Genomic DNA, 70,788 nt, shown 5'->3' with positions numbered 1-70,788 from the left:
GTCTGATGTTCGTCCTGAAATGAACAGTAAGTTGGTGTTTTATCTGAATATATTTGTGCAGTGAATGAGAATAACATCAGTGAAATAAATGTGAGCAGATCTTCAGTACCTGAAACCAAGCGTGGTCGTGGATCTTTCCCAGAAGAATGCGTTCTTTTGGGTTCTCCTCCAGACAGGCTTCAATTAAACTGCAGCATTCTGAGAGGAAACACAGAAGAGTCTGTTATAACCTTAAACTGTCAATTCATCTAAATGTCACTTTAAACTTCACATCTGCTCTGATTTTGTTCTGTTTGATATCATTGAGAATTTCAGTCGGCCTGATGAAGATCTCACCTTTAGAGAAGCCATGTATAGACCAGATCTTGTTCTTCATCTGGTTCTTGTCAAAGGAGTCTGGGAATCTCCGGCAAAACAAGGTGAACAACAGGACACCCAGAGAGTACACCATCATGGACTTTGCGTGGTACATGCCCATTTTAAAATATTCTGGGCAGAAGTATTCCTCTGTGCCTGAAGAAACAAGATTTCATGTGATTCATTAGTCGGCAATAGTTTAGCACTGAATCTGAATGATGTCATCTTAGTATTTATATCAAGAGCTGTTTATAATAGACATGTGTGAAGTGATGAAACATACCCATGAAGTCCCTGTAGGCCGAAGTCTTATAAACATCACCGCACTCAAAGTTGATGAGTTTGATTTCTAGGGTGTCTGTGTTGATGAGGAAGTTTTCCCGTTTTATATCTCGGTGGAAAACTCCCCGTTTGTAGCTCATGTACGCGGCCTTGGTCGCCTGCCACATGATAGATTTCGCTGTCTTCTCGGCGATTTGATTCCCTGCATCCAAGAGGAAGTCACTCAAATTTTTGCAGGGAGGGAAGACGTCCAGGACCATGACGTAATACTTCTCAGAGTCCTGCCACTCCAGCAGCTGAACGATCTCTGGAACATCATCTCCCTCATTGGCAAGAATCAGAAGAGCGATCTCTCGAGGAATGGGTTTAGAATAACCCGGCTGGAAGAAAGACAGTTTTTATCAGGATTAGATGGTGACTTTACAAACAAGGATTTCTCTCAGTCTTCAACAAACTGAAGTCAACAGAAGTGTGTGTGTGTGTGTGTGTGTGTGTGCGTGCGTGCGTGCGTGCGTGCGTGCGTGCGTGCGTGTGTGTAAGAAAACAATGTTGAAGATGTTTTCAGCTGAATATCAATCAATACTTACGATGCTGATGTAATCTGTGTTCTTGTCCTTGTCGACATATTTCACTGCCACCTGAACAACAGAAACAGATTACAGTTAAATCATATCACTCAAAGCATTCATGATGAACAGACATGTCATTCATTTATAACAATAGAGATCATGTTTGATCAGTCTGTCTGTTTCAATAGATCAAGTTCACTAAATAGTGAACACAAGATACACAAACAGATATTAAAAACATGAGCACAAGACAGAAGAAAAACGGAAAAAGTCAAACCTTCTGGCCGTTGCACAAATGTGTGCCTTTATAGATTGAACCAAATGCTCCTTCGCACAGCTTCTTCCCAATCTTATACAGCCCGTTGTTGATTGCTGTTCAGAGATAAATGAAATGTAATTTATCTGTACTGTCTGCACTTTATCTTTACTGCAGTACTGTCCTACTGGATGATGTGCAAAACTTCATAAAAAAATATTTGTCTCTTATTTGATCTTAAAATAACTGTAAAACGACTTGACTGAAAACAAAGATTATGATTTTGGATTATGGAGATAAACTCACTTTTGAATGACCAATTCTTCTGCTTTTCATCCTCCATCTTCTCTTTAGACTGACTGTCTGTGGCGAGCGGGGGAGGAATCTCTCCTCCTGTTGCTCGACAGTCTGTTGCGAGTATCTTGGCGACCATCAATTTCAATCTCCTTCTTCTCCTCGCACTGTCTGTGGCAAGCGGGAGAGGAATCTCTCCTCCTGACAGTCTATTAACTGATTCATTATTGGCTGGATTCTGAATGATATTCTGCTGGTGGTCTGTCTGATGTTCATCCTGAAATGAACAGTAAGTTGGTGTTTTATCTGAATATATTTGTGCAGTGAATGAGAATAACATCAGTGAAATAAATGTGAGCAGATCTTCAGTTAGTAAGTTGGTGTTTTATCTGAATATATTTGTGCAGTGAATGAGAATAACATCAGTGAAATAAATGTGAGCAGATCTTCAGTACCTGAAACCAAGCATGGTCGTGGATCTTTCCCAGAAGAATGCGTTCTTTTGGGTTCTCCTGCAGACAGGCTTCAATTAAACTGCAGCATTCTGCGAGGAAACACAGAAGAGTCTGTTATAACCTTAAACTGTCAATTCATCTGAATGTCACTTTAAACTAATGCTGTCAATCGATAAAAAAATTAACCGGATTAATCACACATTTTTTCTATGATTAATCACGATTAATTGCACATAAGAATAATATTTTAAAATATACTTTTACATTTGAATAATTTCACATTTAATCTTCAAATTGATATAGAAACAACATATTTCTTAACAGCGTCATTTTATGAATGAAAGCAAACATTCTGATATTAGTACTGTAACTGATGTCTCTATTAAATTTATTATTTTAACATTAATTACAGCCAATCAACAGTATAATTGAGAGCTATCATGTAGGAAATATACAGACATTTAAGGAAGTTCTCAAACACTTTACAGTCTTTAATGCTAAATTATAAATGAAATGCAGAAGAATTCTCATTAAAGCTACAAAATCACATTGATTTCTTCTTTTATTTTGTTCTTTGATTAACGTTAGTGACAGGAGTCACAGCAGCACATTTAAGAACGTGGCCCCTTTAAGAGCTGTCTCAATACGCAGATCTGACCGTCACCGCACTCCCATTTTCACAACTCTTTGCATTCATTTAAGATTTTATTTTACACTTTGAAGTCTGTGCTTAAGAAAATGCTAGACAAAACGGGCTTTCTGACATAATCTTGTGTGGTTTTATCCATTCAGGCACGAAAGAGAACTTAACACGGATGCTCTGTCTGACAGAGATCCACCGACGCAGCCTTTAGCCCGTTACTGTACACACCAGACTGAACCTCGCGTTGCGTTTTGCCGCGCGTCCCACAGTTTAGAAGCTGTCTATCTTCATTGAACATGTCAAAGCAACTGTTTCAAATCGCGCTTAAGTGGTTTAAAAGCCTGTACACGTATAAGAGCGTGATTACATAATGTAACGCTAGACAAAGGATGTCAAAACAAACGGATGCAGCATTAATTGCGTTAAATATTTTTCACGCGTTAATTTGAAAAAATGAATCGCATGCGTTAAATCATTCTGCTCTGATTTTGTTCTGTTTGATATCATTGAGAATTTCAGTCGGCCTGATGAAGATCTCACCTTTAGAGAAGCCATGTATAGACCAGATCTTGTTCTTCATCTGGTTCTTGTCAATGGAGTCTGGGAATCTCCGGCACAACAAGGTGAACAACAGGACACCCAGTGAGTACACCATCGTGGACTTTGCGTGGTACTTGCCCATTTTAAAATATTCTGGGCCGAAGTATTCCTCTGTGCCTGAAGAAACAAGATTTCATGTGATTCATTAGTCGGCATTAGTTTAGCACTGAATCTGAATGATGTCATCTTAGTATTTATATCAAGAGCTGTTTATAATAGACATGTGTGAAGTGATGAAACATACCCATGAAGTCCCTGTAGGCCGAAGTCTTATAAACATCACCGCACTCAAAGTTGATGAGTTTGATTTCTAGGGTGTCTGTGTTGATGAGGAAGTTTTCCCGTTTTATATCTCGGTGGAAAACTCCCCGTTTGTAGCTCATGTACGCGGCCTTGGTCGCCTGCCACATGATAGATTTCGCTGTCTTCTCGGCGATTTGATTCCCTGCATCCAAGAGGAAGTCACTCAAATTTTTGCAGGGAGGGAAGACGTCCAGGACCATGACGTAATACTTCTCAGAGTCCTGCCACTCCAGAAGCTGAACGATCTCTGGAACATCATCTCCCTCATTGGCAAGAATCAGAAGAGCGATCTCTCGAGGAACGGGTTTAGCATAACCCGGCTGGAAGAAAGACAGTTTTTATCAGGATTAGATGAAGGTGACTTTACAAACAAGGATTTATCTCAGTCTTCAACAAACTGAAGTCAACAGAAGTGTGTGTGTGTGTGTGTGTGTGTGTGTGTGTGTGTGCGTGTGTAAGAAAACAATGTTGAAGATGTTTTCAGGTGAATATCAATCAATACTTACGATGCTGATGTAATCTGTGTTCTTGTTCTTGTCGACATATTTCACTGCCACCTGAACAACAGAAACAGATTACAGTTAAATCATATCACTCAAAGCATTCATGATGAACAGACATGTCATTCATTTATAACAATAGAAATCATATTTGATCAGTCTGTCTGTCTGTCAATAGATCAAGTTCACTAAATAGTGAACATAAAATACACAAACAGATATTAAAAACATGAGCACAAAACAAAGAAAAACAGAAAAAGTCAAACCTTCCGGTCGTTGCACAAACATGTGCCTTTATAGATTGAAGCAAATGCTCCTTCGCACAGCTTGTCCCCAATCTTATACAGCCGGAAGTTGATTACTGTTCAGAGATAAATGAAATGTCAAGAATTAGAAATACTTCTTCCAAACCTAATGAACAATATTAAACATATGATGAAGAGTGTGTATATGTTGGGATTTTGGAGGTAACCTCACCTTCGATTGACTTTGGCTGAAACTTTACAGTGAGATGATGTCCTGAAATCACATCAGTAGAGAAATGAGATCAAACATAAGATCAATTCAATCAACTCATATCAATGTAATATTTAACAATCCTATCCATAGAAGAATATTGAAAACCAACAGCAGCATTTTACAGTGCAAATTATCATCACACATTTAACATCTTCATTTCAACCAATAAGTTACATTTACATTTAGTCATTTTGCAGACGCTTTTATCCAAAGCTAAAGTGTTACAAAGTTACAACAACATAACCTTAACCTGAGCGATAAATAACAACATCCAGACTAAAAAATAAATGATGCATGCCTGACACGTGTGTTTCTAAAATAAGTTAAAATACATTTAATATTTAATAATAGTTAAAATAAATGTAATATCTTATAAATGTCATGAAAGATTGATGTATTTCACACACATACAGTATCATATGTTCAAGTTCTATTGATTTGTTATTTTGTTGTATTGGTTTGTCATCTTTCTTAATTGTAATTTGTATGTGTTCAGAGGTTCAGAGTCTTGACCTTGTGTGCTTAATGTCTGAAATGAGTCATATTGACAAAAATATAACTGTATATACATATATTAGTTACAAAACTGAATGGACATGGGTGACTGGGAGCAAATAATGAAACATAGAGCGAAATTCCTCTAGTATCGTTCAAAAATCACCTCAGGGTTAAAATAGCAAAGCGTTTCTGCAAATTCTGTTCAAAGTGTGACTGAAGATGAGCAAATATTTCGTATTTAATAACACATTTACACTCGTGTTATTAAATAGGCTAGATGCGTTTACTGTTATTGTGAAATATGGAGAAGATATGTCTGCTGACTCTAAACATTTGAACATATTGTCTATATATTCGTATAATGTGGTGATATAATGACTTACCGTCATCGCCGCTTCTGTCAGCGGTCACAGGAGGTGTTTCTGTATCCGGCTCCTCTCTCTCAGCCTGACCTCTGCGGCCTTTTATCCATCTCAGAAACCTATTTTTCTTTTTCTTCTTCTTTCCTCCGTCTTTCTCGTTCGCGTTGTCGATTGATCGAGCAGGTAGTTGGTACACACTGCTATTATCGCTAGATTCGTCGGCTTTAACGCACTTGACAAAATTCTGACCCATCTTCACTCAAGTAAACGCAGCAGCAAGTTAACCGTAAGCGTATGAAAAGCAGAATGAGCAAAACAACAAGCGTCAGCGTCTATAAACGCTCAGAGTCTGTGTGACGTCATCTTTAGAATTCTTCACGCTCGTGTTATCTGATGTGTATATTTGAATTAACCACAAAAGGTTTAGGCTTGTTCGACTTGATGTTTAGCCATCCCCAATAACAACAAACAAATAAAATAACCTAGTCTGTTAAAGAAAGATTCATAGTTCATGTTGTGTTCTTTTATTTTTGTGATTCAGTAAAACAAAAGATTCTGTTGTAAGTTGTTTGTCATTCATGCACGGGCGACGCCATGTTTGTTTACGCGGCAGCATTCTGGGAATTGGAGTACCTCCGTGCCCGTCGCTTTTTGTTGAACATGAACTACAAAATACATTGATATATCGCAAATGTGCATTGGAATATATATACAAACAATTATTATCTGCGCTGCGCTCGCCTCTCATTCCCGACACTCAAATTCCCAGAATGCTTTGCAGCGTAAACAAACATCGCGGCGCCCGTGAATGAATGGATTTGAACGAGTAAAACACTTCAAACAGTAAAACGCGAGTGAAACTTTCGTTTTTGGATTTAATGGGAAATGCAGCTCATGCCCCTGTCCGACAAGAACCCAAACATAATCTCTGTGTTCTCCCAAGTCCCGCAGCAGCCCGTGGGGGTCGGACGGTGGGGGGGTCGGGGCACTTGCCTGTGAATGAAAGACACGCACACCACTGTGATATAATAGGGCAAAGTTTGTAAGCCTAAATACTGTGTTTTTATCAAGACTTACACAATTGGAAAAGCGTTTAACTTTATTTTTGTTAGTGTTATGGGTAATCAGACAGTTTTCAGTTTGCTTCACTTTTTCTTGTGGTTATGGTTGCACTCCCGAAGCTCACAGCAAACAGGGCAAGCGCTCTTGCCTAGATAATCTTAGTTTTCTTTAAAGACTCAATAAAGCTATGAAATCCTAACTGCTGAATAATTTTACATCAATGTTCATCACTAAGCTGGACTCGCAGCTTTTTAAACAAAAAACCCACCCCAGGAGAACATAAATGACTTAAACTTTAAATACACTAGGGGTTTCATATGTGGTGTCATGTACTGAATTGCATACAGTTTTCCTGTTTGTTAAAGTTAAAGAAGAACAACAAACATGACCATGGCATTTTAAAATTCATCTTGGTCAAATAAGTTGTGTGTTTGTGTGCAGGGTTTTAAGGGCAGAGAAAAGATGACCCCCATCACAGGCTGCAAAGCTGTCTGGCCACTTCTTTTGTCCTGCTTAATGTCTCGGACCCGCAGCCAACCAAAGTAGGACCTTAAAAATCCCTAGTTATGTACTCTTTAACCACCTTTGGATATCTGATATAACCTAAACATGAATGTCCTTTTGTATGTTTTATTTATTCCGAAGGAAAGAAAAGAGATGAGATGATTTTTTATAAGCATATTTATATTTTTGAGCCTTTTTACTAAACCGTCCTATGGCGTGACACAGGAAAGATTAAGAGAAAAATGTCTCAATCGAAAAAGCAAGCAGCACGATGACAGTGACCGAGGCGGAGCAGAGCGTGCCTGTATCCAATCCAGCGTCCGAAGCGAGTGATAAAAATAAATCGTGAGTAAATCGTGAATAAATCGCATCGTGAGATCAGAATCGTGAATCGCATCGCATCGTGAGCTGAGTGAATCGTTACATCCCTAATGGAAAGCATAAACTCTTACACTGGGTTCACACCAAACGCGTATTAAGCGTTTTGCGCGAGTAAATGACATACAAAGTCAATGCAAAGACACGTATAGACGTGAACTCGCAGCAGGCGGTGTGAATGACGTGAATCGGGCGGCGTGATTGCCATGAACGCGCGTCAATCTCATCCTCCACGAAGGTTGAAAATATCTGTCAGATCGCGTCACTCACGCGAAAATAACAAACTATTCCCGCGAGTAATAAAGTTTGCTCGCGTTTGGTGTGAACCCAGCATTACACTGCGAGTTTGTCTGATCATTTACACGTTTGCAGTGGTTTTGTTGTTTGTAAAGATAACTCGATCAGCAGCTCCTTTCAGAGGTTGCGTCCTCCGGAGGTCGCATGTATCGTGACAGCCCCATTCACAGCACGAATAACAGCAAGAGAACAGGGGGCGGATTCACGATAAATGATAGGAAGTTCGTTAGAATGTTCGTAAGTGCGATTCTCAACCGTTTCTTAAAACGTTCTCAACTATTTTCTTAAGAACATCTTAATTTTTGCTGTAAGAATAAAATGAAATGATTACACTCGTTTGCTTGTGTGGTAACTGTGTACGTTTATCTATACAATAAACTTTATGTGTGTAACAAGCACATCGTATTCTTATATAGCCTATATATTAGCCTGTGACGTGTTAAACGGCATTTACAATCGCATTTTAGCTCAAATGTTAGCAAGCATTAAAAAATATACTTCTTGTGTTACTATGGCACAATACTGACCCTGTCTGTTTCGTGTCACTTTGTCCCAGAATAAGGAAAAAAGCACTCCGTTTTTAATGATGAAAGCTAAAGTAAGGGAGCCGGACCTTATCATTATTATATCAATATAAATATTTCTTAATGGCAAGTACACGTCAAAATGATGATTCTGGCTCAATACAATACACGTCACATGTGAAACAACCAAATACATGTATTGAACATCTTACCTTTTGACATTTAAGACAACCGTGAGGCTGTCTTCATTTTAAGATCATATTTACGACAGCTTTTGTTTCACGAGAATTTGGATTCACCTGAGATCAATCTTGAGAACATTTTTAAGAACTGTCTTAAGAAGGTTTTTTTCGGGAATACATAAGACATATCTTTTATCTGTGTACCTGGAATGGTTTTCTCCCAGACTCACGGCGATTCGACAGATGCCGTGTGACGTCTCCATGTCTCCGTTCTGTATGGCGTCTCGTAACTGTTCCTGAAGCCTCAGAACCTGCGGAACTAACTTCAGTAGAGTGTTCACGTATCTGAAACACACACACAGAGACACGCGTGTCACACTTCATTCATGACCACACAATTCATATCGTGAACATCAACACATGCATTCAATGGCCGCACGGACGGTCAGGCAGATTATAAAAACACTCCACGACACAACAATAAATTCATCATTACATCTTTATGAAATAAATCACATCCCTCAACTGAATGACATGAACAAGTGAAGGATTTGTGATATTTAATGTTAATAGATCTTAAAGCGGCCGTGCAACGGTGTGTCATGCATTCTGACTTCTTTACAATGTTAAACGTGCCGTCTCTTCTCATGCTTAACATGGTCAACTTGTCAAAAACCGAGTTGGGCGTATGACGTAGTCTTTCTGTGCTCGACACCCCCCCCCCCAGCGATCGTACAGGTTTCGGAAAGTTTTTTTTGAACATATAAAACTTAGTCCCTTATTTATCCCTTAGTCATTTTTCTTAGTCCCTTATTGGACAATTCTCCCGGAAAAGCATGCGGCAGCAAGGAGAGCAGGAGAAGGAGCATGTATGCCCAGACGTCACTTTCACTTGTGTGCAGGAGAGAGAGCATACATTGTTTTGTTGGCAATGGGTGTGCACGTGCTTTAGTTCAGCCTAGCCCTCCCCTGCACGCGCCGTATGCTTTCAGAAATAATCCTACAGCTGTATCTATCTTTTATAAATGGGATCAAACTAAATACTCTTCGAAGATACAAAGTATGCAATACTACACATTTACATTGAGTCATTTAGCAGACGCTTTTATCCAAAGCCACTTACAAAGAGTATAAGGAGCAATAAGCGATATGTCCTACAGGAGCGATAGTGCAATAGGTGCCAATACAAAGTTACTAGTTTTACCAAAAGCTAGACCACTACCTGTTGAGAGAAAGAGAGAGGGTTAGTGTTTTTTTTTTTTTTCATCTGTCTGTCAAGTATTCACAGAAGAGATGGGTTTTAAGTAGTTTTTTGAATGTTGTGAGAGATGTGGTTGACCGGACCGAATTAGGAAGAATGTTCCACCAGGAAGGAGTTGTGAATGAGAATGAGCGGGAGAGAGATTTACTGCCCTTATGAGAAGGCAGTACAAGACGTCGCTGGTTTGCAGAACGCAGCGATCTTGATGGGGTGTAGGAGGGTGTGAAAGTATGTCGGTGCAGATCCAGTGATAGTCCTGTAGGCAAGCATTAGTGACTTGAATCTGATACGGGCTTCATCCGGTAGCCAGTGGAGAGAGCTGAAAAGGGCCGTCACATGAGCCCTTTTGGGCTGTTGGAAGACGAGGCGTGCTGCTGCATTCTGAACCAGCTGGAGTGGTTTATAGCCTTTGCAGGAAGACCGGCAAGGAGAGCATCGCAGTAGTCCAACCTTGAGATGACCGGGGCCTGGACAAGGAGTCGTGCCGCATGCTCAGTGAGATAGGGTCTCAGTGAGATAGGGTCTCAGTGAGATAGGGTCTCAGTGAGATAGGGTCTGACCTTTCACACGTAGAATAAGGCAAATCGGCATGACCGCGTTGTCTTTACAATGTGATCGTTGAAGGTGCAATGTGATACACTATAGGTACTCAAGATTAATATGAGATCGGCAGAAACCGCGTGTGTTAGGGCCGCTTTAACACTCACATAAACACACACACTCTCACACACACACGTACAGACACACACACACTCACACGCATGTTGGGTTTCCATGTTTTATGGGGACATTCCATAGACACAATGGTTTTTATACTGTACAAACTGTATCTCATATTCCCTCCCCCTAACAATCACACACAACTGTCTGCTCTTTTACATTTTCACAAAAGTTCATTCTGTATGATTTATAAGCTCGTTTCCTCATGGGGACAAAAAAATGTCCCCACAAGGACAAGGGTTTTGGATATTGCCATCTTTGTGTTTGTCCCCATACCGTAGGGTTTACCAGGTACACACACACATGTTTGCGCAGCTATCTTTATGAGGACATACATTGACGCAATGCGATCTCTAGCCCGTCACCCTAACCATCAGAACTACATGCCTGACCCTAACCCTGATTATAACCTTAACCCTAAAACCAAGTCTTCACCCTCAAACAGCCCTTTAAAGGGGTCTCTGGAAGTGAGGACCGGACAAAATGTCCTCACTTTACTCTCCTTGTCCTCACACCGCTGGTCTACGCCTCAAACCGGTCCTCACAAATATAGATGTACAAGTACACGCACGCACGTGCACACACACACACACACACACACCCACCGATGGTGAACATGACGGTATCAGCCAGCTGAACATTATTGATGTTGATTCGGGGGATGAGGCCGATGAGTCCTGGAATGACATCAGAGTAGTTCACGTCTATGGTTTCAGCGATGGACTGGAATCCGTACAGCAGCGCTTCTGTGTGCTGGAGGAAAATACACCACAAGTCTTGTTTCAAACCTCATGAGGACGAGCGTGTGTTTGGAGTCTGTCTGTGTTTCATGATCTCCACACCTGCCATGATGATGTTTGTTCTGTGTTGGTCAGCAGTCGTCCCAGTTTGTCGTACAGATTACTGAGTAATTCGGCTCCCAGCATCTCATAGACGTACATCAACGTGTCTGATATATCCACCCTAACAGAACAGAGATCAGGTCAAAGGTCAGCCGTCTCGATCTAACCCTGGGATGTTAACCACCACACAGACTCATGCTCTATGACAGGCAGAGATCAGAAGCGTCACCTGTAGATCCTGAACTGTTCCTTCTCATCTGATGACCAGGAAGCGTATTCTTCATCAGAAGGAAACTGTGCTTTATGAAGCAGAACATCCACCAGCTGAAAATACACCGGCCTGTACACCTGCAGGTACACCTGCTGCCTCTCCGCCTCGAACGACATGATGTCATCCTGAAACACACACACCTCTCAACACACCTGCACTGAACCCGGAGCCTTCTCCGATGATTTCAGAGCCCATGCTCACCTGTAGCGTGTACCAGAAGGTTAACGTGAGCGAGCTGGTGGTCTCGTTGACGGGGTAGTGACCGGGGATACCCGTACAGAACATGATCATGTTCACCAAAGCCAGAAAACTCTGCCAGTGCTCCACCTGTTCTAACAGAGCTCTGAAACACAACAACACAACACACGTCAGAGAAGACTTCACAACTAGGAACATTCAAATGACATTTCTCCATCTTGTTCGGTTTGGTTTCCTGACCCTCATATCTAGTTTTAGTGCTCAAGTCTCTGTTAAGGTCATTCTACAGTAAATAACATTAGTTATTTACAAACATTTCTAAAGTGAACTATTTTCTTCATTAAATAATTTCATGGTCATTAATAGGTATATTGTCAAAGCTTTAAACGAGCCGTATGTAACATCAACACCTAGCGGTTGATCTTGGTATCGCAGTCCAAATACTAAACATTGGCGAGGATTTTCCCCGCCCCTCCTCGTCTTTAGACTGGACGCTCACAGGAGTGGTCAGACACTTACAGGAGTGTAATGGAAAGTAGGGATGTAACGATTCACCGTGAGCCGGTTATAATGAGTGACGATTCAAATCGGTTGAGGTGTGAACTGAATCGCAATACATTCTTTGAACAGCAGGGGCCGCTATTTTCACTGCAAACCTAAACGTGGATGCTGATATTTCTTAAATGCAAAAAAATCCAAGATAAGCACAGACAGTATTAGTTTGTTTATATTAANGTTATCTAGACAGGATGTAAGTGTTGAGCATAAGGTGTCGGTGTCAACATCTAGAGATGCAAAGTTGGAGGGAAGAGAGGAAGTCACTTTAGCAGAGAGGGTGCTAGGGGAGAGAGAGCGAAGGTTCCGTCTAAAATAAACGGGGTGGTGGTGTAGGTGTAGTGCATGTAGGAAGGAGCATGTTGAAAGCCATGCATGCAGAAATGTGAAGAGGTGTGACTCATGTTATCTGTGAGAGGTTACGGGTGTAGATGAGATCAAGCTGGTTTCCTGATCTGTGATTACCGGCTGTGGCGAGGTGCGTGAGGTCGAACGAGGCGGAGAGGGTGTGGAAGTCAGACGCATAGTGTTTCTCCAGGTGGATGTTGAAGTCCCCAAAGACTAAAAGAGGGCCGCTGTCCTCCGGGAATGATGAGAGCAGCACATCTAACTCTTCAATGAAGTTGTGAAGAGGACCTATGGGGACGGTAAACTACAACAACACTGAGCGGAGAGTGGGAGAAGTTATATTAACAGCGTGCAAAGAGAAGACAGTGTGGAATATTTCCAATTATTGTTGATAAGCAAACCTGTGCCTCCTCCTCTTCCAGTTTGGTGGGGAGAGTGAGAGAAGGAGTAGTTTGTGGAGAGAGCAGCGCGTGTGGCTGAGTCTTCAGGACGAATCCATGTCTCAGTAAGATCTAGAATGTGAATGTCAGACTGGCTAGCAAAAGCATGGATGAAGTTAGTCTTGTTCACTGCTGACTGACAGTTCCAGAGAACCACAGAGAGAGAAAGAGGTGCAGAAGGGGAGGTGTGAATGGGACTCGCGTGACAGTGAGCGCGTCGTGCCTTGCGTCTTGTGTGAGAACACTGTCTGCAGTGGAATAAAGGAATAAACTGGAAACACATGATGTTAGTATACAACTAAACAAAAGCAAAGGTATGTTAAACTTGTACTGTGCCTTGCCGGTGTCTTTGCTCGGAGGAGTCGCGCAGGTAGAGTCGCAGGTCTTTACACACGTCGGGCTGCACACGAGGGCTGGCGCTACCGCTGACGCTTACCTCTTCTGGATGATTTCCTCGCTGACTAATTTCACGCAGCTTTTCTGCAGAGACCCGATGTACTCGATGAACTGCTTGGACCTCATGCACAGCGACGAACTGCTGCGTGTTGAACGTCTCTGGAGAAAGAATGACGTGCATTTAAGCCCAATGAAGTGTCCGTATATAAAAAACATCAAATCATGCTAACCTTTTCAGGCTCTTCAGGTGGTTGAGTGGAGTCTGTTTGGTCAACTTGGCCTCAGCGAGATACAGCTTTGATTTCTCCCTGTTCCTCACAAACAACAGGGACGGATGTTGTGGGTCCATGAAGTGGAGAAATCTAGCCACGTTTTCCACCTGAAAAGAAAGAAAAGTTGTGTTACATGACCACACGGATGAGACTTTTTGCAACGTTAAAAAGAAGCACTTTCAAGTTATATTCTCACCTCCTGTTTGAAATGTTCATTCTGGAGGTCTTTCTCCAGGTACGTGGTGAAGTCTTTCAGAAGCGGATGATCCAGGGAGTGTTTTTGATACAGTCCGTTCTCTGCCATCAGCATTCTCGCCTGACTCTTCCAATGCATGTCGGGCTCACTGAAATGTGAAGAACAAAGCATGTTATAAAAGTGCATATAAGTGAGTATAATAAAGTCCAAAACAAAGAGCTTTATTCTCACATCTGAAAGGTCTCGCCGCTGCTGCCACTGCCAACCTCAGAGGGCTCGGTCTCCTCAGTGTCTGCCACAGCTGGTGGTTGTGGGGTCGTGCCGGTGGAAGGCATTGGTGCCACTGCACCTGCCAGTGCTGGAGGAACATCAGTCACCAGCACCTCAATCCACCTTTTAGAAAGAATTCAAACAAAGTTAAATTCACAGCTACTGGAAATCACACAAAGAAAAAGCAAGACGACACATTTTTGCTACGTTAGTCAGTCCCAATCAGTCCCGAGGCATTAATGGCTGATAAAATTATGACTGACTAACGTCTCTTAAATAAATGAATAAAAATCACACAAACCTACACTGTTAAAGGGGTCATATGGAGTACTGTGTTTTTGGTGTGTTATAAGTTGCCCATGCATGTATTAGACACGTAAAATTGCACAAATGAAAGTGTGGGAACAAAAGATGCATTCTATCTAAAAGCGAATGCTCAACCAGACTTGCCTGAAACGCCTCGTGTAACCACACCCCGGGAATCTACGTAACTTCGTAACATGATTTGACTAAGACCGCCCAAATCTACACGTAGTTAAGGTGGGCGTAATTGTAAATCTCATTGTATCGCTGTCAGTACAATTGCTTTGGAACCTGATGTTCCGAATATGGTAAGAGGCGTTACATTTCCTGAAATTAGGCTGTCCGATACATGGATTAAAGTGAAAAAAATTCTTCTGACTGATTTTTTTTCAGGCCAAGTCATATTCCTTTAACCAATAGCGTTTTAAAGGAGATGTTTTGAACCACTTTACATAGTATTGCCAGTTTGCGTATTTTAAAAGCTATTTTTAATCTAAGAAAAAATTATACTTACCTAGACAAATAATCAACCATCTATAACTTTTCAGTGCATTTTTGTATTTATCTTATAAGACCAAACAATGTTTTCTGAAACACTTAATAATTAACAGAAAAAAGAACAAAATAAAAGGACCACTAAAGACCAAAAATGTTTTTGTATGTGTCTCCAGAGTGCTTTTCACTTTTTCTGCCTTTTGGCTGTGAAACATATTCCTGAAGCTTGGCTACACCTGACACCCGTTTCAGTGTTTGACAAGCTACATGACTAGTTTCAGTGTTTGACTAGCTACATGTGACTAGTACATATTTCAGTGTTTGACAGCTCATGACTAGTTTCAGTGTGACTAGTACAGTGTTTGACTAGCTTTGTCCAAGGCGACCGTTAAGAAGGTGCCTATCACTTTAACATTTCCATGGGACCGGCACTGCTTATCACGTGACACACCGCAGAGCCACAGCAGCTGTATTGACTGATGCATTGTTTTACATCATTTTTTTTTTTACTCAAAAAAATTCACAAACTGTTAACTATGTCATGAATATCTGACATTCGATTGTCAGATATGTGCATGTGAATGTGTTTTGTTGTTTAAACACTTTTATAATGATCGCGTTAGTTGAGCTATAAACGGCGCCGCCATGTTTGTTTCTGCCGTGGTCTGAGATCTGTCGGATTTACATCACGTGAATTCATCCACTTCTCTTAAAAACACAAACGTAAGTGCCTGGTGAACTGGTAGAAGAATTGAGTGATCTTAACAATTGCTTACATTGCAGATACTGTGTCTGATGTGAATAAAACACATCCGTCAAATTACATTTGAGGAGATGATTGCCTTCCATAGACATCAGTGTGTATTATGCGATCTCTAAATGTATTTTGTGCTTGTAGGCACGTGTATATGTCTGAAGGCTAAATTAAACATTATGTGGTTGAAAGCACTGCGTAGTTGTGATATGTGATTGAGTCTGTCTCTGGCTCAGCGCCAGCCAAAGCGCTGATGTTCTAATCACACCGGTGTGATCGCACGCATCAAAGGGTTAACAACATTATGAAAAGTGAATTAAAGATATTAAGGTCAGGCTGGAACCCTGCAATTGACGGAAATCCGTCGTAGACTCGCTGCAATTAACGAAAATATGTCGTAGCGACTGGGAACTTTAATCCATGATTACAGTTTAATTCTGGTAAAATGTGCCATATTTACACCAATATTACATAATGTAAGATTCATGTAATACATTAAAGATAAATGATAAAAGAGAAAAACAAACTGATCTCATCCCCATAAAACCAGTCAAATAGAAAACAATAATTCAATACATGGAAGCAGCTCTCATACAGTGTCAAAAGCCGAACTATACAAATACGTTTTTGAGTGTCTGGAGGGGCAAGCTATTCCAGAGCTTCGGGCTGCCACTGCAAATGCCCGGTCCCCCCTACTCGTTAGCTTAGCCCGAGGGGCAGTCAAAAGTAAATGGTCAGCAGACCTAAGAGCTCTCAATGGAGCATACAGCTTAATCAAGTCGGACAAATATTTAGGGGCTAAACCATTGAGAGATTTAAAAGCAAAAACTAACATCTTAAATTGTATCCTAAACTGGACCGGTAGCCAGTGAAGAGAGGCGAGAACTGGGGTAATATGTTCCCGGTTACGTGCGCCAGTCAACAGGCGTGCAGCACATTCTGGACCATCTGCAATCTGGAAATGGAAGTCTGACTAACGCCTTTTATATATACACTCACCTAAAGGATTATTAGGAACACCATACTAATACGGTGTTTGACCCCCTTTCGCCTTCAGAACTGCCTTAATTCTACGTGGCATTGATTCAACAAGGTGCTGAAAGCATTCTTTAGAATTGTTGGCCCATATTGATAGGATAGCATCTTGCAGTTGATGGAGATTTGTGGGATGCACATCCAGGGCACGAAGCTCCCGTTCCACCACATCCCAAAGATGTTCTATCGGGTTGAGATCTGGTGACTGTGGGGGCCATTCTAGTACAGTGAACTCATTGTCATGTTCAAGAAACCAATTTGAAATGATTCGAGCTTTGTGACATGGTGCATTATCCTGCTGGAAGTAGCCATTAGAGGATGGGTACATGGTGGTCATAAAGGGATGGACATGGTCAGAAACAATGCTCAGGTAGGCCGTGGCATTTAAACGATGCCCAATTGGCACTAAGGGGCCTAAAGTGTGCCAAGAAAACATCCCCCACACCATTACACCACCACCACCAGCCTGCACAGTGGTAACAAGGCATGATGGATCCATGTTCTCATTCTGTTTACGCCAAATTCTGACTCTACCATTTGAATGTCTCAACAGAAATCGAGACTCATCAGACCAGGCAACATTTTTCCAGTCTTCAACTGTCCAATTTTGGTGAGCTCGTGCAAATTGTAGCCTCTTTTTCCTATTTGTAGTGGAGATGAGTGGTACCCGGTGGGGTCTTCTGCTGTTGTAGCCCATCTGCCTCAAGGTTGTGCGTGTTGTGGCTTCACAAATGCTTTGCTGCATACCTCGGTTGTAACGAGTGGTTATTTCAGTCAAAGTTGCTCTTCTATCAGCTTGAATCAGTCGGCCCATTCTCCTCTGACCTCTAGCATCAACAAGGCATTTTCGCCCACAGGACTGCCGCATACTGGATGTTTTTCCCTTTTCACACCATTCTTTGTAAACCCTAGAAATGGTTGTGCGTGAAAATCCCAGTAACTGAGCAGATTGTGAAATACTCAGACCGGCCCGTCTGGCACCAACAACCATGCCACGCTCAAAATTGCTTAAATCACCTTTCTTTCCCATTCTGACATTCAGTTTGGAGTTCAGGAGATTGTCTTGACCAGGACCACACCCCTAAATGCATTGAAGCAACTGCCATGTGATTGGTTGATTAGATAATTGCATTAATGAGAAATTGAACAGGTGTTCCTAATAATCCTTTAGGTGAGTGTATATATATATATATAGGCTATTACAGTAGTCCAGGGAGCTTATATCCTCAAGGCAGAGCAGTAGTGCAGTAAAGGGCCAGTATCTTTCTATTCAGAGGCAGATAAATTGTGCGTGTCATCAGCATAAAATGAAACGAAATACCAAATTCCTAAAAATTGTCCTAAGGGAAGCATATAGAGAAACAAAATGCAGCAACAGAGCCTGGACTCCACCGTGAGAGAGGCAGTTGAGAGAGACAAACTCTCCGACCCGAACTGAGAAAGATCTATCAGATAAATAGATTTAAACCATCCCAACGCAGTACCCTTAATACCAACGTATTGTTCCAAGCGTGTAATCAAAATCTTATGGTCTACAGTATCAAATGCGGCCGAGAGATCTGATAAGATTAAAATCACATAATCCCCTGAATCATTGGCAAGTAGCAGGTCATTATTAACCTTTAGCAATGCAGTTTCTGTACTATGAGAAGATTTGAACCCAGACTGAAACATTTCGTGAATACCATGTAGATCTAAAAATGATTGCAGACCAACTACAACCTTCTCCAATAGTTTGGAAAGAAATGGAAGTTTTGATATGGGCCTGAAATTGGCAAGAACTGTTGCATCTAGATTAGATTTTTAATCACTGGTTCCACCACTGCATGTTTAAAAGACTTTGGTACAACTCCAGATGCCAAGCTGCTATTAATCATTTCAACAATCTTTGCCCCAATAGTTTCAAAAGATTATTTTAAAAACAAAGAGGAACAATATCCATGCCACATGAGGATAATCTCATTTTAGCCATAGTCTCTCTCAACAAGGTCAGAGACACCAGCTCAAACTGGTTGAAAACAGCTGAGCACTCAGAGGAAATAGATAATAACAATGATGGAACTATAATAATTAGCTCTAACAGCCTCAATCTTATCAATAAAAAAGTGTAAAAATTCTTCGCACATGTCAACAGAGGACTCCAAATTAGTAGCTTGGGGAATGCTCAACACAGCATTGATGGTATTAAACAGTACTGCTGGCTTGTGAGAGTTTTTTGGTATTTAAACAAATTCTCCTTTAAAATGTTAAAAGAAATCTGCAATTTATCCTTCTTCCACCGTCGTTACGCCCTTCAACACTCAAGTTTTACAGCTCGAGTGTTAGCATTCAGCCATGGTTGAGCTCTAGATTTTTCTCTCACCGTTCTGAAAGGGGCCACAGTATCCAAAAAACTTTGCACTGTTCTCTACAACCTGCCAGTTAAATCATTAGTGTTAAGACCATACGAGGACATTGAATATTCATCGTCGATGCCATTAAAGGCATCAGAAAACAACTGAGCAGTTAAAGGGTTAATCGTCCGACGACGACGAGTTGTAACCGTCCTTTAAGGATCACAAGCACTATATACCTCAAATGTAATGCCTCATTTCCACTGAGCAGTACGGTTCGGTACGCTTCGTTACAGGTAACCATTATCAGGCTTGCATTTCCACTGACAACAGGTAGGCTTGATGTACGCCGGAAAGTAGCGATCGACGTCATTGTCATTTACAGATTGCTTTGTTGCGTGAGAATGGCGCTTCGTTCCCCCAAAGAGTATAGATACCAAGAGGCCCAACTTTGAAAGAAAACAGTGCGGCTGCCATTTTGGGGTGAAAATGCTTGATATCTGGCAAGGTTTCTAGCGAGCCAAGGCTTTTTTCGTCATGTATTATCATCATTCAAGTTGAATTTCAGTTTTAATGTTTTATTTTTTAAACAAAGCATCTGATATTGCCATAGCTACAGCAGAAAGCAGAGTCGCTTTCACCTCTTGGTATCTACAGGTGCTGGTCATATAATTAGAATATCATCAAAAAGTTGATTTATTCCACTAATTCCATTCAAAAAGTGAAACTTGTATATTATATTCATTCATTACACACAGACTGATATATTTCAAATGTTTATTTCTTTTAATTTGATGATTATAACTGACAACTAATGAAAATCCCAAATTCAGTATCTCAGAAAATTAGAATATTACTTAAGACCAATACAAAGAAAGGATTTTTAGAAATCTTGGCCAACTGAAAAGTATGAACATGAAAAGTATGAGCATGTACAGCACTCAATACTTAGTTGGGGCTCCTTTTGCCTGAATTACTGCAGCAATGCGGCGTGGCATGGAGTCGATCAGTCTGTGGCACTGCTCAGGTGTTATGAGAGGCCAGGTTGCTCTGATAGTGGCCTTCAGCTCTTCTGCATTGTTGGGTCTGGCATATCGCATCTTCCTCTTCACAATACCCCATAGATTTTCTATGGGGTTAAGGTCAGGCGAGTTTGCTGGCCAATTAAGAACAGGGATACCATGGTCCTTAAACCAGGTACTGGTAGCTTTGGCACTGTGTGCAGGTGCCAAGTCCTGTTGGAAAATGAAATCTGCATCTCCATAAGTGACGATTCTCATGTAAACCAATCAGCCTTCTACAAGTGAGACCTAGCGTTACGGTTCGCTATTTTGGTACCATTCACAGTGGTGTAGAGAATTTAGCATAAGCCAAATGGTCGGAGTCATTGAAAGAAGAGCCATCAACCCCCTCCACTCCCCTTTCTCCTGTTTTCTTGATATCATTATCAAAAGACCAGAGTCAAAACCTAGCTCCAGGGGTCTGAGTTTAGGTTGGTGCTCTCACCACAGTGTGGATAACCCCCCTTTTGTTTCTCTGTGGGATATTTTACGACTCCTAAGCTTCAAAGCAGAGGTGAGAAGTCTCTGTCTAATCAGAAACTAAACATCTGAGGCTAACCAGAGAAACTTCTCGGACAAATAGGAACTTGTCATGATTCAACTGTCCTTTTCTATAAATATATCTAAATATCTAGCTTTTGCCATTTTTAAATAATCTGTAATTGTTAAATAGGCAAGTTAATTCAGGCTTTGTTTGTATTCGTACCTCCGAGTGAATCACCAAAACCTTGACAAACATTTATATATCAAATATGCTTTTACAATTCCTCCTTGTTTACATATATTGTGTGACCATAGAACACTTTCTTTTCATTATGTTATAATTTGGAATGGTATTTTTGCTAGTTGCTAGGAGGTCATAAAAATGCATATTAGCTGTTGAGTGGACAAAGAACCTCTTCCCTGCTCAACTCTGATTGGTCGATTCAAACTCAGGTGGGCATGCCCTCTGATGAGTATATTTCAATGAGTTATACTTTTTAACATACTTTTATGCTTATGAATACGTTTTGCATTATTAGGTGCGGCATCAAGTGAACACATGATTAATAATAAGGGAAAACATTGATATAAATAACCAAGGGAATGAAGTTAGTATAATGGGGTTTGTGTTTATGATAATCACATATGGAACAAGTGTGGGCATTACGCCCTTGTGTTTTTGAGTTTATGTGTGTGTGCAGATAAGAGGAAACATGCAAAGGAGGAACTAAAGAGTCCAAGAACTAGGTGGGGGTGCAACTGAAACCGCAGCTGGCTTATCAGAAGAACACGCCTAAACTGAAGATGTTTTTGTCTGTGTATAAATATACTGGGTGCAGGGAAAGGCAAGCAGTTCAGAGCGCCTGAGCATTAGACTTGCATAGTATTGTGTAATCAGGGCCAGCTGAACCCAGAGCTCTGTATGCTTTCTTCATATGACTTAATAAATCAACAATTGATTCTATCTACTCTCCTGACTTATTGAACACGCGGACTCAACTAGAAAGAGAAAAGAGTCCAACACCTCTCATGAAGTTAAATATCGAGCCTGCTCTGAAAAGACGCTCCTCCGCTCTTCTCTTCTGCTATACCTGCCTCCAAAACTTGGTTCGTGGCATCGCTTCGGAGACTGCCCTTTCCCCCCCACTGGGGAAAAAGATGGAACAATGGACTTCTACTGCCACGTGGCTAATCCATGCGGCCGACCACGAGGCCCGCCACTTTCAGCTGGACTGCCTTCCGAAACCTTTTGAACAATTCCATCTCTACACGCACATACAGATATCGGTCCAGCACAGAGCTTGCAAGTATCCGTTTCTATTTATAGCATAGCTGCGTTATGTCTGTGCCTCTTTGTTAAAGATGATTTTTATTGGTGTTCAGAAATCGCTGCTCTCTCTCTCTCTCTCTCTCTCTCTCTCTCTCTCTGTCTCTCTCTCTCTCTGTCTCTCTGTGTCTCTCTCTCTCTCTCTGTGTGTCTCTCTGTCTCTCTCTCTCTGTCTCTCTCTCTCTCTGTGTCTCTCTCTCTCTCTGTCTCTCTCTCTCTGTGTCTCTCTCTCTCTCTCTCTCTCTCTGTCTGTGTGCTTCCTAGTGCATTCATGTTTCATATATTTATTTGTTTTATGCGATCGTCATTGTTTTGTTTACTATGTAGAGTTTAATAAACAACCACATATATTCATTTGTGATGGGTTTTCTGTATTCACGCTCACAAGCTTGGTCCCTTCTACTGTGTTTCGATTCACTACCGTTGCTCTAAATCCTGTTTGGTAAAGTCACGTTACTTATGGCCATGAGATAATGTAAAGTATATAATATCATTGAGGCATTCGCTGGACGAATGCATACAAGTATTGTTATGCTTCATATTACTAAACATATAAAGCTCTTAAAGGAGTTGCTCACTGCAAAATTTGCCCCCATTGACTTTCCATAGTAGGAATAAAAATTCTGTACTTTTACTTAAGTAAGAATCTGTCTTTACAACTTTTACTTGTAGTGGAGTAATATTTGACCAGTAGTATCTGTACTTTCACTCAAGTAAGGAAGTTGTGTACTTCGTCCACCTCTGCCTGTTCACAAACCCCCTATCAAAAACGCATGGGCTTAGATGGTAGGTGGAAGCCCTTCCGTAGGGAAACGATAGGCCGAGGGGTCTGGACATTTTAGATTATTTTTATCTAGAAGCCCCCGATTTATCCCCAAATGTCCAAAGTTCTTAGACCTTTCTTGAAAAATCCTCCATCCCTGAAAGCTTCACAAGGCTGTTGAAGAGAGAAGGCTGTGTGATTAATCTTGTGAGTGGGTGCAAAAAACATTCCCTTTTCCTCTAGAGCGATGTGCTCTCGGTATGTTGTCGGGGGCCACCCGACGGGCCAGAATCTAGAATATGGGGCCCCTTGGACCTTTCTGGAAAATTCCTCGTATAGCTTATTTGAATGGCTTTTCCATATAGGTTTCGTGGACGTGGCCCCGACAGGGTCAACCGATCCAAAACCGGGACACAAGCAACCGTCCATCATCCACCAATCGTGCAGAAAAGCTGGGCGACTTTGTGACTTTGTTTAGGGGTGAAAAGGTTCAATATGGGAAGGCGTTCCATGAAAACGGGATGCATGCACGCGCTGTAATAACAGCGCGTGCATGCGTCACTGAATGCATCATGCATAGAGCAGACCATGGGAGGCGTTCCATGAAAATGTAACGTACACAAGGACCTTTTCCACAAAGGCCCTCGGGGTCCCGAGAGACCCCAAACATCACAGGCAACTGCATCACAGTCCTACAAGCGACATAGTGAAAGGGCAAAAAAGTATTTTATATCATTTTTTATGTATTACTCTGCAACCCATTCATTTCAATGGATGACACTTGAAAATGAGGCCTTGAACACATAAGATTCGACGTAGATTAAAAGTCAAAATGAGCATTGATTGAGTTGATACCAACAGATATGCATACAATAAAGTGTACTCATTAAATAATGTGCTTTTTGAAACATAGAAATGGATACTTTTATGTTAAACATTGTTAATAAGTATACACTATAGGTGGACTTTCAGTGCATTCAGACTAGAAAATGGACCGGTCCATTTTCTAGTATGAATGCACACATTGGTCCACCTGTGGCTTACATTAATGGGCCACGTGTATTAAGTTGGTGGAAAACCAATTTTTAGGCGTAATTGAGACTTCTGTGAGTTGATTGTAACATATGTATGTCTAATAGAGCGAAATAAGGGAATAACGTGGTTGTTGAAGCACACAAATACATTAAAAGTTATTCCAATAAACTGCACGGGGAATTTTCCCCGTTTTTCACTAAGTCATACAGGAAGTGACCACCTGAAGCTTATAGAAATGGACCCCGTGTATTAAGTTGGAGGACAACCACTTTTAGGGCATAATTGCATCCTCTGAGTTGCTGCTAACATATGTATGTCTAATAGAGTGTACTAAGGGAATCACGATGTTGTTGATTCATATAATTGTATATAAACGCCTGGGGAATCGAATAAACAAGAAAACTACAAAGGACTGCAAACATGGCACAAAACCGGAAGTTATTTCCGGTCGTATGCTATATTTGTAGTCCCTTGTAGTTTTTTTGTTTTTTCGACCACCTTAGGCTTATAGGAACGGCCATCGTGTATTAAGTTGGTGGACAACCACTTTTAGGACATAATTGCATCTTCTATGAGTTGCTGCTAACATATGTGTGTCTAATAAAGTTTACTAAGAGATTAACGAGGTTGTTGAATCACATAAATTAATTTAAATGTATAGTTTGTGAATGAGCAATGTGTCCACCAAATTAATGTGTAAACTGCGGTGGAAATGACCACATATAGTTCATAGGAATGGGCACGTGTATTAAGTTGGTGGAAACATAAGGTCTGGTCTTTGTTAGTTCATCTCTAGTCGTAAATACCAGAGTCCTTGTTGTTAACCCCCCCTCACCAGCTAGGAATGCTGAGGTCAGACATCTGTTTCAAGTTATAATGGTAATCCCCAATAATTTAGGTTGACGTGTGTGTGTGTGTGTGTGTGTGTGTGTGTGTGTGTGTGGGTGTGGCATTGAAATATGTAACTATGAATTAATGCTTCATGAGACATACACTTTTGCTTATGTGCGTGCATCAAGCTATTTGTTTCTGGCTATATATGCTTCCATGCATAATTTTAAATGGGGTAGAAACGTGACAGTTAGAAAAAACAGATCCTGCCCCAAAATTACCCCAACCCCCTTTAAATAGTATCCTGTCATTTGTAACATGTAGTGTGTGTGTGTGTGTGTGTGTGCGTGAGTGGCCTTGAAATTTTAAAATGTCTATGTAATTATGAATTAATGCTTCATGAGACATACACTTTTGCTTATGTGCGTGCATCAAGCTATTTGTTTCTGGCTATATATGCTTCCATGCATAATTTTAAAGGGGGTAGAAACGTGACAGTTAGAAAAAACAGATCCTGCCCAAAAATTACCCCAACCCCCTTTAAATAGTATCCTGTCATTTGTAACATGTAGTGTGTGTGTGTGTGTGTGTGTGTGTGTGTGTGTGTGTGTGTGGCCTTGAAATTTTAACATGTCTATATAATTATGAATTAATGCTTCATGAGACATACACTTTTGCTCATGTGCGTGCATCAAGCTATTTGTTTCTGGCTATATATGCTTGCATGCATAATTTTTAAGGGGGTAGAAACGTGACCCCTAGACCAACGAGCCTCAAGCTTCAGGCAAATCTGCAGCCTTGGGCACCGGGCAAAGACAACGAGGTCGGGCTACTGATGAGACAATAATTCTTGTTTCGGAAAAGTTCATCAAAACAGTTGCCAAACCACAAACCGCTCACCCACTGTACAAGTTTGTGTACAGGTATGTGCTATTTGAATCAAGCAACATTCTTTTAGCATGGGTTCTGTGGTGTAATGGTTAGCACTCAGGGCTTTGAATCCAGCGATCCGAGTTCAAATCTCGATGGAACCTCTTCGTGGGTCCTGAAATTTATCAAATGGTTGATTCCAAGAAAACTGTGCGTTCGAATGTATAATGGTTAGCACTTTGAATTCAATCATCTGTAAAAACAGAGAATTGAAAAACCCTACAACTGGAAGGACGTGCTTATGTTGTTTGGGCAAGATTTTGTGCATCAAAGTTTTTCAAAGAACATTTGAATTAAGATCGCTGAAAAACACACCCCTAGACCAACGAGCCAATGGCTCCAGACCAAACTGCAGTCTTGGGCATTGGGCAAAGACAAGGAGGTCAGGGTGTCATCATCAGACAATAAGTTTGGTTTTGGTCAAGTTCATCAATAAAGTTGCCAAACCACAGACTGCTTACAACTTGTACAAACTGGTATTCAGAAACATACCCCTACACCAACAAGCCAAAAATACCAGGGGACTTTTAAGTGTGAGGCCATGCACAAAGAAAAGACGGTAAAGGCACTCAGTGCACAACAAGTTTCGTTTCTTCAAGATATATTCTAACCACAAACTGATGACCTCTTATACAAATTGTTAGACAGCAAACAGAAGCGTATTGGAACATTAAACAGTTGTATTCCATGGTGGTTTAAGCGCTTCTCGATGAGGGGGTATAGCTCAGTGGTAGAGCATTTGGCTGCAGATCAAGAGGTCCCCGGTCCAAATCCGGGTGCCTCCTTTCGGGTAAACCTTTGAATTAGATGTTACTGTTAAAACTAGCAGCCGTGATCAACGGGAAACTAAAAAACATGTACACTGTGATGTGTTTGAATATTAAACATTTACATTTGATGGAGGTTCAGACGAGGCAGTATAGATCGGTGGTAGCTCAGCCTGCGTCCCTCGTAGGGGAATTAGCTCAAATGGTAGAGCGCTCGCTTAGCATAAGAAGGGGCCCAATCTTGCCGACAAATGTCTCCTGCAACAATGTTCGGGCTAAATTCCAGTGCGTTATGCAAGAGTTTTAGTTACATGTGTAACAATTCACCCTCTACGGGCTGGACTCGAACCCATAGCTGTGCGACAAGCTCGGTCTCAGCTGAGCCGTGCTGCGATATGTCGACTACATGTGTATTGCAGTCAATTGCGCCTTCGTTTAGTTATCATTTATTCAGTTATATAATTTTAGACATCATTATAAAGCATATTACATGTTTATGTTTATGGTTAAATAAACTGAATAAAAATGTTTCTTCAAAAATGATTTGATTTATAAGATTTAAAGACACTTCAAATTTAAAATTGTTTATTAAAATAAAAGAAATACACACAAATATTGAAATGAGTACACACACACACACACACATATATATATATATATATATATATATATATACATAAGAATAAGAACCCGTGGGCCCATGTAATATATACAAAATAAAAACAGGAGAAAATGAACACGTGGGCCCATGAAATATATACAGGAAAGATGTTATTTATTGAGGAGGTGGAGTTTGGGGTTTATTTTGCTGACGCTGTTCTGCCAACCAGTCATCTAAAGATTTCCCATTTGAGGAACGCAAGCAAAATGTGGCTTTGCCTTATCGGCTATGGCCAAACTCTTTAGTTTTAGGCTGCCCACATTTGCTGCACGTTAAAAGTAACCCCTCGCACATATTTCCTCTTATGGACTCCGCTTTCCTTCTCCAGGGACTGCCGGTGCCTCTGGGTGTAACGGGACATAGGAGCAGCAGATGTAGGAGCAGACACAGAAGCAGGTGGAGCGGGGCCTGCACTGGATGTCGAAGCACCAGAAGATGGAATGACCATTGTCACAGTCATGTCTGGGTTAAGGACTAGTGTGCCTAACAATGACCCAGGTGCTGAGATGGGTTGCACATCTCCTGATGCTGTGGGGGCAGGTGTGATGGGGCACTACCTGGTGGCAGCAGCAGGCCATCGACCTGGTCGCAGACGAGGAGCCTGTCCTTCTCGATTTGGCAGAAGGATGAAATTATGCTTTTGGCCTGATGTCGATGGCGCTTCATTTAATTTTTCCCTCGGCGGAGGAAGCTGCATATCAGCCACAGCAATTGGGTCAGGTGGAGTCAGTCCCTGAGCGAGGACACTCATTTCCTGATTCTTCTGCCGCCTTTGAAAGCTGAAAATAAATTACTTGTATTATATATATATACTGTATGTTTAGAAGTATTCAGTTCATTTGAAGCAAATAATGTGCCTTGCTTACCACTGAATGAGCGTCCTCTGGTTTAGCTCAAACAACTGGATCATTGTTTCATCCATCAGCCTGCGACTGTTAAGCACCAGCTCTCGGATGTGGTGGTAATCGGAGAGGATTTTAGACCACCTGGGGGTGCAAACTCCAGCCTTCTTGGTCGGTGACATGTGTAAAGCACACAGCTTCATACAAATGGCCTCAACCAAGCGGCTGGTGCTGGGCCACTGTGCTGGTCCCCCAGGATGTCCAATCAGACACCGTTTCACACTCTCCACACCCGGTGTGACTCCAGACCTCTTCGGTGCCTTAAAGCGCCCATGTGTCAGCTGAGGCTGATGTCGAGGCTGATAGTTGACCTGCTGTTTGTCAATATCAGGGAGAGCTGTCCACAGCTGGATGGCCTCTGTCACCTGCAGATCAGTGAGGTAAGGAGCCTCACGAAGACCCACCAGGTAACCAGCCAAATCCTGGACCTTGTGCCACCCAGCGATGCCATCGGGTCCAATGACTGCTCCCTAATGAATGCAGATTAATGTTAATATATGTGGAATAAAACGAAATTGAAATTAAATAAAGCCCTTAAATTGTCTTACCTGAGCCTCGTCGGAGACACTGCTTCCAGTATCAGATGGCTGTGACAGCACTGAAGGGGCAGGAGCAAGATGTTGTTCTCCACCAGATGATGTGGATGTGAGCTCAGCCAGTGATGCTGGGTACTGAGGCAGAGGCAAAGATGAGGGGCTGTTTTTGAGATCATGGCAGGGGTCATCCTCATACAGCACTGGAACTGTGATGTCCTCCGTGATCTCTTCCTCAAATACCTCATCTTGCAGGTCCTGGTCATCGACTTCCTCCACCAGCCTGTCTTCCTCCTCTGGGTTCTGGAGCACTGGAGTCAGTGTTTTGCCAGTCTGGCTGTAAAGGTACTCCATACCCAGCAATTCACCTACAAGAATGAAATGGAAAAAAGAAAGTTTTCTTAATATTTTGTCAAGTATATTAAATGCAAAATATATAAAAAGTAGAATATTACAAAATAACAAATTAATGAATTTCTTGCCTGTATATGCTCCAGGAGGGCGATAGCGCTCATCCCAGGGCTTCCTAAAGACAGCCTCTTTCATGGCACGCCATATGAACAGATGGAGGATGCTCCTTTTATGGCGTCTTCCATCCGGTCATCATTCCAACGCATCAAGCCCTCAAGGAGATAGGCCTGAAAATGTGCATCATTGGCACTGGTTCCTAAAAGTTTAATAGACAAAAAAGGGATTTATATCTCACATATGTACAGGCTATGTACAACTACTGAGATGCTATGAAGTGACTGGTTACTTGTAATACATTAAAAAATGTCATTATAACTGTCAGCCAAGACAGAAAAGAAATGTAATAATACTGTAAAGTTTGACATTTATTAATGTGACTTTACTTTAAAGTAATTGAAACGGTTACAGTGCTTATATTTTTTGCAGAAAAATCAGTAATCCATATGTATGTAATACCTGGAATAAAACGGTTCAGGTGGAGGTGGAATGACTCCAAGGAGGTAGAGCCACGGGCACACCTGTAGCAGCACAGCTCCACGCCGCCTTTCTTCAGTGTACCCGTCTTCATGTAGAGTGGAAAGTTCTCTGGGTCTTGGATACACTGCACGTGCTTCGCTGTTCTTTCCATATCTGCTGGATCCGTTAGTGGTCCAGCAGAGGAACTCCCAGAGTGTCCTTCCCGTCCGCACTGTCAAACAGATCAATCAGTGCTCCAATCAATCTGGTGGTCTCCTCCACCCCCCTGGTCCTCCTCAGGCAGTGCAGTGCCAACTCTCTCCGGGTAATGCGAGCACTGACCGCCTTTTCTGAGATGTGGCCAGTCTTCTTTGCTGCCAGCTCACCCTCCTTTGCACGGTGAAGAGCAGCCACATCCTCTGGATCCCACTGAAAGATGCACGTGGACAGACGTGCCATGAAGATCCCGTAGAGCGGATGAGCCTCTGTCGTGACACCTGCAGCAAATCGCCGCATGAAATGCCAGATGTCAAGGCGCACTTCAAGCTCATCCCACTCTAAAAACACGACCTTCACCCGAGACTGGCCGTGCTGACTGCAGCAATCTCTGTCCACGTACATCACTTTTGGGGCTGCCTCTCCTGCCTTCCGGTAGCGTTTCTTCAGGCCAGCTGCCATGGAGTCCAGTCCATGTCCCTCGGCGGCTGTCAGCACAGAGACAAGAACTTGGCCATGCTCATTTCCCACATTTGTGCACCAGGCAGCTGTTCCTGAAGCAGCACCGGCAAGTTTCTTTGTGACCTATTGGGAAAAATAAAAGTGTCAAAAATTGTGTTCATTATGTGCGCACATATATCCATATTGGGCAAATTTCTGATATAAACAGGGATGTGATACCTTTTTTGTGGAGTCCATCTTGAGAACACAACCAAAGACAGATGTAATTTTGGCCTTGACCTCGTGCAGTCGCCCCAGAACATCCCTGGCATACACGGATAACAGTCACTTAGGTTTAGGTAGGGCAGGTAAGAGAGGAGGCTCAGCAAACACAGGAGGCTGCACAAGGGAGGACCTTGTGAATGGTTCGCAGGCAGTCAGGTACTGCAGGACACGCTGTGTCCATGCCTCACTGTGTTGTTCCATTAGCTTCTTGTAAAGCTGAGTCACACTGTTGCCCAGTGTCCTCTCCCTCATCATCCTCAGCACCCGGTTGTCACATGAGTATCTAAGGAAACAACAGTTTAATCATGCAAATGCTTCTGTTTGTAAAAGAATAACACAATAAAAGCGCCTACTAATGAATGATTGTCATTATAAATTACCTGTATGTCAGCAAAGCTGGAAACTGACTGCGGTGGCCCATATCCAGCTGTCCTAAGATGTCCTCAGACCAGGCGGGATACTTCTTTTTGCAGCCTTTGCACTCCAGATACTCAGTGGCAAGGTCATACCACCTGTCGATGTCTAAGACCTTGCGCACTGTACGGTAAAGTCCTGCCGCTGTCAGTCTGTGCTTACCACAGTCTGGGCGAACACAGACAAGAGGAATTAACCACATCTTCAGCGGCATCCATAAGAAAAGGGGCCGACAGAAGAAGAGGTCGGGTGAGGTGGGCGGCTGAGTGTGAATTAAAGGGGCTGAGGAGGATGCCACCAAAGCTTCAGCTGGGACACTAGTTCTGACTTGCCGGTTCGCAGGTTGGCCCTAAATAGTGTGTTCCGGATCCACTCATGCTGGAAAGGTGGAAGATGATCTTTCCAGTGGCCTGGAAGCTCAGCCGATGGCTGATGATGTGGAAGATCTGGTGCTCTTGCTGTTTCCGCTCATGAAGAAGGACCGGCACAGGCCTCAGAGTGAACAGTAACAAAAACAATATAAAGATGACTGTTGCATTTGATAGTAATATGCCATAAATGCAGCCCACAAACAGCACGCGAAGCAGTAATTTTGGACAAGTGTTAATAATTATTATGATTATATTTTGGAATAACAACGAAGAAAATGGTAGTGTTAAGAAACAAAGAACACAGTGTACATTTTATTGATGTACACTGATATACGAATATGGAATCGGTACAGCTCTTTGAGAATGAGGATCAGATGTAATGGAGTAAGGAAGATGAGGTGTGATCAATTCAGTATAATGCCCACAGACACAATAAGGAAAAACCTCTAAGTGCCATCTCGAATTTTCTTTTTTACATTTCGGTTCAGTCATTTTTCTTTACAGTTATAGCAATGAATAGGTCCTTTTCATTACCATTCAAGTGAAATAGCTTAACATTAACATAGGAGCCTGATAAAAATGCTAATTTTAAAAGAAAATTTGAGATGGCACTTTAACTGTTTTTCTAATACAATGAATCTCCACCATCCTGTCTGCTCATGGGGAGCTAAAGAGTGAGTGAGACAAGCAAGCAGTGTGAAAAGTTATCCGGTGATGGTTCAACAATGGGTTAGTTCGGAAACGCTAATATATACAATGACACCTTTGGACATCCTTAATGTTTGAAGAAGTGTACTCAAAGAATGCATCCCGCTTGAGGCATGATGTGACGTAATTCTGTATTGTAAACAAAACATATTTAAAAATGTTGATTTTCTTTTTTTAAATAATCCTGTGTGTTTTCACAAAACATACTTATAATATATGCATTTGTGTCATATGCCACACCTGTATTTAGTTGTGCTTCACATTGTGATGCAGCAAACACCAGCTCCGCATCATCTTCAGCAGCGGGAACGGAAGTGTCTGGAGCACAAATGTTAAAACAAAATACTGCGAACAATAGAGAGCAGCGAGGGTGATATGAGGATTACTGTGAGCGCTAATCGTCAGCCACTGGCTCGCGGACCGTTCGCACCTCGCCTTGCTCGTCTGACCGTTCCCCATAAGACGTCCGCCGTCTTATTCCTCAATCACGTATCGGACACGGTACGTGATGATGAGATGTCTGTTGCAGCATCGGAGGGTGACTTACTGGCATCAGACTCCACGATTCCTTGAAGCTCCCTCCCTCGGGGGGTCGAGATCAGGAAGAAGCGGATGTCGAAATGTCAGCCATGCTTTCCCGGGCCGCCGGCATTGGGTTGCGGTGCACCGCACTGCTTCTCCCAACGCTCGCGGCTGGATACACGGTACATCGGGCTTGAGAGCGGCTCCAAGCCGCACTCGCCCTCAGTGCCGTGTTCCCCCGGAAGTGCATGAGGAACCTAGTACGACCTGGAACGCCCCCTTCGGCACGTACACGTCAACTAGTTCCATCACCCTTTCTTCCCTCGATGGTGGGGCAGCTAGAGGATACGTCGATGTCCCCCCGGGGCTCGACCTAGACTCCCGTCCAAAGCACGTAGGCTTTTCGGCATCTGAGGTGTCGAGAGCTTACTCTGCTGCGGACCAAGCTGTCCCCTCTCTCCATGCTATGGCCTTCCTGCAGGCCAGTGCGCGGAGAGAGCTCCACGAGGGCAAGACCAACCCAGCGCTTATGCAGGTACTCCGCGGCTTCACCGACCTCGCTCTCGGGCGAACAAGGTGGTCGGGCGATGTCCACACTTGTGGTCCAGGAGACACACCTCTGGCTGAACCTTGCGCAGGTGAGTAACTCTGAGAAAGTCCGCTTTCTTGATGCACCCATCTCGCAAGGGGGGGTTGTTTGGTGATACTGTCAAGTTCGACAGTTAGGGAACAGACAGAGGATATCACGTATGTCCTCCCCAGCCGCGACTCGACCGCCCTCTGGCCGCTGAGATCCCGTGCACCGTCTGCTTCCCAACAGCCCACCCCATCAGCAGCCACAGTGAAAGCCAATGCGGCCCTCATGGGAAGACCCCAGGGAGTTCGAGAATACCTTTCTAAAAGTTTTCTCCCTCTCTGGGCGTTTATCACAGCCGCTCTCACCCTCTACACGACGGTGTTCGGCAACTCGACGTTGCGTCACGGCGAGACCCAATGTCGAGGATAATCAGCAGCCTAAGCACTCTCAATCGACGGTGCTTTGTGCCACATCATCGTCTGGGTATTATCACAGCCGCTCTCACCCTCTGCACGACGGTGTTTGGCAACTCGAGGTTGCGGCAACACCCAATGTCGAGGATAATCAGCAGCCTAAGCACTCTCAATCGACGGTGCTTTGTGCTACATCTTTGCCAGACAGGTAAAACTGCAGAGCCGATCTCCTCCCTGGACCCCCCCCCCACGGCGAGGGATCCGTACTGCCAGCCATCGAACCACCCCCGGGAGGTCGATGAAGCAGAACGTACCCCTAGCCTCCCTTTCGGTCCCTGGGAGCCTGACAAGAGCTTCCCAAACCGTCACGGTGACTACGGGATACGGTCCGTCTAGGCTACGCGATCCAACTCCCCGGACGCCCGCCCAAGTTTCGGGGCATCATCTTAACCTCAGCAGAGGCAAGGATGCCCCGTGCGTCGTGCCGAGGTCGCCACCCCTCTGGTGAGGAAGCGATCGTGCTCGTCCCTCTAGCCGAGATGTTCAACTGGTTACAGCCCGTACTTCATCGTCCCCAAAAGAGCGGGGGTCGCTAGATCTGCGTACCCTGAACAGGCACCTACTCAAGCTGCCATTCAGGATGCTCACGCAGAAGCGCATCCTGGCATCTGTCAGATGTCAAGATGGATTCATAGCAATCGACCTGAAGGACGCTTACTCTCATGTCTCTTTCTCCCTCGTCATTGCCCGTTCCTACGGTTCGCTTTCGAGGGACAGACATATTAGTACAGAGTCCTCCCCTTCGGTCTGTCCCTGTCCCCACGAGTCTTCACGAAGATCATGGAAGCCGCCCTCACTCCCCTCAGGGAGAGAGGTGTGCGGGTACTAAACTATCTCGACGTCTGGCTCATTTGACACACTCGTGAGATCTGTTATGTACACACAGGGACCTAGTGCTTCGGCACCTAGATCGATTGGGACCACAGGTCAACCGAAAAGGAGCAAGCTCTCCTCTGTGCAGAGCATACTCTTTTTTGGTATGGAACTCAACTCTGTCTCCATTACAGCGCGACTGCGCTCAGTCAGTGTTGAACTGCCTGGAATATTTCAAGCAGTCAGCGGGAGGAGGCTCCTGGGTACATGGCATCCTCGACGGTGGTGATACCCCTCAGGTTGATGCACATGAGACCGCTCCAACACTGGCTACAGAGTCGAGTTCCCTGGAGAGCGTGGCACACCGGCAGCAGGCGGATGGTGATTACGCTTTTCTGCCGACGCACCCTAACCCCTTGGTCTTCAATGACCTTTTCTACGGACGGGGGTCCCTCTCGGGCAGGCGAGACGCGTCAGGGTCGACAGATGCCTCCCTGCAGGGTTGGGGTGCCGTGTGCAACGGGCACGCAGTGTCAGGGCGATGGACGGGCCCCCGCCTGCGCAGGCATATCAATTGCCTAGAGTTGTTGGATGTGCTACCCGCACTGAAGGGGTTACAACCTCTCGTGCAGAACAAGCACGTGCTGGTCCGGTCGGACTGCACAACTGCCATAGCGTTTTTTAACCGCCAGGGTGGCGTTCGCTCACGGCAGCTAACACGACTCGCCCGACGCCTCCTCCTGTGGAGTCCGCAGGTGAGCAGATCCCTGCGAGCCACACATATCCCAGGCGACCTGAACCAGACAGCCGATGTGCTCTCTCGTCAGTTGACGCCTCGCGGAGAGTGGCGACTCCACCCCCGCGCAGCCAGCTCATTGGGTACAGTCCGGGCGGGCTCAGGTAGACCCCTTCGCCTCCCTGGACACCACCCATTTCCCGCTAAGGTACTCCCTGCCTCGGCACGGATGCTCTAGCGCACAGCTGGCCGTGGGACAAGCGGAAGTACGTCTTCCCCCCAGTGAGCCTCATTGCACAGACCCTGTGCAAGGTCAGGGAAGAGGAGCATCAAGTGTACTAGTTGCGCCATACTGGCCCAACCGGACTTGGTTCTCGGAGCTAATGCTCTTGACGACAGCTCCCCCCTGGCCGATTCCCCTGACGAAGGACCTGCTTTCCCAGGGGAAGGGCACGTTATGGCATCACGGGCTAGACCTCTGGAACCTCCATGTCTGGCCCCTGGACGGAACGAGGAGATCCTGAGTGGCCTAACCCCTGCGGCGGTTAAGACCACTACTCAGGCTAGGGCCCTGGCCACTAGGCGACTATACGCCTCTAGTGGTGCCTCTTCTCATCCTGGTGCTCTTCTCGAAGAGAAGACCCGCGGAGTTGCTTGATCAAGTGGGTGCGGTCCTTCCAGAGACTCGAGAATAATCTCTCCCCTTCCACACTGAACGTGTATGTAGCCGCTGTTGCCGCTCATCACGACCCAGTTGCTGGTAGTCTCTAGGACAGCACAACCTGATCATTTGGTTCCTAAGGGGCGCGGGAAGGCTACCACCTCACCCACGCTCCGTACCCTCTTACGACCTTGATGCGGTCCTGGAGCCCCTCGGAGATGCCGCTCTTTCTCACTTCACGATGAAGACGGCTCTCGGGAGGACGCTCAAGAGGGTAGCGGACCTACAAGCATTCTCCGTGTCCACAGATTGCCTAGAACTCGGGCCCGGTTATTCTCACGCTATCCTGAGACCCCGGCCCGGCTACGTGCCCAAAGTTCCCACCACTCTCCCGAGACACCAGGTGGTGAACTTACAGGCGCTCCCCACCGGGGAGGAAGACCCAACCCCATCCGTGTTGTGTCCAGTATGCGCATTGCGCCTCTGCTTGGACCGCACGCAGAGCCGCAGAAGCTCTGAGCAGCTCTTTGTCTGTTTTGGAGATCAGCAGGGAGGGCTGTCTCAAACAGAGATTGGCGCATTGGATCATGGACGCCGTCACTATGGCGTACCTGTCCTAGTTCGCCTACGCCCACTGGGTGAGAGCTCTCTCCACACGGAGTACAGCCTCCTCGTGGGCACTGGCTCGAGGCACCTCTCTGGCAGACATCTGCAGAGCTGCGGGTTGGGCTACACCCATCACCTTCGCGAGGTCCTACAGCCTTTGCGTAAAACGGCGACCAGTAGGGTGTACGCCTATGACAGTACCTGACCCAAGGGGGTCAGCGTACTACTAGCCTCCCTTCTTCCCCCACTGGGTGAAGAACAGGCACTCCATCCATCACATCACTAGCAAGCACCTCCTGTGTGTGGGCTGGGCAGAGCAGCCCTGCCCCTTAGGCTGGGTATCACCTGAGTTGTTCGCAACATAGCTCTAACCGGACCTAGTGCTACCAGAAGTTGCAACCCCCCAGCAGGGCGGTTCCGTCTGATGTATCCTCATGCTGGTTCCCACCTTGGTAACCCATGACCTCCTTAGGTGGACCTCCACCTCGCGGTTAACTCCTTCAGTCCGCACTTTCTTCCCATGAGTTCTCCCCCATCGGTGAGACCATGTTGGTATCTCCACTAGTCTCCTCCCTGTGGTAGGAAGTGGTCTCTGTAGCACATCCCCCGCTTGAGGAAGTAGCGCTTACCCAGTGGCCTTACGGTTCCGGGCAGCTTCTCGCTGTTAGAGAAACAAGGCCGCCGCCTGTGAGGCCGAAGGTAGGGGCCTTCCCACCTTTCAAGAAAGCTCTGGGACCCCCTACCTACCCACTGGTGGTTACAATTTCGCGGTAGCGTCACGGCTGACACGCCCAGGCCAGTCACCGTCGCTTCATTGAGATTGTGACAGGGCACAGTGTTATGGCGTTTTCCATTGGAACCCCATCTGTCGGTTCGACACAACGTTGAGAGACCGACGGAAAGGGAACGTCTCGGTTACATTTGTAACCTCGGTTCCCTGATGGAGGGAACGAGACATTGTGTCCTCTTGCCACAACACGTGCTGTCCACTGCAGCAGTTGTGAGAGGTCTCAGGCTCCTCAGAACTAAGGTGAATGAATGAGGCACGCCGTCTCCCTTTTATATACCCGGATATCCGGGGGCGGAGTCCGGCATGCAAATTTCATTCGCCAATTTTCATTGGCCTTTTCTAAGAAGTCGGAAGTGATTGGTTCTCAAGGATGAACCCCATCTGTCGTTTCGACACAACGTCTCGTTCCCTCCATCAGGGAACCGAGGTTACAAACGTAACCGAGATGTTTTCTGGCCAGCTGTGAAGGAGACAAATGTTTGCCACGTGCCAACAGCGCTTTCACAGTGGCGGTCTGCTGTACACCAGTTTGGATTGCTGTAGGTGGAGGTGCAGAGGTAGTGGAGGCTGTGGGTGGAGGTGAAGAGGCACTAGAGGCTGCGGTGGAGGTGCAGGAGCACTGGATGTTGCAGATGGAGGTGCAGGCTCACGTACACTGGTGCCCACAGCAGAAGCCTGTCTTTTCAGGACATAGCTTTAAAAAATGGCCATGTTAGTGTTGGGCCTGGCATCTGCCTTAACCAGGTATCTGATGAGGGCTTTGGCCTCCTTGCTCTGGTCCTCATAAACATCCTTCATGGACCGGCCCTGGAAGTCACCAAACTCCACCATCAAGCAGCCCTGGTCTCCAGCTGCCCGGGCTTCATCTTGCATTTCCTGCTTCCTCTCATACTTCTCCACTTCTTCTGCCATCTCTCTAATATGAGAAGTGTACTGTAGGAACAGTTGTTTATTTTCTGACAGGGGTGTTGTCTGTGGCGTCTCATTTGAAATGCTGAGTACCAAATACACTGCGTACCCCAGAGAGTTTTCCAGGAGCCATCTAAATCTCTGGCCCTGGTACTTCCCAAACTGAAGTTTGCAGTGAGCCAGTACTAAAAACTGGTCACTGGGGTCTCCACCGTTTGTGCTGACAAAAGTACTGGCCTCTGCCAGCACGTACTCCTTCGGTTTGGCCCTTCCAGACTCAACATTTTCAAGGTGCTTCGCCTCTGGCGATGGCGCCATGAGGAGTCGGGTTGATGTTGCCAATTGGCGGCGAAAAACGGGGTATGCGTACATTTTCTGAAATGAAAATCAGAAAGAGACTATTACCTCTAGCAACCTGAAAGATACCTGTATGTTTAGTGTGTAACAATAATTTAACAAGCTACACGTAAACCATATTACAGTTTCTTTACTTTTTTTTAACATTTATTTATTTAGGAATAATTTAATTTCACACAGATCACACAGATCTTCAGGCTGGTGTGACTTGAGTTGCTATATCATTTCTAAGGGATCAGACTTACGGTTTTCCTAAAACAGCCGATCAAACTTCCCAAAAATCCCATAGACTTACATTAATAGAATGTTCTGCTGATGATGTTTACTTTCAAATGTCAACTCTCAACTCTCAAACACACACACACACACACACACACACACACACACACACACACACACACACATGCCCACATCCACATGCCACAAACCACAAGGACATTGACACAAGCAATTTTGGCGTAATGTTTTTATACTGTACAAACTGTATATTCTATCCCCTATCCCTAACCCTACCCTAAAAGATCATAGAACACTTTTTGCATTTTTAGATTTAAAAAAAATATTGTTCTGTACAATTTATAAGCTTTTTTGCCCCTGGGACCTCAATTTTGGTCCCCACGTGACACGAGTCCCCATGTGTTGGTGTGCATTCAGGTTTAGGTCCCCACCGGGATATAAAACATGAACACACACACCACACCCCACACACACACACGCACACATTCATGCAGCTTATGACATCACATTCTCACTCACAAATTAACTTAGTTAGGCTTTCTTTCGAGATCAATGTGAGTCGGTGATAATTATCAAAGAGTACAATGAGTAGATATAACGATATATCCCAGTAAGCCGGGTAGATAACCGATTGTCATATTAAAAGTAAGGCCCGTAGAGACGCGATTGGGTCAAAAGTAAGCCCGTAGAGAAACGCGATTGGTAGAAAGTAGCCCCGTAGAGAAACGCGATTGGTCAACAAGTAGCGCCCATGAGAAACGTGATTGGCATGTGGCTTACTTTGGGCTACTTTGGCTCAGGCCATGGAAACAGTAAGCGCAAGCGAGAGGTAGGGGACTCGACGCCCGCATTCTCCACTGACAATGTTCTTGTTCTTACCTCCGACAGGTAGCTTCAACAAGCAAGACAAGGGTGGCTACCGTTATGAACAGTTATCCTTGTTTTGGACAAGTTCATCAACACAGTTGCGAATCCACAAACCGCTCACGCCCGGTAAAAGTTGGTATGCAGACATGTTTTAATTGAATCAAGCAACGCTTTTTTTTCATGGTTACTGGTGTAATGGTTAGCACTCTGGTTTGATCCAGCGATCCGAGTCCAAATCTCGGTGGATTCTAATGATTGTCAAATGTTGATTGCAGGCTGTAGGGGAAGGTAGGAGCACTTTGAATCAATCATCTGTATAACCAGTTCACTGAAGTACACTACAAATAGGATGGACGTGCTTTTTTTATGTTGTTTGCGCAAGATTTTGTGTTTCAAAGTTTTTCAAAGTACATTTGAATTAAGATCGCTAAAAACAGACACCAAATCCAACGAGCCAACGGCTCCAGACCAAACTGCAGCCTTGGGCATTGGGAAAAGATAAGGGGTCAGGGTCCTCATCAAACAATAAGTTTGGTTTTGGACAAGTTCATCAATACAGTTGCCAGACTGCTTACCCCTTGTACAAGCTGGGATACAGAAACATACCCCTACACAGACAAGCCAAAAATACCAGGGCCTTTGAAGTTTGAGGCACTGCACAAACAAAAGACGGTAAGGGCATGTCTATGTAATTATGAATAAATGCTTTATGAGACGTTCACTGTTGCTTGTGTGCGTGCATCAAACTAAATGTTTCTGGCTAGATATGCATCCATGCATGAGTTTAAAAGGGGTAGAAAGTGACAGTTAGGTAAAACAGATCCTGCCCCAAAATTACCCCAACCCCCTTTAAATAGTATCCTGTCATTTGTAACATGTAGTGTGTGTGTGTGTGTGTGTGTGTGTGTGTGTGTGTGTGGGTGGCCTTGAAATTTTAACATGTCTATGTAATTTGAATTAATGCTTCATGAGACATACACTTTTGCTCATGTCGTGCATCAAGCTATTTGTTTCTGGCTATATATGCTTGCATGCATAATTTTAGGGGGTAGAAACGTGACATTAGAAAAACAGATCCTGCCCCAAAATTACCCCAACCCCCTTTAAATATTATACTCAACTCAACTTAACTCAACTTTTTGTATATAGAGCTTTTCACAATTTTCTTTGTTGCAAAGCAGCTGTACATGAAAACATGTTAACTATAACCNACCAACGAGCCAATGGCTCCAGACCAAACTGCAGTCTTGGACATTGGGCAAAGACAAGGAGGTCAGGGTGTCATCATCAGACAATAAGTTTGGTTTTGGTCAAGTTCATCAATAAAGTTGCCAAACCACAGACTGCTTACCCCTTGTACAAGCTGGTATTCAGAAACACACCCCTACACCGACAAGCCAAAAATATCAGGGGACTTTTAAGTGTGAGGCCATGCACAAAGAAAAGACGGTAAGGGCACTTAGTGCACAACAAGTTTTGTTTCATCAAGATATAATCTAACCACATACTGATGACCTCTTATACAAATTGTTAGACAGCAAACAGTAGCACTTTACAGCATTCTGAGGACGTTTGTTCTATTTGCATGTTTCTGCGTATTGGAACATTAAACAGTTGTATTCCATGGTGGTTTAAGCGCTTCTCGATGAGGGGGTATAGCTCAGTGGTAGAGCATTTGACTGCAGATCAAGAGGTCCCCGGTCCAAATCCGGGTGCCCCCTTTCGGGTAAACCTTTGAATTAGATGTCACTGTTAAAATTAGCAGCCGCGATCAACGGGAAACTAAAAAAACATGTACGCTGTGATGTGTTTGTATATTAAACATTTACATATGATGGAGGTATAGACGAGGCAGTATAGATCGGTGGTAGCTCAGCCTGCGTTCCTCGTAGGGGAATTAGCTCAAATGGTAGAGCGCTCGCTTAGCATGCGAGAGGTAGCGGGATCGATGCCCGCATTCTCCAGTGACGTGTCTTGTTCTTAGCCTCCGACAGGTAGCTTCACAAGCAGACAAGGAGAAACCATGAACGTGACACCCTTTTCCAAACCTCAAAACAAGATGATGCAATATTTTGATGACACAATGAAAATGGACAGTAATGCACCCGAAACGGCAAAGAGCTACATTATCAGAGAGTTGGGCTCGTCCGGGATTTGAACCCGGGACCTCTCGCACCCTAAGCGAGAATCATGCCCCTAGACCAACGAGCCTTGGACTGCCGGGAAAAGACAAGGAGTTTGGGCTACAGATGAGACAGTTATTCTTGTTTTGGACAAGTTCATCAACACAGTTGCGAATCCACAAACCGCTCACGCCCGGTAAAAGTTGGCATGCAGACATGTTTTAATTGAATCAAGCAACGCTTTTTTTTCATAGGTTCCATGGTGTAATGTTAGCACTCTGCGCTTTGAATCCAGCGATCCGAGTCCAAATCTCGGTGGATTCGAATGATAGTCAAATAGTTGATTGCAGGCTGTAGGGGAAGGTAGGAGCACTTTGAATTCAATCATCTGTATAACCAGTTCACTGAAGTACACTACAAATAGGACGGACGTGCTTTTTTACGTTGTTTGCGCAAGATTTTGTGTTTCAAAGTTTTTCAAAGTACATTTGAATTAAGATCGCTTAAAAACAGACACCGAATCCAACGAGCCAACGGCTCCAGACCAAACTGCAGCCTTGGGCATTGGGAAAAGATAAGGAGGTCAAGGTCCTCATCAAACAATAAGTTTGGTTTTGGACAAGTTCATCAATACAGTTGCCAGACTGCTTACCCCTTGTACAAGCTGGGATACAGAAACATACCCCTACACAGACAAGCCAAAAATACCAGGGCCTTTGAAGTTTGAGGCACTGCACAAACAAAAGACGGTAAGGGCATGTCTATGTAATTATGAATAAATGCTTTATGAGACGTTCACTGTTGCTTGTGTGCGTGCATCAAACTAAATGTTTCTGGCTAGATATGCATCCATGCATGAGTTTAAAAGGGGTAGAAACGTGACAGTTAGGTAAAACAGATCCTGCCCCAAAATTACCCCAACCCCCTTTAAATAGTATCCTGTCATTTGTAACATGTAGTTGTTGGTGTGTGGTGTGTGTGGGTGTGTGTGTGTGGCCTTGAAATTTTAACATGTCTATGTAATTTGAATTAATGCTTCATGAGACATACACTTTTGCTCATGTGCGTGCATCAAGCTATTTGTTTCTGGCTATATATGCTTCATGCATAAATTTTAGGGGGTAGAAACGTGACAGTTAGAAAAACAGATCCTGCCCCAAAATTACCCCAACCCCCTTTAAATATTATACTCAACTCAACTTAACTCAACTCTTTTGTATATAGAGCTTTTCACAATTTTCTTTGTTGCAAAGCAGCTGTACATGAAAACATGTTAACTATAACCAATACATTAAAAATCATACACGCACTGACAGACACACTAACTAAGTGAGATTCGAACCCCTAGACCAACGAGCCTCAAGCTTCAGGCAAATCTGCAGCCTTGGGCACCGGGCAAAGACAACGAGGTCGGGCTACTGATGAGACAATAATTCTTGTTTCGGAAAAGTTACAACACAGTTGCCAAACCACAAAATCATGCAAACATGTGCTTTTGAATCAAGAACATGGGTTCCGTGGTGTAATGGTTAGCACTCTGGGCTTGAATCCAGCGATCTAGTTCAAATCTCGGTGTGGAACCTCTTCGTGGGTCCTGACGTTTGTCAAATGGTTAATTCCAAATGCTCATATATCAGTGGTCACCAACCCTGTTCCTGGAGATCACCGTCCTGCAGACTGCAGCTCCAACCTGCTTCAGCACACCTGTCTGTAATTATCAAGCAAACCTGAACACTTGATTAGATATTAGTGTTTGATTGGGGTAGAGCTGAATCTTCAGAGGTGATCTCCAGAGCAGGGTTGTGACCACTGGTCAAGTTAAACAAGGAGTTTGGGCTACAGATGAGACATTATTCTTGTTTTGGACAAGTTCATCAACACAGTTGGAATCCAAAACCGCTCACGCCCGGTAAAAGTTGGTATGCAAACATGTTTTAATTGAATCAAGCAACATGGCTATTTGAATCCAGCGATCCGAGTCCAAATCTCGGTGGATTCTAATGATTGTCAATAGTTGATTGCAGGCTGTAGGGGAAGGTAGGAGCACTTTGAATTCAATCATCTGTATAACCAGTTCACTGAAGTACACTACAAATAGGATGGACGTGCTTTTTTTATGTTGTTTGCGCAAGATTTTGTGTTTCAAAGTTTTTCAAAGTACATTTGAATTAAGATCGCTAAAAAACAGACACCAAATCCAACGAGCCAACGGCTCCAGACCAAACTGCAGCCTTGGGCATTGGGAAAAGATAAGGAGGTCAGGGTCCTCATCAAACAATAAGTTTGGTTTTGGACAAGTTCATCAATACAGTTGCCAGACTGCTTACCCCTTGTACAAGCTGGGATACAGAAACATACCCCTACACAGACAAGCCAAAAATACCAGGGCCTTTGAAGTTTGAGGCACTGCACAAACAAAAGACGGTAAGGGCATGTCTATGTAATTATGAATAAATGCTTTATGAGACGTTCACTGTTGCTTGTGTGCGTGCATCAAACTAAATGTTTCTGGCTAGATATGCATCCATGCATGAGTTTAAAAGGGGTAGAAACGTGACAGTTAGGTAAAACAGATCCTGCCCAAAATTACCCCAACCCCCTTTAAATAGTATCCTGTCATTTGTAACATGTAGTGTGGTGTGTGTGTGGTGTGTGTGTGTGTGTGTGTGTGTGTGTGTGTGTGTGTGGCCTTGAAATTTTAACATGTCTATGTAATTTGAATTAATCTTCATGAGACATGCACTTTTGCTCATGTGCGTGCATCAAGCTATTTGTTTCTGGCTATATATGCTTGCATGCATAATTTTTAAGGGGGTAGAAACGTGACAGTTAGGAAAAACAGATCCTGCCCCAAAATTACCCCAACCCCCTTTAAATATTATACTCAACTCAACTTAACTCAACTTTTTTGTATATAGAGCTTTTCACAATTTTCTTTGTTGCAAAGCAGCTGTACATGAAAACATGTTAACTATAACCAATACGTTAAAAATCATACACGCACTGACAGACACACTAACTAATTGAGATTCGAACCCCTAGACCAACGAACCTCAAGCTTCAGGCAAATCTGCAGCCTTGGGCACCGGGCAAAGACAACGAGGTCGGGCTACTGATGAGACAATAATTCTTGTTTCGGAAAAGTTCATCAAAACAGTTGCCAAACCACAAACCGCTCACCCACTGTACAAGTTTGTGTACAGGTATGTGCTATTTGAATCGAGCAACATTCTTTTGGCATGGGTTCTGTGGTGTAATGGTTAGCACTCCGGGCTTTGAATCCAGCGATCCGAGTTCAAATCTTGGTGGAACCTCTTCGTGGGTCCTGAAGTTTATCAAATGGTTGATTCCAAGAAATCTGTGCGTTCGAATGTATAATGGTTAGCACTTTGAATTCAATCATCTGTACAAGCAGTGAATTGGAGAACCCTACAACTGGAAGGACGTGCTTATGTTGTTTGGGCAAGATTTTGTGCATCAAAGTTTTTCAAAGAACATTTGAATTAAGATCGCTGAAAAACACACCCCTAGACCAACGAGCCAATGGCTCCAGACCAAACTGCAGTCTTGGGCATTGGGCAAAGACAAGAAGGTCAGGGTGTCATCATCAGACAATAAGTTTGGTTTTGGTCAAGTTCATCAATAAATTTGCCAAACCACAGACTGCTTACAACTTGTACAAGCTGGTATTCAGAAACATACCCCTACACCAACAAGCCAAAAATACCAGGGGACTTTTAAGTGTGAGGCCATGCACAAAGAAAAGACGGTAAAGGCACTCAGTGCACAACAAGTTTCGTTTCTTCAAGATATATTCTAACCACAAACTGATGACCTCTTATACAAATTGTTAGACAGCAAACAGAAGCGTATTGGAACATTAAACAGTTGTATTCCATGGTGGTTTAAGCGCTTGTCGCTGAGGGGGTATAGCTCAGTGGTAGAGCATTTGACTGCAGATCAAGAGGACGCTGGTTCAAAGCCGGGTACCCCCTTTCGGGTAAACCTTTGAATTAGATGTTACTGTTAAAACTAGCAGCCGTGATCAACGGGAAACTAAAAAAACATGTACACTGGGATGTGTTTGAATATTAAACGGTTACATTTGATGGAGGTTCAGACGAGGCAGTATAGATCGGTGATAGCTCAGCATGCGTCCCTCGTGGGGAATTAGCTCAAATGGTAGAGCGCTTGCGCAAGCAAGAAGTGGCGGGATTGATGCCCGCATTCTCCAGTGACATGTCTTGTTCTTAGCCTCCGACAGGTAGCTTCACAAGCAGACAAGGGCTTCCGTTTATGGAACTGGAAAAAAGGCTTTAAGGTGAATTGGCAAGTGCACAAAACAGAGAAACCATGAACGTGACACCCTTTTTCAAACTTCAAAACAAGATGGTGCAAGATCTTGATGACACAATGAACATGGACAGAGTGCACCCGAAACGGCAAAGAGCTACATTATCAGAGAGTTGGGCTCGTCCGGGATTTGAACCCAGGACCTCTCGCACCCTAAGCGAGAATCATGCCCCTAGACCAACGAGCCTCGGTCTGCAGAAAAATCTGCAGCCTTGGGCTGCCGGGAAAAGACAAGGAGTTTGGGCTACAGATGAGACAATTATTCTTGTTTTGGACAAGTTCATCAACACAGTTGTGAATCCACAAACCGCTCACGCCCGGTAAAAGTTGGTATGCAGACATGTTTTAATTGAATCAAGCAACGCTTTTTTTTTCATGGGTTCCATGGTGTAATGGTTAGCACTCTGCACTTTGAATCCAGCGATCCGAGTCCAAATCTCGGTGGATTCTAATAATTGTCAGATAGTTGATTGCAGGCTGTAGGGGAAGGTAGGAGCACTTTTAATTCAATCATCTGTATAACCAGTTCACTGAAGTACACTACAAATAGGATGGACGTGAATTTTTTATGTTGTTTGCGCAAGACTTTGTGTTTCGAAGTTTTTCAAAGTACATTTGAATTAAGATCGCTAAAAAACAGACACCAAATCCAATGAGCCAACGGCTCCAGACCAAACTGCAGCCTTGGGCATTGGGAAAAGATAAGGAGGTCAAGGTCCTCATCAAACAATAAGTTTGGTTTTGGACAAGTTCATCAATACAGTTGCCAGACTGCTTACCCCTTGTACAAGCTGGGAGACAGAAACATCCCCTACACCGACAAGCCAAAAATACCAGGGCCTTTGAAGTTCGAGGCACTGCACAAACAAAAGACGGTAAGGGCATGTCTATGTAATTATGAATAAATGCTTTATGAGACGTTCACTGTTGCTTGTGTGCGTGCATCAAACTAAATGTTTCTGGCTAGATATGCATCCATGCATGAGTTTAAAAGGGGTATGTGACTGTAAAAGGTCAATTTTTAAGACGGTTAACAGCTTTTGTAAGACAAACCTACAGCTATGTATCCTAGAAGCACCCCATGTTGGTATATTGCAAACTTCAGGCAATTAAAATGCTTATTTTGCTTACAAATGCACTTTTCACAGAAATACATCTCTGAACAGCATTTTCAGCAAAATTCTGCTTTATTCTTGTACAGAAACCTCGGGGCTTCGAATGCTGGTTCTTCACACCCTCACGCACCACATATTCGAAGCCCGTACCCNCTCGGTGTACGGAAAGTGCTCGAAAAAAAGGGCAGCGAGCAGCTACGAATTTGAATCGGGGTCATTCGAGTCCCGCCGGGGCCGTCGGGGGGTCTCTGATACGATAGCCACCTATGAGAGAAATAGGATATGTTGCAGGTGTCAGAGGCTCCAGTACCGGCCCCCGAGCGGAGGCCCCCAGTAGCCCGAAACCTTTACAGAAATGTTGCAGTCACGTTGCCTCTCGACGAACATACCTAGTACGGCTAGGTCGGGCTATTAAAATTAAGTATTTTTTATTTTTTTCAGACATCTCTCTCCCCTCGCATTGATCTCTATGGGCCATGTGACTGTAAAAGGTCAATTTTTAAGACTGTAAACAGCTTTTGTATGACAAACCTACAGCTATGTATCCTAGAAGCACCCCATATTGGTATATTGCACACTTCAGGCTATTAAAATGCTTATTTTGCTTACAAATGCACTTTTCACAGAAATACATCTCTGAACAGCATTTTCAGCAAAATTCTGCTTTATTCTTGTACAGAAACCTCGGGGCTTCGAATGCTGGTTCTTCACACCCTCACGCACCACATATCCGAAGCCCGTACCCCTCGCTGTACGGAAAGTGCTCGAAAAAAAATCACAAAAAATATTCCAGAAAAATAAACGGCCCACAACGTCCCCAAAACGTGCTATATAGGACATAACGAGGCCGTACCGACTTCAAACTTTGGGAACCGAATGAGGGGGCGAGCGAGCAGCTACGAATTTGAATCGGGGTCATTCGGAGTCCCCGGGGCCGTTCGGGGGTCTCTGTACGATAGGCACCTATGAGAGATAATAGGATAGGTTGCAGGTGTCAGAGGCTCCCGTACACCCGCAAGAGGCCCCAGGAGCCCGAAACTCTACAGAAAGTTGCGTCAGTGGCTCTCGACGATATACCGAAGGGCTAGGTCGGGATATTGAAATTTAAGTATTTTTATTATTTCACTCTCTCTCCCTCGCATTGATCTCTATGGGGACTTGTGCCTGCGAAGGCCTCGTGAGGCAGTTGCTTTCCAGGTGGAAATCTGTCTCCGGAAGCGTCTACGGACGCGGTACTCGATATCCGGCTTGGGAGACCCCCACGGTATACCGTCGGCGAGTAGTTAAGACCCTGTGACCTTTTGACCCCTGTATTCCTAGAGCATACATTCGCAACCTATATGTAGGCATGCTGGTGTCTTTTTGGGCAAAGTGAGAGGTCAATGTGGTCTGAGGCGCGGACCAGACATGACCCAGGGCCCCGATGACGAGACATATAGTGAATTGCAGGTCGTATCAGACCATATCTGTACCCAACCCTAATTGTCCATCAGAGCTTATGAAAACGAATGGGATAAGTTAAGAAGTGTCGGCGGCTCCCGTTCAGACCCCGGGCGCTCGAGGGGCCCCAAACTTTAGATTCTATAGTTGTAGGCCCTTGTTTAACATACCGTGAGGGTGGCTCTCTAGAACCGTGGGAAATGCATTTATAGTGCGGTTTGCAAAGTCTCTCATGCAGGCTTCTTCATTTCATAGCCTGAAAGCCCTCTTGAATGAGCAAACTGAACAAAATTAAGGTTCAATCTTGTTTTCAAGAATAAGATACTTCTGAGGTGGGTCCTCATCAAACAATAAGTTTGGTTTTGGACAAGTTCATCAATACAGTTGCCAGACTGCTTACCCCTTGTACAAGCTGGGATACAGAAACATACCCCTACACAGACAAGCCAAAAATACCAGGGCCTTTGAAGTTTGAGGCACTGCACAAACAAAAGACGGTAAGGGCATGTCTATGTAATTATGAATAAATGCTTTATGAGACGTTCACTGTTGCTTGTGTGCGTGCATCAAACTAAATGTTTCTGGCTAGATATGCATCCATGCATGAGTTTAAAAGGGGTAGAAACGTGACAGTTAGGTAAAACAGATCCTGCCCCAAAATTACCCCAACCCCCTTTAAATAGTATCCTGTCATTTGTAACATGTAGTGTGTGTGTGTGTGTGTGTGTGTGTGTGTGTGTTCATGTTTGTATTTCCCGTTGGGGACCTAAACCTGAATGCACACCAACACATGGGGACTCGTGTCACCGTGGGGACCAAAATTGAGGTCCTCATGGGCAAAAAAGCTAATAAATTGTACAGAACAACATTTTTTGCAAATCTAAAATTGCAAAAAGTGTTCTATGATCTTTAGGTTTATTGGTTGGGTTAGGGATAGGGGATAGAATATACAGTTTGTACAGTATAAAAAACATTACGCCTATGGACTGTCCCCACGGGGATAGTCAACCAAAGCGTGTGTGTGTGTGTGGCCTTGAAATTTTAACATGTCTATGTAATTATGAATTAATGCTTCATGAGACATACACTTTTGCTTATGTGCGTCCATCAAGCTATTTGTTTCTGGCTATACATGGTTCCATGCATAATTTTTAAGGGGATAGAAACGTGACAGTTAGAAAAAACAGATCCTGCCCCAAAATTACCCCAACCCCCTTTAAATATTACACTCAACTCAACTTAACTCAACTTTTTTGTATATAGAGCTTTTCACAATTTTCTTTGTTGCAAAGCAGCTGTACATGAAAACATGTAAACTATAACCAATACGTTAAAAATCATACACGCACTGACAGACACACTAACTAAGTGAGATTCGAACCCCTAGACCAACGAGCCTCAAGCTTCAGGCAAATCTGCAGCCTTGGGCACCGGGCAAAGACAACGAGGTCGGGCTACTGATGAGACAATAATTCTTGTTTCGGAAAAGTTCACCAACACAGTTGCCAAACCACAAAAAGCAACATTCTTTGCGCATGGGTTCCGTGGTGTAATGGTTAGCACTCTGGGCTTTGAATCCAGCGATCTGAGTTCAAATCTCGTTGGAACCTCTTCGTGGGTCCTGACGTTTGTCAAATGGTTAATTCCAAGGGGAATGCAGTAGTCAGCAATAAGAAGAAACCTGTGGGTTCGAATGTATAATGGTTAGCTCTTTGAATTTAATCATATTTATAACCAGTGAATTGAAAAACCCTACAACTGGAAGGACGTGCTTATGTTGTTTGCGCAAGATTTTGAGCATCAAAGTTTTTCAAAGAACATTTGAATTAAGATCGCTGAAAAACACACCCCTAGACCAACGAGCCAATGGCTCCAGACCAAACTGCAGTCTTGGACATTGGGCAAAGACAAGGAGGTCAGGGTGTCATCATCAGACAATAAGTTTGGTTTTGGTCAAGTTCATCAATAAAGTCGCCAAACCACAGACTGCTTACCCCTTGTACAAGCTGGTATTCAGAAACATACCCCTACACCAACAAGCCAAAAATACTAGGGGACTTTTAAGTGTGAGGCCATGCACAAAGAAAAGACGGTAAGGGCACTCAGTGCACAAAAAGTTTCGTTTCTTCAAGATATATTCTAACCACAAACTGATGACCTCTTATACAAATTGTTAGACAGCAAACAGTAGCACTTTACAGCATTCTGAGGACGTTTGTTCTATTTGCATGTTTCTGCGTATTGGAACATTAAACAGTTGTATTCCATGTTGGTTTTAGCACTTCTTGATGAGGGGGTGTAGCTCAGTGGAAGAGCATTTGACTGCAGATCAAGAGGTCCCCGGTTCAAATCCGGGTGCCCCTTTTCGGGTAAACCTTTGAACTAGATGTTACTGTCAATACTAGCAGCCGTGATCAACTGGAAACTAAAAAAACCATGTACGCTGGCATGTGTTTGATTATTAAACATTTACATTTGATGGCGGTTTAGACGAATTAAGCTCAAACGGTAGAGCGCTCGTTTAGCATGCGAGAGGTAGCGGGATCAATGCCCGCATTCTCCAGTGAAGTGTCTTGTACTTAGCCTCCGACAGGTAACTTCACAAGCAGACAAGGGCTTCCGTTATGGAACTGGAAAAAAGGCTTTAAGGTGAATTGGCAAGTGCACAAAACAGATAAACATGAACCCTTTTTCAAACCTCAAAACAAGATGGTGCAAGATTTTGAAGACACAATGAACATGGACAGAATGCACCCGAAACGGCAAAGAGCTACGTTATCAGAGAGTTGGGCTCATCCGGGATTTGAACCCGCGACCTCTCGCACCCTAAGCAAGAATCATGCCCCTAGACCGACGAGCCTCGGTCTGGAGGAAACGTCTTTGGATACAAGTGTTGTCAAAAATAAGTTACTAGGTAGTAGCAAACGGTATGTAATGATTAGCACTTTTTTTAATATATGATTTATTTATTGTGTTTTCAACAAAAAGAACAGACACAGACCCTTATATACATCTGAGTGGGTAATATACAACAGACCAGTGAATGAGGTGAGGTAAGCACTAATAACAGAAAGTGGTGTTACTTAGGACAAGAAGATAAAGTTTATCAATACCCACACAGAATCACAAACCTGGAAACACATTATACCAATGGGGGAAAAGAAAAAAAAAACAGAAAAAAAGAACGCAAAACAGAACGCAAGACACTTAAAAGGCACTAACAAATGAGACATACTGTGTGCTGCTAGAACAGGGAGAGAACGTGAGCCAGCCAGGAGCCACAAGGAGGTGCAATTCAGGGGGCTGTTTAGCCAGTGGGGGGAGCATCCAGCCGGAGGGACCGGACATGCTCTTGAAAGGGTTGCCAAATCTTCACAAATTTTTCATTGGAGCCACGGAGGGAGTGTTTGATTTTCTCTAATTTCATAAAGGATAAGGCATCCCTTATCCAATGGGTGTGGGAGGGGGGAGACGGGTTCTTCCAGTGCATCAGAATGACACGCCTCGCTAATAATGTGAGAAAAGCCACCAGTTCAGTGAAGTAGGATGGCAGTGTGTTGGTGGCGGGCAGGACACCAAACAGGCCTACTAAGGGTGATTGGAGAACTTTGGTAGATGTGATGGCCGAGAGGGAGTCAAATACAGAATTCCAGAACCGAGAGAGAGCGAGGCAGGTCCAAAACATGTGACTAAGGTTAGCTGGTCCTAAGTGACACTTATCGCAATTTGGATCGGTGCCCGGATAAATGCGAGCTAGTTTGCTTTTAGACCAGTGGACTCTATGAATTACTTTGCACTGCAAAACCCCATGCCGGGCGCAAAGAGATGATACATGGACTCATTTCAGAGCGCACTGCCAGACCTCAGGCTCTATCTCTATATTAAGGTCCTCGGACCAAATAGTGCGCAGTTTATCAGAGGACGAGGATTGGTGTGTAAGGAGAGTGTGGTATAGCTCTGAGATGGTACCTTTAAGGTAGGGGTTAATATTTAAAATAGTGTCAATCAGAGTAGAAGGAGGAATAGCAGGGAAGCTGGGGAAGCGATTGCGAGCAAAGTCTCTGACTTGTAAATACCTGAAGAAGTGGGATTTGTGCAATTTGAATACACCCACTAGTTGGTCGAAGGATGCAAATATTCCCTCAATGTAAAGACAGATACAATCCCACGATCCTCCCAGGCTGCGAAAGCCCGATCATTGATAGAGGGAGTAAACAGAGGGTTAGAATGCACAGGGGATAAAAGAGAAATTGACTGTAACCCCAAATGGCGTTTCAATTGAGTCCAGATCTTGAGACAGTTTTTTACTATAATATTACTGGAATAAGATAATGGTGATAATGTCAGGGGGAGGCACAAAAGGGACATTAGAGAGGAGGAGCCACATGAGGCAACCTCAATCTGCAGCCATGGTGGAGGCTGATTGTTAATGTGATACCAGTGTAGTATAGATCGAATATTAGCGGCCCAGTAATAACATAAAAAGTTTGGTAGTGCTAGTCCACCCATTTCTTTGGATTTTTGTAGAGTGTCTTTCCGAATTCTGGGAGGTTTTTGTTCCATATGAACTGAGAGATCAAGCTGTCAAGTGAGTGGAAAAAATGTTTTGGAATAAAGAGGGGTATAGATTGAAAGAGATGGAGGAATTTGGGAAGCACATTCATTTTAATACAGTTTATCCTGCCAACGAGAGATAAAGGTATGAGAGACCAACGGTGGCAGTCCTGAGTCAGTCGAGCAAGCAGAGGGGAGAAATTACATTTGAACAAATCGGAGTAATTTCTGGCCACACAGATGCCTAAATATTTGAAATGACTTAAAGACGTCTTAAATGGCAAGTCTGAAAGGGGATAGGCTGCGGCTGCAGCATTGATGGGCATGAGCTCACTTTTCTGAAGATTTAGTTTGTAACCAGAAATTTGCCCAAATTCCTTCAGCATGGCCAGCACAAGGGGGACCGATCTGTCTGGGTCAGAGATGAACAGTAAGAGGTCATCCGCGTACAGCGAAAGTTTGTGCTCAGCACCTCCCCTCCAGATGCCCCGGAACCAACTAGACCTAAGGGCCACCGCCAGAGGTTCAATGGCGATGGCGAACAATAGCGGGGAAAGTGGACAGCCCTGCCGAGTCCCACGATTGAGGGGGAAATAATCTGAGTAATCATTGTTTGTGAGGACACAGGCTAGGGGGGATGTATATAAGAGCTTTATCCAAGAAATAAATGTGTTGCCAAATCCAAAGCGAATTAGTGCATGGAAAAGATAGGGCCATTCGACACGGTCAAATGCCTTCTCAGCATCCATTGAGATGACTAATTCTGGAGAATCCGAGGATGAGGGTGAGTATATTATATCAAACAGCCGTCTGACGTTGTGAAAGGAGTGTCTATCCTTTATAAACCCTGTTTGGTCTGTGGAAATAATAGTAACCAGAAAAGACTCTAAGCGTTTTGCCAGCATCTTAGCCAATAACTTGACATCTGCGCAGAGCAGAGAGATAGGACGAAAGTTGCTACAGAAGAGGGGATCTTTGTCCTTTTTTCATATAAGAGAAATAGTGGCCTGGCGTAGTGTGGGAGGGAGGATGCCAGACTGTAGCGATTCATTGAACGTGTTTAGCAGAAGTGGAGACAGCTTATCAGCAAATGTTTTTAAAAATTAGGCTGGAAAGCCATCGGGGCCTGTGCATTTCCCACTCTGCATGGACAGCAAAGCTCTTTTGAGTTCGTCCACTGTAAAGGGTTCATCCAGGCCAGAAGATGTTTCAGGGTCAATGGAGGGGATGTTTAAGGACCCAAAAAAGTTTTCAAATTGTGCCTCATCAGACGAGCTCTCAGAAGTATATAACGAACTATAAAAGTTCCCGAATTGGTCATTAATGGTTTGAGGATTGATAGTTGTTCCATTGGTAGTATTAATTTGGGTAATATGCGTTGACAAAGAAGATTGTCGAATTTGGTGAGCGAGTAGTCTACTTGGTTTGTCTCCGAATTCATAATAATTATGCCGTGTTTTTAATAGAGATTTTGTAGACTCATTAGAGGCCAAGATGTCAAATTATGCTTTTTTCATGAGCAGTTCCTTAAAAAGATCTGAGTCAGGTGAGTCTATACATTTTGTTTGTAGTTCTGATATAGCACTGGAGAGACAGGTACCCTTTTCAGCAGCAATCCTTCTATGGTAAGCAGAGTAGGATATTACTTCTCCCCTTAAATAGGCTTTGCATGTCTCCCAGATTGTTGCCTCAGACACAGCCGGATCAACATTAGTGGAAATAAAGAGGTCAATGCGACTGTTGATAGTGTTAACAAAACTGGAATCACGAAGAAGTAGCGAATTAAAGCGCCAGGGGGATCGCGACAGGGATCTACCGGGAAGGCAAATGTCAACTGTGACCGCTGCATGGTCTGAGATTACTATAGGGCTATAGGAGCATGAGCTGACAGAGGAGAGTAATTTGCTGTCAATTAGAAAAAAATAAATTCGGGACAAAGTACTATGAACAGGGGAGAAGAAAGAGAATTGCTTGGCGGTAGGATTGAAAAAACGCCACACATCTGAGACTGCATATTGCTCCATGAACAGCTGAATGACTTTGGATGATTTAGATTGGACACATGGCTTGTTAGACGAGCGGTCAAGAGAGGAATCAAGACAACAGTTAAAGTCACCACCGAGGATGAGCTGGCAGGAATGTAAATCAGGGAGGGAGAAAAAAAAGGTTTTGAAAAAATCTTCATTGTCCCAATTTGGACCATACACATTCGCCAAAGTCAGATTATTGCCCCAAATTTTGCCCGAAATGATAACAAAACGCCCATTGGGGTCTGATATGACCTTGGATACAGAAAGCGGGACTGATTTATGGACAAGAATTGCAACACCACGAACCTTACTTGAAAAGGATGAGTGGTAGAGCTGGCCTACCCACCCTCTACGGAGCTTAAGGTGATCTGATGGCTTGAGATGAGTTTCCTGTAGAAAGGCAATTTTAGTGTTTAGCTGTGTCAGATGGTTAAGCACTGTGTTACGCTTTACAGGAGAATTCAGTCTCTTGACATTCCAACTGGTAAATCTTAAAGCACCCCTAGGTGTCGTCAGGGAATTAGAACTTAACATACAGTGATAATAGGGGGCCTGGGTGGATGTAGTCCCAGTACATCTCTACCCCCATGACCGGCGCCCCCTGCCCACAAGCCATCACCATAATGAAAGAGGGCATGGCGCCTGACCAGACTGAGCATGCAAAGTTGCAGGAGCAGCACACAGGTATGAACAAACAAAGGATAAAAAATAAAATAAAAACACGTGGATCAGACGACAGGACGGGAAACCTAACAGAAAAAACATCAAACATACAAGCAGTGAAGTTGCTGCAGAGGGCAGCAACCCACAACTCTCTGATACATAGATCAGCATATCTTAATACTTCCATAAACCTATCGCTCCATTCCCACAACTTAACGTTAGTAAACCTTAAGAACAAAAGTTCGAGCAAACATTATAACAATCATAGTAGTCACAAATTAAGGCTCAGCTAATGTAATGGCCAGCTGAACATGAGCCTACAGCAGTAATAGCCTTGCAGTCAAACCGTTGCAAAATATACACAGTGGTAATGTTCATCCCTTCCACTTCCAGTTAGTCAGGCTAGTCAGATGTTTAAGAAAAATAAAAGAATAAAATATATATATCCACATATACTCCCGCACACCCATATATACCTGGGACAGAAGAGTGAGTGGCGAGATGAAGAAAAACGTATTATATAATATAAATGTATATATAATAAATCATCTATATATATTATATAAATGGGGGGTGTGGGGTGTAAATATGTTAACATCGGCCAAAACAATAGATACAGCATATTCATAAAATATATATATTAAAAGTACAATAATGAGCCGGAGGGCAGGGCCACATAACTTGGTAAGAATGTTAAACGGATGGGATCAGTTAGCCTATATGGCGAGTTACAGGGGAAGAAAAACAAAGTTTACGGATCGAGACGAAGCAAGAAAAAAAAACTCGCCACGAAGCCATAGAATGCACTGAAAAAATAACAAGAGGATGAAATAACAAGAGTAAGATATGCCAGATCACTTGCTTACGGATTTTTGTGTAAACCCTGGACAAACTTAACCGCCGCTGAAGCAGACAGGAGCCAGGTCTTCTCCCCGTTAGGCATGGTGATGCGCAGCTTCGCTGGGTAAAGGAGAACCGGCTTGTAGCCGCGCTGATACAGTTCGGCCATGGATGTCTTGTACTCGGCGCACTGCTTTAGCACGTCGGGGCTGTAGTCATCGTAGAAGCGGACCTTATGACCTTTGTAGGACAGATCACCTAGTCTGCGAGCCTCGCGGATCACCAAGTCTTTAGTTTGGAAGCGATGAAAGCGCAGGATGACTGGCCGTGGTCTGCCTCCCGGCGCAGGCTTTGGTGCGAGGCTCCGGTGCGCCCGGTCCAGCTCAGGGGGTGAAGTGAGGGTCTCCGTACCGAGGACATCAACGAGGAACTGAGAGAAGAAAGCCGATGGGCGAGGGCCCTCGATCGATTCAGGCAGGCCGATGATGCGGATGTTTTGGCGCCTGCTGCGCCCCTCTAAGGTCCGCCACTTTGACTGCGAGAGCCTTATTGTCTCCCTGCATCGCGGCGCAGGCAGTCTCAAGTTGTTGAAGCCGCTGGTCAATCTCGGTGGCGTTAACCTCCAGAGAGCTGACCCGCTGTTCGTGGTCCGTCACAGTGGAGTGGATGTTATCCAGCGTAGATGTCAGCGAGTCGAAGGATGACTTGAAATCAGCCGCCAGAGCCGCCCTGTGCTCCTCCAGTAACATGCTAATCTCGGACAAAGTTATGCTAGCAGCCGGCAAAGTTTCTTTTTCAGCGGTTTTTCCTTTAGACTTGGACATTGCTAAGTAGTCAGTGCAGCTCTATAAGCATGTTATCAACAGTTTGGGGGAAAAAATACTGAAAAATTCGAGGTTTAAAAGGGTAATTAAAAGTGCGTTAGTGAGAGCAAATTGAGTGTCTACCCTGTGCGTCTCATACCGGAAGTCTCTGATTAGCACTTTAAATAGCAATTCACATTTAGAGTAGATTGCACTTTTAATGGTCTGAATCCAGAAACAATTAGCAGTCTGGATTTTAAATCCAACAATCTGAGCTCAAATCTTGGTGGAACCTCTTTGTGGTGACAAATGTTGTTTAGTTAGCAGCAAATGGGAGGAGAATGCCAGTGAGTTCAAGGGTGTAATGGTTAGCACTTTAAATTCAGCTGTTTGTATAGGCATTAACTTCCATGTTATGATATGAATGTGGTTTTGTGGTTTATGTGGTTTATTGCACACAAGTATTTGTCCAGGAGGGTTGAACCACTGGAGTCACATATGGACTATTTCAAGGATGTCTTTACTAACTTTCTGCACTTTAAGTGTATGTTGCATAAAGACTAAAACCATTCTAAAACTAAAAAAGTAAGTTAAAAACAATAAAATATAAGTTAAAAAAATAAGTACGGCTATAAAATTTTACATGATGTGGCAATTAATTAATCTAATTAATCGCAAATTAATCACACATCACATTTGAGGCCAAAATATAATTTAAAGCCATTATAAGACAATACAGAAAGTAGCTTCAGATGTTCATAAGCTAAAACGGCCATAATTTTGTTTTTTAAAAGCTGAATTATTATTTGTATATAATTAAAGACCAAAACAGTTTGGTTACCAACATTCTTAAGAAATATCTTCCTTATGCCCAAAGAAATAATTCAGGTTTGAAACGACATGAGAGTAAGATGATATAGTACAATGTCTTTAATGGGAAAACACAGTCTTATATCCACAAGCAAGTATTCCACAGGCAAGCGAGACATATGATCCTCGGGAGAATTATGTACGAAGTCCTCAGAAATAGTCAAAGATCCACAAGCAAATACTCAACATGGAAGACGGGTAAATAAGGAATCAACTGGGTATGGAACTAGCAAGATAAACTGACAACTAGACCAGACATTAAACAAAGGGCAAGTGGGAGTTTTTGTATAGTCCGGGTGATGAGTGTCAGATGCGAACGTGATTAGAAGGCTGGTGAGCGGGAGTGTGTGAAACCAGAGAAGAGCGCTGGCGCAGGGGGCATGACCGGCTGAGGCAGGGGCGTCACACCCGTGGGGGATAAACAACCACACTTTTCCCGGTGAGAGGGTTCAACACCCGCACTTTTTCTGCAGTTTTGCACAAACGCCTTACAGCAGTCGCTCCTCCGTTTCTCTGGCCGCTCTGTGTCTGCGCTCGCTGCGGCTGCCTTCTCTCCCCTCCCTCTCAAACTGACACCGGCGTTGAGTGTGACCAGGTGATGATTGGCTGTTCTGCCTTAAGTCCCGCCTCTCTTGGTGTGTTAGATTTAGCGGGAACTTATGGTTATGGTTATTTACATCTCCCTTTTCCAGGTACTTTGAATGAGTGTTTATGCTTTCGAGGTTTTTAAATAAGCTCGATATGTGTTTGGGAAGATGTTCTGTTTATGTTTTGTTGACATGTCGAGTGTTTTCTGTATTATATTTCGTTTTTTAGACTAATGCTAATTGCTAATTGGGATATTGTTCAGCAGCTAGCTAAATTCGGTTATGTATGTGGCATGCAATGTATAAAGTAACTGTGATGAAGAAGGCAGGGAATTGACAAGGAGGAGGGACAAATTGTCATTGTTAAGCAGTGTATTTATGGGTTTATTGCCAGTGCAATTGATTTTGATATTTTGAGCATTGTTTGTTGATTAGCTGAATACTTTTGTGGATACTTACCTGTTGTGTTTGATTGTACCTGTTGAGGAGAAAAAAGTGAGAAATGATCATTGTTTGCATACCTGTTGAAGAACTATGAAAGAAAAGTGTACATTATTTTAATGTTTCAAAACAGTAAATTGTTACATTATTTATACCAAGGCGCAATTATTTTCAAGGCGCAAGTAAGCAAAATTTAGCAGTCACAGTCCTGTCAGACCCATGTCACTATCAAGCTTACCACCGAGTGTGTTTTTTTACTTTTCTAGTATCACTCATTTAAATGGGAAGCTTTTTATATCTTGTATGTTATACCTTTTGTACGCTTCTGTCATTGTATTCATCGTTTTTATTGTTAACAAACAAACCACATCCATCCCCCGCACTTTTGAAAAGCTTGCTATGCTCCTGGGCTGAGGCGTAGTGATTGTTACAATAAGCATCATTTTCTTTTGGGGGAGGGGCAAACTATCACCAATTTATTAGTATTGTTATTAAGTTTTTTTATTTTAAGACTGTTAAAATTCTTGAAGAATTAGAAACTACCAGTAGGTGGCAGTAAATGTCATTAATTTATTGGATTCACTGAATTCATCCAGGAATGCAGTAAATGACTCTTTATGAATAAGCCACTGAATAGTTGATTCACCCAATTGATTCACTCAAGATACATATTCATTTAGAAACGAAACCACACTGTGTTCCTCGGAGACGCGCAACAAGAAGAAAACAGGCAATAATAAGAAAAACAAGAAGAAAATAAAACAGACAATACTGTCTATAAAATATATCGTAATATTAATTTCATATTTACTTAACTGTATAAAATTAACATGACATTTGCACTCGACAAAACCTCATTCAGGGTCATTTTTGGCCAGATAGTCTATCTTTCAAGTGCAGGTGGTAGATCCTTTTCCTATCTAGCGCCTAAACTTTGGAATAGTCTTCCCTGCACTGTCCGGGAGGCAGACACACTCTGTCAGTTTAAATCTAGATTAAAGACGCATCTTTTTAATCTTGCATACACTACTCTTCCATAATATAAATCCTCTGAGGGCTTAGGCTGCATTAGTTAGATCAACCGGAACCAAAAACACAACTGATGTACTTGTTGCATCAACGAGTGCAGAACAGTACTCTACTCTCAGCCAGTCTTGTCTCATTGTTCCAAGGTTACCACAGCGAGCAGGATGCAGTTCATGGCCTGACCTGATGGTAGAGCGGAGAATGGGAAGTGGGGACCTGACAAGAGCTGAGATGATAGAGCTGGATAAAGAAGGACGCGGTCTCTTGACATGTCTTCACCACAAAATTTCAAATGCTATTAGATTATTAATGATAATCTTAAACTATAATTTATTTTATTATTAAGTTTATTTATTTTATTTAGCCTTGTTGTGCAAGCTCTCTGGAGCTTGTGCAGAGGCAGCAGCTTTTGCCAGAGGGGAACTGGAATCCCCTGGTTGGGCCTGGGTTCTCCTGAGGTTTTTTTTCTCGATTAGAGTTTTGGGTTCCTCACCACCGCTTGCATACTGTTTTTGCACTATTTGCCTGGCGGGGGGGGCTGCTTTAGAATTTTAAAGTTTTACTTAATTAATATTGCATATAGGAATTTATAGTCTGTTATATTTGACCTGTGCTTCTCTCTCCTTTATCTTAAATGTGTGCTCTCACTGAGCGTGTGTGTGTGTGCGTACTTACATGTGTGTGTGTGCGTGCGCATCCGTGTGTGTGTGTGTGTGTGTGTGTGTGTGTCTCTATGTCTATGACTGTTAGTACGTGTGCATATTGTGTGTGTGTGGAGTGTTTTGTATGTGGGTATGTCTGTCTTCTGTGTTCAACTTTTTCTTTTTCTTGTTTTTGCAGGTACAACTTTAATTGTTTTGCTTATAGTCAATATGTCTTATGTACAGCTGCTTTGTAACAATGAAAATTGTAAAAAGCGCTATATAAATAAAGTTGAGTTGAGTTGAGTTTCATTTTAGGTTCTTTCTGACAGAATTCTGTATGTTATATCACACAGTACGTTGTTGCCAACATCATATTTGTCACCAATCAACTGTATGAAATGAAAGATGACCTACTTATGTCTGGGGCGGGTGCATACATTTTCCATGACTCGTTAATTATAATTGAAAATCAATAAATGAAAACCAAGCCCTGCCCTACATGTTCTCTCATTCAAACCTCATCAAAACTATCTTAATTTTTGTAACAATGACAAACAAAGGTCCTACGGTTGTGGAACGACTTCAGAATGAGTAATTCATGTCATAAACTCATTAAAAAACGTCAAAATCAATAAGTAATAGGCTATTTTCTACCCTGGTTTTGAGGCCGGCTCAGGAAATGCTGGGTTTTCATGGGCGGGCCGCATTGAAGACTTGGAAGCAAACACCCACTGCTATGATTGGATAACAGTTCCAAAAGACAGCAGTGTGCCATCTGATGTACATTTCCATGTCTGTTTGACAAGCTACGTGCTTAGTTGGAGTCTTCTGTAAACTTGGTTAGACACGAAGGTTACACATTATCAGGACGTATAAAGCGATCTCTAACAAAGCAATAGTGACCCATCGTACATACTGTATACTGCAAATTGTTTATATATTTTATAAAAAAACAAAAATATCAAAATCTTCAACTGACCATTTGTTAAGACCTAAGGGCCGAGGCTTTCTGATCTAAGACCAAACAAAAAGCATAAAAGCGCTTATTAATAATGAACATGGCAACACTGCAAACGAGCGTTGTGTGATGCAGCCTTCCGAGCATAAACACAACACAGTGCGTATCAGCAGTTTGGTTTAAACAGATGGACAAAACGAATCTTTAGCCCAAAAATATGTCGCTATGGTTACCAGTTTGTCAATCATCACAAATGCAGGAGTGTGTACTATGTGTACATGGCTTAAGTCATTCGCAAACCAGTGGGCGGGGCTAGAGAAGTACAGTAGTCGCTGATATTCTTCTGTGGACGCGGTGTTCAATCTATCAATGTGATTCCAGGACCTGCCGTTCACTGGGCCTGGTCTCAATAAAAGTTGTCAGTAACAAGGACGTCTTCAGTTCTGACACTTACAGGATGTTTGTTTGAATACGATGAGCTTTTATATGTGACCCTGGACAACAAAACCAGTCCTATGGGTCAATTTTTCGAAATTTAGATTTTTACATAATCTGAAAGCTGAATAAATAAACTTTCTATAGATATACGAGTTGTTAGAATAGGACAATATCTGGCTGAGATACAACCGTTTAAAACTCTGGAATCTGAGAGCGCAAAAAAATCAAAATATTGAGAAAATTGCCTTTGAAGTTGTTAATCAGGGGCACTGTGGCAGACCATCCACTCACAAAAATAAAGTTTTTATATATTTAAGGTAGGAAATTTACAAAATATCTTCATGGAACATGATCTTTACTTAATATCCTAATGATTTTTGGCATAAAAGAAAAATCGATAATTTTGACCCACACAATGTATTTTTGTCTTTTACTAAAAATGTTCCCGTGTTACTTAAGACTGGTTTTGTGATCCAGGGTCACATATAACAAAAGCTATGGTTAAAATTGATTTCTTAATTTATGACACCTTTAAAGGGGTGGTGCAACAGTGTTTCATGCATTCTGACTTCGTTACAATGTTAAACATGATGGCTTCTCATGATAAACATGGTCAACTTGTCAAAAAACGAGTTGGACGTATCACATAGTATTTTTGTGCTCGAACCACCCCCTAGGTTTCGTAAAGTTTTTTTTCGAACATGAAATGACCTTACGTTACAACTTTTATTATTCCCTTATAGGATCATTATAATATAAATATATGTAATATAATTCTATATAAACAGTGGATATAACTCTGGATTTGGAGATCGTTTTAAACTGATAGATGGAGAGGTCTCTTCGCTAAAAGATGCCGGTTATGTAAATAATCGTACAGCAGTATCTGTCTTTTATAAATTTGATCAAACTAAATACTCTTCAAAGACACGAAGTATGCAATACTACTTTATAGGTACTCAATATTAATATGAGATTGGCAGGAACTGCACGTGTTACCTCCGCTTTAAAGTCGGCATGAAACGTTAGTAACAATTGCATTTTTTTCTGTATCGTGATGTATATCCGAAAAAAACGGCTTCTGAAATGAGAGGAAATGTAGGGGAGGACTTGATTTCCCACATCGAGAACCGATTTGATCGTTGGAAGATGTGCATTTACAAACAAAATGGAGGCAGATTTGAACGTGAGTTTGCAGTAAATTGTGTGGGATTATTTCCCACCTGCCCTCACGACATTCCTAGTGACCAGAAGTAATTAGAAGTCGTTTCGCGGGGAAGAGGTCAACGTTTTTCATTAAAGATTAATAGGGCACACACATTTTTACAAAAATAGAGTGCACAGATAAGTCAGTTATAAAAACCCTACAATGTTCCATAAAAAATATGATTTTTTCAATTTAGATTTTGTGCCTAATTACTCAAAGTAAAGGGAGATTAAATAATCAAGCTGTTTTCAAAGTGCCATTCCCATAATAATCTTTATGCCAAATCTTAAGAATAAAAAAACAAATGTCTTGCATAAATAAACAGACATTCTTCTCTGATAACAATTTATTGATTTATTTCAGCATACAGTGACATGTGACAGTGTTTAGGGAATCTCTTAGTCAGCATGAAACTGACTCAATCAGATGATGTTCAGATGTTTTTGTTTTTCTGAGTGAGTGGTGAATCAGGGCATGTCCTCTCAGACTCTGGGAGTTAGCAGATGTGATCTGTGGGAACATTTGCCAGTGAGTATTATTATGGGGATAGATGATAGATAGATAGATAGATAGATAGATAGATAGATAGATAGATAGATAGATAGATAGATAGATAGATAGATAGATAGATAGATAGATAGATAGATAGATAGATAGATAGATAGATAGATAGATAGATAGATAGATAGATAGATAGATAGATAGATAGACACATGTTGAAATGGTGCTGTCTAGATTTAACACCTTTTAATGGAATCGAATCCCAACGCCTCGGAATCAGTTCTTTTTGGAATTATTTCGCAGCCCTACAGTTCACTGTCAATATTACATTTTATAAAATAAACCAATACAATAATTAATAAGGAATAACCAAGAACAATTAGTTAAAAATTCATACCTTGACTAAAACATAATCTCCAGGTGTAATGGCATCTTTCTGAGGTTTGCCTGGTTGAACAGGCAAATCTGCTTTAGGAAAAATCACTTTCACATTTCCATCACTACGACCACAAAGTTCCTCTGAAGATCTTTTACTTTCCTGTAAAATAATAAAATATGACAATAAGAAAGACCAAATCACATGTAATAACACCACTGTTATTTGTGTGATCTTGTTGTTCCAGTAAAAATGTCTAAACATCAATAAAACAAGTAAACCTGCATAAGATTAAAAATACATGTCTTTAGAGTATGTGTTATTTTTTCCCCTAGAGAAAGACTAAAGAAATATAAATGTATATAAATCTAAAAACTATGCCATCATGCCGAATGCTGTTGTACTCACTCCCTCCACCAACACAAGCTCTGTGCTGCCGACCAGAGACATGTTAACTTTAGCTGCCTCTTTTCTAAAAACAGAGATGAGCTCCTCCAATCGACGCTGTTTCACCAGTGCAGGAACGTTGTCTTGCAGACGGTGATATGCATGGGTTTTCTAGAGTAAACAGTTTTTTACCATGACAATTAAAAAAGAGATAAATAGCAGAAACTTATTTAAAATGCACATAAACCTCAAACGGAAATAAAATCAGGAACATCGAACCTTCCTCATGCTGTAGGCGAAGAGAAAGCCCACGTTATAGCCCACCTCCCTGAGGAGAGAGAGTGTCTGCTGATGATCTTCTTCAGTCTCTCCACAAAAGCCCGAGATAAAATCACTGCTCAAACTCACCCCTGAAATATGATAGAAAAAAGCTTTTTAATCCAATTTCACAGCTGTGTATTTACTTTGTCAAATTTGTCAGATATTAATGAAAACATTTTTTACACGCATTACCCCATTGTTTCCTTACTAGTAAGGTCACTAAGCCAGTGTCTTTCAATCGATTTTTTTCAATTACAGGTAATTTGCTGACTGTAATTCATGACTCCTCCGCTAATTGAACATTATTTTAACGGTATATGCATATTTTGAAGACATTTCATTTATTTAGATTCTCTAATAGAAACTATTAACACATTCTTATCTCTTCTCTTCCGTTGCTCGGTAATCAGATCAAGTTTAGTGTATAGTTTGACAAGCTACCTGGTATTAGTTTGCGAATGTTTTCCACAAGCTCAAGATATGCCTCTCGGGTGTAGCTGAGAAATTAAGGAGACAGATAAAAGAAATTATAACCACATAATTGTTAATATGTCCATTATTAGGTCCAATCTTCAACTCAACAAGCTCTCACCCACGTCTCATAGCATGAAGAACCCGGTTGCTGCCGCTCTGTGCTGGCAGATGAATCTGTTTGCAGATGTTCTTTCTTTCCTGAATTAACTTTAACACCTGGAGGGATTTAAAGCCAACACTGAAGCAAACACTCACAGGGAGTGAATGTGACCCTGGACAACAAAAGGATCAATTTTTCGAAATAAAGCTGAATAAATAAGCTTTCCATTGATGTACGGTTTGTTAGGATCGAACAATATTTGGGCGAGATACCGCGATTTAAAACTGGAATCTGAGGGTGCGAAAAAATCGAAATATTGAGAAAATCACCTTTTAAATTGTTAATCAGAGGCGCTGTAGCAGGCCATTGCTAAGAAGGAACAGGTTTGTTTTAACGCTCACTGCTGTAATGACATTGTGGAGACTAGATGAACCCGAAAGCTGAAATTCTAAGTGTGACGAGGGAGGCGTGACGAGAGCCGTGGGAGGAAGAAGCGAGGCCGGGACACGATTGATAATGAGTGTCAGCTGGGCGTCATTCCGGCCTCGTATCTCTCACGGAGGAGAGCGGAAGCATAAAAGGGCGAACGGCAGGAGAATACGGCGAGAGAGGACCGGGCCCGGACATTAGTTAAGTTTTGTTTAAATTTGTTTATGTTCGTGTTGCCGGCAGTCGTCCGCGAGGGGCTGCCGGCTTGTTACTTTTGTGTTTATGTTTGTGTGGCCGGTGTCGTGCCGAAAACACACTCCCTGCCAGATTATGCACCCCCCTCCCCACAATGGTTAGGGTGAGGATTAGGATTGGGTGTGGGTGTGGGGAGGGGTTAGAATTAGCCAATCGGACAGCGTGTTATTGAAGGGGGTGCATAATCTGACGGGGAGTGTGTTTTCGGCACAACACCGGCCGTGTTGACCGTTTTTACTGCTGGATTATTGTTTATTTATTATGATTAAAGTCTTTTGATTGTTCGCCGGTTCCCGCCTCCTTTCTTAGTCGGTAGTCCCCAATGAGCGGGCAGCAGTGAGTGATGTTTGTAGGTGTGTTTCTGACCATTTTTGTTTGCGATTTTTCAGCATCCACAAACAAAAATAAAGATTTGATATATTTACGCTAGGAAATATCTTCATGGAACATGATCTTTCCTTAATATCCTAATGATTTTTGGCATAAAAGAAAAATAGGTAATTTTCACCCATACAATGTATTTTTGGCTGGTTTCGTGTCCAGGGTCACAACTATGTTTTTATTTATAAATGTATTAATAATACGCAAAGACTCCAAGGTAAATGCATTTGATGGGTTACAGAAGACATTTTTTGATAAATGATTAAAGCGCTTTCCATGGCCTAAAGCTATACGCTCTGCTATATACACTGCTATATACACTGTTCTGTTGCTTAATCTACCACTTTAAATATGAGCAAACGTTAAATTGTACACAAAACCAAAGCAAGTTTAACATCTAAGAAGAGTTCTCAAAAAAACATTCTAATATGATCTACCACGAAGCTCGGGTATTTTCCACTACACCCACCTCATCGGGGAAGTCTTTGGGATGTGGTGAGGTGAAGCGTATCCTCATATCAGGATCGATGAGGGATACTTTGTCCAGCAGGTCTGCAAAGCGAAGACCTCCTTGTCTTGTGCGGTAAACGGTCTTGAAGCCTCGGCTGAGCTGAGGGTTGACCTCAGAACTGCTGAACTGCTCCTCAGCCAGGTCCCTATAGCTGTTCACATTCTGGCCCAGCAGGGTGACCTCCTTCACTCCCTACACACAAAAACACATCTCATGACCCTAAATGCACACATGGACCTTACTTGCAGGTTTATTATATAGAAAATGTATTTGTTGTATTTAAAACGTAGAGCTCTACCTGATCTGAAAGCATGCGGACCTCCTCCAGAATGGAAGACACCGGTCTGCTTCTCTCTCGGCCGCGAGTGAAAGGTACGATACAGTAACTGCACATGTTATCACAGCCACGCATGATGGACCTGCAAAACAATCAACATCTGTTTCAGTTTTATTGCTGTATATTACATTTACCTAAATGTCAGAAGAGGAAATGCAAAACAAACTTAAAGGATATTGAGCGATACAAAGTAGAGTCCAGATGGAAGTCTAGTTGAGTCATTCAACAGATAAAAGTTTTTTTGACAGACACAAAAGTATTGTTTCATTGGGAAGATCTAGCAGCATAAAGAATTGAGGTGATTCGTTGGATGTGAGTCTTTGATCTATTTCTTTCTCTTCATATACAGATGGATTCCTTTGTGATGCTTATATTACCAAACAGACAGCATAGAGACGGCAGACCATCATATTATAATACAGTTTTTCAACATTATGGTATTGCATCCCAATCTAGTTAATTTGGTTGAAAATGTAATAAACAAAAATCTTTATATATTAAACAATGCAATGTGAGCATGATATGTTTTTTTAATACTGGAATATAGAAAAGAGCTGTAATAGAGTCATTCACAAAGGAAAATTTCATTGCTCTGAAGTTTTTAGAAGAGTTTATGAAGTTCTCAGTTTTATGAAGGTCTTCCATTTGCTTTCTAATTAATTTAACTCATGTCTAGGAGAAACAAATGTGATATTAAGGAGGTTATTTTTCTTTATAAAGAGATTCTTTAATTTTTTCATGGGGAATTTTGCTACATAAAATAATGTTATGATCGAAACGTCCACTTTTATTAGAACCTTTAAACTTAATCTAGTCTTTGCTATAAGGTCCTTTAATCAGCGGTGCAAAAAAGATCAGAGCATCACTTACACAAAAGCACTGTGTCCCTGTGGAGTCCGATGGACAGGCATGACATCAGCGTACGTCTCTTCTAATGATAACAGCACATTGCTGGCCCTCTGGCCATCATGAGCAAGACAAAGCAACCGGGGCAAATCTCTGTAGGCGTCAGGCCCGGCGACAACATCCACCAACCTCTCCCGCTCCAGCAATTCAGTCTTCAGTCGCTCTGCCATGCAGCCTACAGCAGGACACAGGTATGTTCACACTGCTTTTCTTCGGTGCCCAAAACAAATAAAGAGGAATTGTTAAAACAGTTACCTAAAACACCTATTTTTAATGGAGGTTCATGTTTTGGACGTCTCTTCTTTAAGGCAGTGAGCTGTTTGAGTCTGTTCCAGATTGTCTGCTCTGCCTTTTCTCTGTAGAAAGGGACATATTTGGTTAAAGTGTGGCACTTTTCACAAAATACTGTACACTTAGGGGTCATGACGTTTTTAAAAAGAATGAATCACATAACTAAAATTGAGCTGTATTTACAGCCCTTACAGTTACTCGGTCAGTTACTTATTTTTTGTAAACATTTTATCTACGCTAATTTAACATGTGGTGCTAGAAAATTACAAAATATAGATCAGGATATTAAAATGTATCCATGTCAGAAATTCTGTTAACAGGACTGCAAAAATTGCAAACTGAAGAAAAGACTGCTCGTTATATTTTGTTTGACCTCCTGAGGTTGGTGATCAATAATACGTTAGTAACTTTTAATAATAGTTTTTAAAGAATTTTGTGCTCTTCCATATTTAATTCAATCTAAAATGATCTCTTTAGCGCTTTCATAAATTTCCACGGTTGTGAAGCAGCTTTACTATGCATTTTAGCAGTAGATAGAAAACTGAAATTAGAAAATAAGAATATTAATAAGAATAAGAAATTAAACAGAAAGACATAAAAATAGAAATAAAAGACCACAAAAAGAAGCAATAGATAAAGACGTTATAAAACTGAAATAAATGACTTTAAAAAGTAGTACTAAGATACATGGCATATAGGCTACAATAAACAATCATTGATTAAATAAGCAACATTCATTACCTGATGGAACAAGTGACGAGAAGCACCACATCTGCCTAAAGTAAAATATCAGATGTTAAGCGTTATATTCTGACATTATAAATACAATTTTAAAAACATACAAAAATGTATGTTGATCTAGAGAGAGAGAGAGAGAAATCATGTTACTACAGTAATAATCGTATAACTATACTACTTTAGTAATTTACCCCAAATTTAACTCTGATCATTGTGGTAAAACTATGGTCATACAAATAGCCATCAATTAGCTAAATCCATGGTTACTACTATTTTACACAACTAATGTATGTCGTGTTTGGGACACTATAACAAATAATTTTACAGTGTTATCAGTGAACTTTAGGGAACATTAGTAAATGCATTACCTAACAATGAACAATATAGTTTTTGAGCATATACATCTTTGTTAATGTTAGTTAACGTAAATACATTAGTTTGTGTCAGTTCATGGTACATTACTAATGCTAACCGTTAAAACATTTGATTTTAAAAATCTATTAATATATACTGAAATTGAACGCGAACTAAGATTAATAAAATAAATGCGGTATAAGTATTGATCATCGTTAGTCCATGTAAGCTTCTGCATTCATTAAATGTTAGCAAATACGAAAATAACAGTCCTCTGGTACCTCTGTTAGCTGACGGGTTCTTGAATATCCTGCTTTCTGGAGAATGGAGCAGGCTATTTCAGTGTCGTTGACATTCATCTGACAGCCATACGTTTCAAAATACACTGCAAGACATTTGACATGTCAACACGTAACGTTAAACTGATTTACAAATCCATGAAATGTATTGTTAATATTCAGACCTTTCCGTGAATGTGTTGAGCTTGTATATTGGGGAATATAGTGCTCCTCATATTCCTCATGCAACTCGTCTGAACTCTTGTTTGAGGTCTTGATGAAGTCTTGAAGACTCGGACCAGATGCCAGTTTACGGTTTAACTCCGTCGCTCTGCTGTGATCTTTAGTATGAGATCCTGAACAGTAATATCTGCGATATCTGTCTTTGTGGATAAATGGAGAAATACATTTTCTCATGACAAACCCCAAGAGTCCGAGGCTGCTATTGCCCTTCATATCCCTTACTGACTGATGCTCGTGTTTGTCAGAAAAGCAGAATACTTCAGGTTATGAAAAAAATACGTGCATGATATTTGACGATAGGCATAAACTAGTTAACATGTTGTGACCGGTAACGTAA

General features: G+C 42.7%; 4 protein-coding genes and 7 non-coding genes across 12 annotated transcripts; 5 read left to right on the top strand and 6 right to left on the bottom strand.

The window, feature by feature from the left end:
• Positions 1–9: 9 nt before the first annotated feature.
• On the bottom strand, positions 10–5,917 carry LOC130551117 (serine/threonine-protein kinase pim-1-like). Its single transcript, XM_057328670.1, has 7 exons — positions 5,660–5,917; positions 4,737–4,778; positions 1,486–1,580; positions 1,227–1,277; positions 641–1,019; positions 337–513; positions 10–198 (listed from the first exon to the last, which is right to left on the bottom strand). The coding sequence occupies exons 1-7, from the start codon at positions 5,889–5,891 to the stop codon at positions 77–79; spliced, it is 1,098 nt and encodes a 365-aa protein (XP_057184653.1). The 5' UTR covers positions 5,892–5,917; the 3' UTR covers positions 10–76.
• A 1,666-nt stretch (positions 5,918–7,583) lies between these two features.
• Positions 7,584–12,063, bottom strand: LOC130551119 (importin-13-like). Its single transcript, XM_057328673.1, has 5 exons — positions 11,881–12,063; positions 11,638–11,804; positions 11,409–11,529; positions 9,709–11,319; positions 7,584–8,930 (listed from the first exon to the last, which is right to left on the bottom strand). The coding sequence occupies exons 1-4, from the start codon at positions 11,968–11,970 to the stop codon at positions 11,089–11,091; spliced, it is 609 nt and encodes a 202-aa protein (XP_057184656.1). The 5' UTR covers positions 11,971–12,063; the 3' UTR covers positions 7,584–8,930; positions 9,709–11,088.
• A 14,354-nt stretch (positions 12,064–26,417) lies between these two features.
• On the top strand, positions 26,418–26,489 carry trnac-gca (transfer RNA cysteine (anticodon GCA)). Its single transcript has one exon. It is a non-coding gene; the product is annotated as a tRNA-Cys (tRNA).
• A 3,191-nt stretch (positions 26,490–29,680) lies between these two features.
• Positions 29,681–31,427, bottom strand: LOC130551116 (uncharacterized). Its single transcript, XM_057328668.1, has 3 exons — positions 30,817–31,427; positions 30,392–30,719; positions 29,681–30,295 (listed from the first exon to the last, which is right to left on the bottom strand). The coding sequence occupies exons 2-3, from the start codon at positions 30,407–30,409 to the stop codon at positions 29,681–29,683; spliced, it is 633 nt and encodes a 210-aa protein (XP_057184651.1). The 5' UTR covers positions 30,410–30,719; positions 30,817–31,427.
• Positions 31,428–41,126: 9,699 nt separating this feature from the next.
• On the top strand, positions 41,127–41,198 carry trnac-gca (transfer RNA cysteine (anticodon GCA)). The gene has a single exon. It is a non-coding gene; the product is annotated as a tRNA-Cys (tRNA).
• Positions 41,199–41,368: 170 nt separating this feature from the next.
• Positions 41,369–41,441, top strand: trnaa-agc (transfer RNA alanine (anticodon AGC)). Its single transcript has one exon. It is a non-coding gene; the product is annotated as a tRNA-Ala (tRNA).
• Positions 41,442–41,616: 175 nt separating this feature from the next.
• On the bottom strand, positions 41,617–41,688 carry trnap-agg (transfer RNA proline (anticodon AGG)). Its single transcript has one exon. It is a non-coding gene; the product is annotated as a tRNA-Pro (tRNA).
• Positions 41,689–45,523: 3,835 nt separating this feature from the next.
• On the top strand, positions 45,524–45,595 carry trnac-gca (transfer RNA cysteine (anticodon GCA)). The gene has a single exon. It is a non-coding gene; the product is annotated as a tRNA-Cys (tRNA).
• A 473-nt stretch (positions 45,596–46,068) lies between these two features.
• Positions 46,069–46,140, bottom strand: trnap-agg (transfer RNA proline (anticodon AGG)). Its single transcript has one exon. It is a non-coding gene; the product is annotated as a tRNA-Pro (tRNA).
• A 4,660-nt stretch (positions 46,141–50,800) lies between these two features.
• On the top strand, positions 50,801–50,872 carry trnac-gca (transfer RNA cysteine (anticodon GCA)). Its single transcript has one exon. It is a non-coding gene; the product is annotated as a tRNA-Cys (tRNA).
• Positions 50,873–58,314: 7,442 nt separating this feature from the next.
• On the bottom strand, positions 58,315–70,782 carry cdk5rap1 (CDK5 regulatory subunit associated protein 1). 2 transcript variants are annotated; one of them, XM_057328672.1, is made up of 13 exons: positions 70,394–70,782; positions 70,212–70,315; positions 69,580–69,614; positions 68,803–68,903; positions 68,512–68,722; positions 67,603–67,723; positions 67,263–67,496; positions 65,747–65,844; positions 65,596–65,651; positions 65,113–65,243; positions 64,855–65,004; positions 64,468–64,608; positions 58,315–59,333 (listed from the first exon to the last, which is right to left on the bottom strand). In XM_057328672.1, exons 1-13 carry the CDS (start codon positions 70,662–70,664, stop codon positions 59,232–59,234), a joined length of 1,755 nt encoding a protein of 584 aa, XP_057184655.1. In that variant the 5' UTR covers positions 70,665–70,782; the 3' UTR covers positions 58,315–59,231. The 2 variants fall into 2 exon arrangements, with proteins under 2 accessions (XP_057184655.1, XP_057184654.1); XM_057328671.1 differs by lacking the exon at positions 58,315–59,333 and adding an exon at positions 63,883–64,079.
• Positions 70,783–70,788: the final 6 nt, after the last annotated feature.

The sequence above is a fragment of the Triplophysa rosa genome, unplaced genomic scaffold (assembly GCF_024868665.1).
Source record: "Triplophysa rosa unplaced genomic scaffold, Trosa_1v2 scaffold65_ERROPOS2149155, whole genome shotgun sequence".
Classification (NCBI taxonomy): domain Eukaryota; kingdom Metazoa; phylum Chordata; class Actinopteri; order Cypriniformes; family Nemacheilidae; genus Triplophysa; species Triplophysa rosa.
Note: the sequence above shows the minus strand (reverse complement) of the source record. Positions and strands in the feature narration are given on the sequence as shown.

Bases quoted from the DNA above. Each gene is read 5' to 3' on its own strand.
- LOC130551119 (XM_057328673.1), bottom strand. From the start codon at position 11,970: ATGATCATGTTCTGTACGGGTATCCCCGGTCACTACCCCGTCAACGAG. The intron at 11,805-11,880 runs GTGAGCATGGGC...TGTGTGTTTCAG, and splicing joins CCTTCTGGTACACGCTACAG to GATGACATCATGTCGTTCGA. The intron at 11,530-11,637 runs GTGACGCTTCTG...CTGTTCTGTTAG, and splicing joins GAACAGTTCAGGATCTACAG to GGTGGATATATCAGACACGT.
- cdk5rap1 (XM_057328671.1), bottom strand. From the start codon at position 70,664: ATGAAGGGCAATAGCAGCCTCGGACTCTTGGGGTTTGTCATGAGAAAA. The intron at 68,904-69,579 runs GTAATGAATGTT...CCCTTTCTACAG, and splicing joins CTCGTCACTTGTTCCATCAG to AGAAAAGGCAGAGCAGACAA. The intron at 64,609-64,854 runs GTGAGTACAACA...ATTATTTTACAG, and splicing joins AGCTTGTGTTGGTGGAGGGA to GAAAGTAAAAGATCTTCAGA.
- LOC130551117 (XM_057328670.1), bottom strand. From the start codon at position 5,891: ATGGGTCAGAATTTTGTCAAGTGCGTTAAAGCCGACGAATCTAGCGAT. The intron at 4,779-5,659 runs GTAAGTCATTAT...ATGTGATTTCAG, and splicing joins TGACAGAAGCGGCGATGACG to GACATCATCTCACTGTAAAG. The intron at 1,278-1,485 runs GTTTGACTTTTT...TCTGTTGTTCAG, and splicing joins ATTTGTGCAACGGCCAGAAG to GTGGCAGTGAAATATGTCGA.